At 28.0% G+C, this 72,089-nt stretch overlaps 3 protein-coding genes across 8 annotated transcripts in view; all 3 read left to right on the top strand.

Moving 5' to 3' along the window:
• LOC136090044 (uncharacterized) overlaps positions 1 to 2,470 on the top strand; it is a 7,776-nt gene extending 5,306 nt beyond the window's left edge. For 3 of the 5 annotated variants that reach the window (XM_065816149.1, XM_065816150.1, XM_065816151.1), the window contains exons 2-4: positions 972 to 1,168; positions 1,382 to 1,494; positions 1,681 to 1,870. In XM_065816149.1, the coding sequence (XP_065672221.1) occupies positions 976 to 1,168; positions 1,382 to 1,494; positions 1,681 to 1,737 (363 nt within the window). In that variant the 5' untranslated portion in view covers positions 972 to 975 and the 3' untranslated portion in view covers positions 1,738 to 1,870. Of the gene's footprint in view, positions 1 to 971; positions 1,169 to 1,381; positions 1,495 to 1,680; positions 1,871 to 2,071; positions 2,203 to 2,338 lie in introns of those variants that run through there. The other 2 variants (XR_010643141.1, XM_065816152.1) reach the window with 2 other exon arrangements.
• On the top strand, positions 2,144 to 4,504 carry LOC136090043 (uncharacterized). Of its 2 annotated transcripts, none has more exons than XM_065816148.1 (5): positions 2,144 to 2,277; positions 2,677 to 2,793; positions 3,227 to 3,438; positions 3,642 to 3,681; positions 4,193 to 4,504. In XM_065816148.1, the coding sequence occupies exons 1-5, from the start codon at positions 2,256 to 2,258 to the stop codon at positions 4,417 to 4,419; spliced, it is 618 nt and encodes a 205-aa protein (XP_065672220.1). In that variant the 5' UTR covers positions 2,144 to 2,255; the 3' UTR covers positions 4,420 to 4,504. The 2 variants fall into 2 exon arrangements, with proteins under 2 accessions (XP_065672220.1, XP_065672219.1); XM_065816147.1 differs by having other exon boundaries at positions 3,642 to 3,807.
• A 23,554-nt stretch (positions 4,505 to 28,058) lies between these two features.
• Positions 28,059 to 66,927, top strand: LOC105849118 (SHC-transforming protein 1). Its single transcript, XM_065816918.1, has 11 exons — positions 28,059 to 28,218; positions 34,280 to 34,350; positions 35,510 to 35,567; positions 36,645 to 36,672; positions 39,249 to 39,385; positions 40,371 to 40,422; positions 54,539 to 54,665; positions 58,337 to 58,460; positions 58,632 to 59,169; positions 65,080 to 65,357; positions 66,476 to 66,927. Exons 1-11 carry the CDS (start codon positions 28,069 to 28,071, stop codon positions 66,599 to 66,601), a joined length of 1,689 nt encoding a protein of 562 aa, XP_065672990.1. The 5' UTR covers positions 28,059 to 28,068; the 3' UTR covers positions 66,602 to 66,927.
• The last annotated feature ends 5,162 nt before the right edge of the window (positions 66,928 to 72,089 follow it).

Genomic DNA, 72,089 nt, shown 5'->3' with positions numbered 1-72,089 from the left:
GAATATGAAAATGCTAATAAATTATCTGAAATTAAAAATGCAACAAAACCAAACCTTAAATTATCAATAGCATATAGAGATTTGTTTGTACAACTAAAAAATGGCCAATTTGCAGAAGTTTTTGAAGTTCAACAAGATTTATGTCTGTGTTATATATTCAATTTTGCTAATTTACATCCATTTTTCATTGAGCCCTGCTTATCTGACCTAATAGACATTTATTTTGTGAGCGGTCATCATAAGCATACTAAAATTAAAAAAGTGAAGTTTACAGAAATTAAGAAAAAGGCTATGAAGCTTCCATGTAATGATGGGTTTGTGTTGATGCCTCTTCTTCATTCAAAAGATTGTTAAGTTAGTCAAATTTAAAAATCATTTAAGAAACAGGAGAGATCGTATTTTAGTTTTGAGATAAATTATGGAAAATAAATACATATACATAAACAAGACTAATATTTTAAAGTTATTACACTAATTTATTACTTATTATAGTGTTGAAAGTTTTTTTAATTTAATGAAGATATTTCTTAGTATATGAGGCTTAGCTATAAGACTGAATTTTCTTTAATTTGCACTAGCTATGTATAACATTCTAAGGCTTCTTATTTAGAGAAAGAATTATTGCTTTTTATTTTTTTAAGATTTGTATTTGGTATTTCATCTTGTAAATTTATACTATAGATTTATATATTTAGAGTTATACTATATTATGAGTGAATTATCCTTTTTTTTTAATGTTAATATCATTTTTGTTTCATTTTCCTAATAGCTTTTACTTTGATAGCAAAACCGATATGAAATTGATAAAAGTAGTAAATATATATGTTTATTTTTTGAAAAGTTTCCTAGCCTTTAATAATAACCTCTCTTAGTATATTTTTTAGTTAAGGCATGGGTTGTAAAAAAAAATTTATATATATACACACACAAATCAATATATAAAAGAAGTTTTTAAAGGAATTTACTTTTAGCAAAATGTCATATCACCAAGCTGTTTGGTTAGAAAAAAATTGCGAAGAAAAAGGTGTTTTGCCTTCCACGTGGGTGCGTGGGAAACTAGTTATGTGGCCACTATCTAAAATGAATGCATTAAAGTTAATAAGAGATAGAGTTGAACCTGGTGAGAATTGGCAGTGTTTCAAACTTATAAAAATAAAAAATACGTCAGGTATGATTATTTTTTATTTAGCTTCTGTTGAGCTTTTAAAAAGTTTTATTGAGTTGTTTCTATTATATTATATATTATATATATATTCACAATGTTTTAAGTTAAGCTAGTTAAGTTTTATATAACTTGTAATAAATAATTTATTTGGACATGACGCATTACAATTTTAAATGCATAAATGTATAATCAGATGTTTTCTTATTCCTTTTACAGATTCCTACGAAGATTGCAATAGTTACGATGTAACAACAGCAACTGAAGAAGAAGACATTGATATTCAGTGGATAATAAAAAAAAATCTAAAGACTATTCTACTTTTTTTGAAGGTTTTTTTAAATTGTTTCCATTATGATATGTTAATATCTTTGGCAGTTACTTATTATCAGTTATGATAAGTCTTTAATTTTGTATTCCATTTTTTTGCATTCCATTTTTTTTTAATTTAAAATAACATTACCGGTTTACCTGTTTAGTTTTATTACAATTATAGTATAACTAATTTTGTTTTTCAGGTGATGAAGAAATTGATATTAATGTTAATGCAAAAAGTAAGAAGAGTGACAATTTAGATTTTGGTGACAATTAGCAATTTGTAATAAGAAAAAACAAAGTAATGATTATAATTAGGGTTTGGAACCAGAGTTGTAATCATTGTTTTGTTATAAAAGTTATAATCAGAATTTTAATCAGGGTTTGGAACCAGAGCTACCCATAGCTGATATTACGAGGAACCAATATAAGACAGTAAAATTTAGACCTCAGCTCTAAAGCCGTGGTAGTAATAATGGCAATAACAAAAAATAACTATAATAGTAATGTATATTTATGTGTTTTTAAGTAAAACAATAATTATTTATAATAGTTTTTCATATCTAATGTAGTTGCAATTTATTTACAATATAGTAAAACTGTTTGCATTTCCACCTCCACCTGCAAAATGGAGCAAAACATTGCAACCAAGTAATTTATTGTGCAGAAAAAGTGTTGATGTGGTATCACAAGATTCTATCAGTTGTGTCAGTCTTTATATCTTTGAATACTGTTAATAATTATAACAAATATATAACATATATACAATTTTTCGCAGATGCAGCTTGGTTTCTTAAAAGGTTTTGTAAAGTATTTTATTTTTAATTAACTAATGTAACTGTATTTTTATTTACTTTGCAGCCAAACCATCAACTCTCCTACAGTCACCTTTTGCGTCAAGAATTGTGTTTGAATTCTAAGATTCCTATATTCAAATCGAAAGTGGCTGCTACACCAAAACATAATAAAATGGAACAATCCAATAGGATCTCTAAATTTCCTAATACTTTTAATTTACATAACTTTCACCTTTACTTGAAATTTTGTGACCAATGAACATATTTAGTGTTAAAATTCCTATGCAAAAAATCCCAATGATATAAGTTTTTTTAAATCAAATTTTTTACAAATTTTTAGTAAAATTTTCGTTAGAAATGACTTTGCAACATGATGTAATTATATAACTATTTACATTGTAGGTAAAGCATCAGTACTTTCACAATCTATTTGTCTGTTAACTGGAAAATTTAATTCCAGGATTCCATTATTGAGGCAGAGAGCGCCTATATCAAAAGACAATGTTGTGGATCAACCAAGTAATACTTATTTTTTTAGCTTGAGTTGTTGTTTGTATATATGTATATGTTTTATATATATTATTAATTTTATTTAAAATTGAATTTTTATTCAAAATACTTTTTGCATACTTAATGTAATGTAATAAAGCAAGTAAGTTATCAAACTTTAAAAGTTTTTCAATTTTATTGTCTTATGCTTGATATGGCCAATGCAGTTGCTTAAGCTATAATCTTTCTTTAACCATTATCTTTGGATCTTATAACTGTGAAATATGGACTTTGATTAAATATTACATAAAATTTTTTAAGCATACATTTTACACATACATTTTAAAATAGATTTAAAAAAAAAACTTAAGATTTAAAAAAAAAAAATTAAGTTAGTGTACCAAAATTTTATTACTTTTTTAAAAATATGTTTCTTATATGAATAATGTAATGTATTTTACAGAGTTCCAGAGAAAAGTTCTCTATCAGCTAGCAAATTTGGCAAATGAAATTAAAGATTTGAGAATAGCAGTCGAAATGATGGGTATACCAAGTTCAGAGCACATAGAAAGTGTTGAAGTACATCTGGAAATTATTGCTGGACCTATTCAGACCTTGAATGGGTATAGAAATTTAGAGGAGCAGTGTGGGATACTTGCAAATAAAACAACTTTAGTAAATAGCTCATATTTTCTATTTCAAGTTCAATATTCTGTCATTTAAAATTTGACTATGATTTTAAAATTTTTATTCAAGACTGTTTGTTTTGATGTCTAAAATAGGTTTTGCTTTTGCTGAACAAGCAGAATTTATATTATGATTATAAACTGGAATTCCATATCTATTAAAAAGTGCATTTTTTAATAATTTATTTATAGTTTCAACTCCTTTCACGAATTGGAGGAACATCTTCTAAAGGTACTTCAAAAAATCTCTTGAAACGACTTTTTTCTAATTTTGTTATGTCGCATTTAAGTATGGATGGAATAGGCACACTTGAAAAGCTTCCATTCAGAGACACTGCTTTATGTCAACTTGTTGTTGGTAAAGTATTAAATTTTTTGTTAAGCTAAAATCAAGTTCAGGTTATAATTCTATTCTTTAATGTACTTCAAATCTTAAACACCATTAAAATTATGAAAACAGTTTTTGAAGGGTATGATATAAACCTATGATACGATAAATAGGCTTTTCAAAAAGCATATCGCCATCTGATTAAATTATTTAAATATTTCTAAAAAGATAAGTAGAATATAAAAGTAGTGAAGCAATTTAAATGATTTTATTAATCTATTGGTGTTCTATTCACGGCTCCTCTTGTACCACTGTTGATTTTTTGTATTTAATTTTTTGCATCCACTTGCTAAAATCTTCGGACCCTTAATCCAACATTTAGTGTAAACGTTAATACTAATTTAATTGTTTTTAGAATATATAATGAAACGTGATTGTTCGTCCACAGTATCGGAAATACATTCATTCCTTGGTTCCCATCTTAGAATGGCTCCCTTCCGTATAGGTGGAACTGGAAAAAGCCATTTAAATGCTCATTTTTCAAGTTCTCAAGATGGAGAAGCTGGATTGATCAATTTAATCAAAAACGACGAGGATCACCATGAAGACGATCTTGATCTTGATGGCAATAATGATTATTAAATTGCCATGAGTTTATATGAATTTTTGCCATGAGTTTATATGTATTTTCGTTAAACTTAAAAATAAACAAAAAATTTTTGACGTTTAATTCCTTTGTACGTATTTAGACAACGCTTAACTTTTTTTGACGTCGAAGTTAAGAAAAGTTAAACGTTCCCTAAATTTAGACAACGATCGTTTTAGATTACTTTTAAGTATTTAGTACGATTGTTTTATTGCGTTGTTTTTATTACAATTTATATCTACAGTGTTTTATATAAGTTAAGATAGTTAAGTTTTATATAACTTGTTAAAATAGTTTATTTGGACATGTCCTATTACAATTTTAAATGCATAAATGTATAATCAGATGTTTTCTTATTACTTGTCAGTATTTGAGTGTTAAACTCATACTAAATAATGAAAAGTAATATAAAACGATAGTTTCATTTATTACATTCGTACGGCGTTTAAAACAAACATTTAGATGGAGTTTAATTTGCGTTGAAAACTAACGTTTAGGTAGGGTTAAAACGGAACATTCGAATAACTTACGTTCTAAATCAAAACGAAATTAAATTTAAACATTTCGGGCGAACTTTATTTAAACGTTGATTAAATGTTAGAATGCCCGCATGGGTATATTTCAAACTTTTTTTATATATACGTTTACTAAACGTCGATCTAACGTTTAGAATATTAGTCAATATTATAAACCTTTAATCGACCTTAACTAAACGTAACCATTTATAGATTTAAAATCTACGCTTTAAATCTTTTAATATATACGTTTATTAAACGTCGATCAAACGTTTACAATATTGTAATATAAGTTGTTATTCTAAACATTTGATCGACGTTTTATAAACGTTTATTATATTATAATATAGTAATATAACCATTGGTCAGAAGACTCACATAACAGTCACGCGGTTTAAATAGGCATAATTAAAACGAAATAAAAAATTTATTAAAAAATTATTTTTTATTGGCTAAATAATTAAATTAGACTTAAATGCGTTTTCAAGATTCATTTTCTTGCAACAACTGAAAGCAAAACGACTGATGAATAAATAATAAACGAGTGTTGGGTGCGCCATTTTTATTCATAGAAGTTAAAAAGCTCTTTCCGCAACAAACCTTTCTAAATGCCAATAAATCAACGGACTCCGATGTTTTAGAAAGTATTGATGGCGACATTGACACAGTTAAAAAATAAAAGTTGCTGGTCTCTCGTTATGAAAGCCCTGCTGCAAGAACTTTTTTCGTAAGTTTTATAAACAGTAAATTCATTTTGTAAACGCTAGTATGATTGTGTAACAGTAGGTATTCATCTTTTTCAATAATCAAGAAGTTTAATAGCTAAATATTTATTTTTTATTTTAGATGCATTTTAGCTTAATTTAGTTGCATTTACTAAAGAAAATTGGTGAAACAGAGCCGATAAAAACCACTGCATATGTCGCGACGTTATTCATTTTTTAATGTCAAAATAAACATGGATGGTACAGAAAATTTCGGAAACTTCCAATCAGAAAATCCTTTATATATAGAGTTGTTCTGTGTAATTCCAATTTTTATTTGTGAATTTATATTTAAAATGCTAACTATTTGGCGCTACTGCAGTTTCTCCCTCCCCCCCTTTTTTTTTATTGCTAAATATGATAATTTTATGAGAATTTTATCCTGATTAAGAATTGTATAAAAACATAGGTCTGAAAACCAACAAAAAGTGCTCTAAATCGCTGTTGAAGTTTAAAAAATTACAATAAAAAAAGCTTATATTCGCCATTTTTTCATACTCGGTAATAAATAAAATTCTATTCAACGATAAATTTAAAAAAGCCTGGTTTCTATCAAAAATGTAAAGCAAAACTGTTGAAAAATGCTGAGCGCATCATTTTCTGATTTATCTCTGGCCCAAACCCTAACCCTGTCTCAAATCATGTACTTTTAATTGCGCCAATCCCTATTTGTCAGTCGATGTATCTTCATTCAATTGCGTCAACCTCTATTTTCAGTCGATGCATGTACATTTAAAAAGCAAAATCTTAAATTAATTTTTAAAAAATCATTTTAAAATATATAAAATATATTAATACAAACATTTAATTTAATTTAAATATAATTTAATTTTGACGACAATAAAAACCGGGTTGCGTAATTAAAAAAAGATTTTCTAAACGATTGATTTCAAAATGTAAACTTTTTAAAAAACGTTTTTAAAAAAAGGCGAATATTAGCGTTTTTTAGTGTAATTTAGAGCACTTTTTGTTAATTTTCAGACCTATGTTTTTATACGATTCTTAATCAGCATTAAATTCTCTATCATAATCAGCAATATAAAAAAGGGGGGAGACACTGCAGTAGCGCCCAATTTTTACTAAAAGGAGCTGTGTTTAGCATGCAACATCATAGTAATAATTGCAACATCGTGTTATTGTTAATAATCTTAAGTAATTTTGTATGTACATGTAACTTTAGTAAGTTCTTATTTAACTCAAAGAGAGTTAATTTATAGATGTTATGTAATGTATAAAATAATAATGTATTGAATAATTATATGAGTTGTGTATGTGTTTGTATGTTTATATAATTAAAATTTTAAGGTTTTAATATTTCTTTAGATACATATTTAAATATTACAAATAATGGTGAGAAATTATGTGCGAAAAACACAGAGAGGTGCAACAAATGATAAAATAAAGTCAGCATTAGATATAATAAAGATGGGCTGCAGTCTAAAGAATGTTGCATCAGAATTTAGTATTAATAAAAAAACATTACAACGTCATCGAGATGGAAAAGTAAAAGTAGCTGGTGGTTTGTCTCTGGGTGGAAAATTTCCTGTTTTTAGTAAAGAATTTGGATTAAAGATTGTTACACAAGTTCAGATTATGGAAACAGCATTATTTGACTTGACAACAATAGATGTGCGTCGCCTAGCATATGATTTTGCTAAACAAATGGGAATCGATAATCCTTTTAATAAAGAGTCAAAATGGCAGGAGTGGATTAGCTGCGAGGATTCATGTCTTGCAATCCACAACTTTCTATTCGAGCTCTACAAGCCACCAGTATCAGCAGAGCCATTGGCTTCAATAAATCAAAAGTAAATCAGTTTTTTTCAGTATACAAGTCATTATTTGAGGAACATAAGTTTTTTAGCCAAACAGCTCTGGAATATGGATGAAACTGGAATCACAAATGTCCATAAGCCAGGAAAAATAATTGCAACGAACGGCAAACGACAAATTTCGAAAATAACTAGTGGAGAAAGAGGCGCTACCGTGACAGTTGTGTGTGCAATGAATGCAAGTGGCACTTATGCCCCACCCTTATTTATATTTCCCCGTAAGCGAATGACTGATAGGCTGGCTGTTGGTGCACCTTCAGACTCAATTGTTAAAGTTAGCTCCAGTGGATGGACTGATTCATCTTTATTCATTGAATGGTTAACACATTTTGTTGCTGTGACTCATGCATCTAAAACTAATGAGCAATTAATTGTACTTGATGGTCATCACAGTCACAAAACACTTGAGGTCATTAACTTTTGTCGTGACAATGGGATCCATCTCATAAGTCTTCCACTTCATTGTACACACAAGATGCAACCTTTAGATCGTACATTTTTTAAACCATTGAAAATTGGCTACAATACAGCAGCAAGCAACTGGATGTTATCACATCAGGGGCGTTGAATTTCATTTTTTGACGTGACAGGTATTTTTGCAACTGCCTACAACTTTACTGCAAACTTTGACAAAGCAATCAATGGTTTTAGATGCTCTGGTTTATACCCAATAAATGACCTTATTTTTAATGATGAAGCCTTTGAAGCAGCTTTGCTCACGAATGAAGCTGAGCCATTGAAAATCTGTCAGCAGTCTAGTGAATTGCCTAATTTGCCTCTTGTTGCACCTATACAGTTGGCAAATGTCATGAGCACAACAACTACTGCTGCAAAATTGAAGGCTGTTGATGATGCAGTTTTGCCAATTGTTGATGAGTATCTTGGCCTTACTTCTCCCTTAAATATTTTGGAAAAGATTTCTCCGCATCCCAAAATTCCTGTTTTAAGACAACGAAAGAGAAAGACAGAGTCAGCTGAAAACCTTACTTCTTCACCTTTCAAGAAGCGACTAGAACAGCATGAAAACAATGTAAAAAAAAAGCAACAAGCAGTCATATTGTGTAAAGAAAAAGCTGCACTTAATAAGGTGATCAAGCAAAAAATGAAATCAATAAATTTGAAAACAAAAAAAGTGAAAAAGCATGAAAAGCAGAAAGCAGAAAGACCTAATGGCATAAAGAAACAAATGAAAAGGAAGAATGATATGGTTTCTGCCTCTGAAAGTTTTATCACTGATACAACTCTATGCACCATATGTCCATACAATGTGCCACCATTTGATGATTGGACACAATGTAGTAAATGTACATCTTGGTACCACTTTTCATGTGGTCCAGATGATTCAGACTTATGCTACTACTGTGAATCATAATCATGTATATGTTATTTGAACATTTATGTTAGTGATATAAATTTAAAAAAGTTATTTATCTTCAAGACAATTGCATAGAATAATTGCAGTGTTTATATTTCAGTTATTTTAATAAAATGTAAAGAGTTTTTTAAAGAACTATTAATAACTATCTAAACTATTAAACTATCTGTTGACCAGCCTCGCACCCCTTCTTCATCTATTAGGCTGGCGCAGATGTATTTTTAATACATTGTTTCCAGTTTAGGATGTTGAATGCTGGATCTTCTTGACTCAATGCATGGGTTTGCTTGTGTCACTGTTTTTATGACTAGGCAACTCATTCTATTATCTCCTTATGAGGGTACAGCTCTAAAACTCAGTTTTATGGTTCTGAGGCCGGCTGGTAGTCAGGTTTCCCGAACTCTGTGGTAGCTCTCAGAGAGGCTGATTCCATCAACAGCTGAAAAATATCAAAGTATTAACAGTGCCATGTTGCGCATGGATGGTGTCCCTGTTTGTACTTTTGGTGTGCATTGCGGAGGCCACATTTGGAGCCCTTTGTTACGGCTTAGGGTTTATTAGTAGTAATGAGGCAATTGCTTGGGCTATTAAACGGTGTTCTGAGTACTATCTATGCTTTGAGTCAAGTTCTTCAATCTAATTTAAAAATGAATAAAGTACCAAAAACTATAAAACACAAAAAACCATCATCATCACCAAGTTCTCTAAACCTATCATTCACTAATATTCGTGGTCTTCGAAGTAACTTCTCTTCTGTTGAGTCTTATCTCTTGCAAAGTTCACCAGACCTACTTGCTCTTTGTGAGACTAATTTGAGTTCGGCTGTCTCATCTTGTGATCTTAGTGTTGATGGTTATCTTCCTCTGATTCGTAAAGACTCCAATAGCCACATGCTTGGCCTGGGCATTTACATTCGTAAGAATTCACCTGTTTGTCGTGAAACTAGGTTTGAATCCACAGACTATTCTTTCATGTGCTTTCGTTTAGCACCACTTCACGCTATTGCCTTTCTCTTTGTTCTATATCGATCTCCTTCATCTCAAGACTGTACACTTTTTGATGTTATTTCTGATCATATTGACCAAGCCCTCTCTCTTTATCCATCAGCTAATATAGTTGTTTTCGGTGACTTTAATGCTCACCACTCTGAATGGCTTGGCTCTAGTGTCAGTGACTCTGCAGGCATTAAAGCCCACAACTTTTGCCTTTCTCAATCCCTAACTCAAATAGTCAACTTTCCGACTCGCTTTCCTGACAACCCTAATCATTTACCTTCTCTACTCGACTTATGTCTTGTTTCTGATCCTAGTCAGTGCTCAGTTTCTCCACATTCACCCTTAGGTGCTTCTGATCACAGTTTGATCTCTTTAAAACTAATATCTCATTCTTCTTCATCACCTGAATACCCCTACTATCGAACCTTTTACAACTACAGTAAAGCTGACTGGGATTCTTTCCGTGATTTTCTTCGTGATGGCCCTTGGGTAGAAATCTTTCAACTTCCGTCGACAAATGTGCTTCTTATATAACTTCGTGGATTCAGGCTGGCATGGAATCTTTTATTCCCTTTCGACGATTCCAGGTCAAGCCTCACTCTCCTCCATGGTTTTCCTCACACTGTGCTGCTGCGATTGCCAATCGAAACCGTTACTTCCATATTTATCAGCAAAACAATTCTCCAGAAAACAGACGTCTTTTCATTACTGCTAGAAACAACTGTAAAAAGGTTTTGTCTAACGCCAAAACCCGCTATTCTCAGGTCATGAAATCTCGTATCTCATCTCAAAAATTAGGCTCTCGTGACTTCTGGAGAATCTTTAATAATAGCAATAATAAGGGCAAATCTATAATTCCACCTCTCTTGTATGGTTCAGACTTTGTCACCTCACCTAAAGACAAAGCCGAACTGTTTGCTAAAAACTTTTCATCAATATCATCTCTTGATTCCACTAATTGCGTTCTACCTGATATTGCCAACAAACAGGTTGATTCATTGCTTGACATTCATATCACTCCAGCATCTGTATCTAAAGTGATTTCCTGTCTAGACTCTTCTACAGCTTGTGGCCCAGACAACATACCTGTTATTGTCTTGCAGAAGTGTTCTCCGGAGCTGTCGTCTATACTCTCAAAACTATTCAACAAGTGCTTATCAGAGTCTTGTTTTCCAGCCTGCTGGAAAGCCGCATCTGTTATCCCTATCTTCAAAAATTCTGGGGAGCGATCTGATTCGTCTAACTACCGTCCCATAAGTCTTCTTCCTATCATAAGCAAGGTTTTTGAATCTTTAATTAACAAACACTTAATTTCTCATCTTGAATCTAATAACTTACTTTCTGACCATCAATATGGATTTCGATCTTCTCGTTCTACAGCTGATTTGCTAACAGTAATAACTGACAGGTTTTATCGTGCATTAGATGAAGGTGGAGAGGTTAAGGCCATCGCTCTTGACATTTCAAAAGCGTTTGATAAAGTTTGGCATGCTGGTCTTCTCCATAAGCTTTCTTCTTATGGTGTATCCGGCAACATCTTTAAGATCATTGAATCCTTCCTTTCCAATCGTAGCATAAAAGTTGTCCTCGATGGACAACACTCTTCTTCTTATTCTGTAACTTCAGGGGTTCCTCAAGGTTCTATCCTTGGCCCTATACTCTTTTTAATTTACATTAACGATCTTCCAGATATTCTCACATCTAAGGTGGCATTGTTTGCTGATGATACTACCATTTATTCTTGTCGTGATAAGAAACCAACACCCTCTGATTGCCTGGAGGGGCATTTGAGCTTGAAAAGGATCTCACTTCTGCTACAGCATGGGGCTCACAGTGGCTGGTGAACTTTAATTCAGATAAAACTCAATTTTTTTCAGCCAATCGTTATCGCAATAATTTAGATCTTCCTATATTTATGAACGGTGATGTACTCGATGAGTCACCTACTCTTCATCTTCTAGGATTAACTCTTACTTCCAATCTTTCTTGGAAACCATATATCAAATCGGTTGCAAAATTAGCATCTGCTAAGGTTGCATCTCTTTATCGAGCTCGCCACTTTCTTACTCTGGATTCTATTCTCTACCTCTATAAATCTCAAATCCGGCCTTGTATGGAATACTGTTGCCATATCTGGGGCGGATCTTCTAATGATGCCCTTTCTCTTTTAGACAAGGTGCAAAAACGCATTGTAAACATAGTTGGACCTGCTCTTGCAGCCAACCTTCAACCATTATCACATCGTCGTAATGTTGCTTCTCTTTCTCTTTTCTACAAATACTATAATGGGCACTGCTCGAAAGAGCTAGCGTCTCTTGTGCCATCTACTAAAATTCATTCTCGTGTTACTCGTCATTCAATTAAGTGTCATCCTTTTTCTGTGACTGTTCCTAAGTGCTCCAAAAACGCTTATTCGTCTAGTTTTTTTCCTCGAACATCAGCTCTTTGGAATTCGCTTCCTTCATCTTGCTTTCCTGATTCATATAATTTGCAATCTTTTAAATCGTCCGTCAATCGTTAACTTGCTCTACAATCTTCATCTTTTCTCTTACAGTAACTTCCAACTTTAATTAGTGGCTGCTTGCAGCCTTGTTGGAAGCGAAGATGTTTAAAAAAAAAAAAAAAAAAAAAAAAAAATAGCTTTTATTTTAACTGATAGTTATTTTTAACAACTGTTTTAAAGGTTTGGGGCAAGATGCACTCTTTGGAGCATCTTGCCCCACGGCTGGGGCAAGATGTCTCCTTGCACAATTATTAGTTTTTTTAATTTTAAAGTTTATCACCAGTATTAAAGTAGTTATTTTATCTTACCAATGTCTTCTCTTATAAGTAAACTTTGATATTAAAAAGAAAAATTACTAGAAAATGTAAAAGTATTTGTTATATACGCTAAAGTTTGTTAAGGGGGGCATCTTGCCCCACCCTACCCTATATTTCTGAATAAAGATTTTACATTCATGGTTGTTTACAATTAGTTAAAAAACTAATGTGAAGTAAACACCTAATAATGCTAAATTATATAGTAATATAATGATTAACCCCTTAACTGTGGCGTAGATTTAAAAATTACATTCTCTATTACAGAAATATATATTTGTTTAGGATCATTTCAAGTTGTTTATTTTTTTTTCGTATAGTGTGCCGTAAATTGTTAATGTTTTATAATGAAAAAAGTTTCATTAAATGGAATAGGCCGTCAGGCACACAAAGAGCTATAGCTTGCAGTGACGGATATTAAGGGGTTAGTTAAAAAACATTAATGATTTATTAAATATAAATTAGACATATTCCAAAAAACAAAACAAAAATTAAAATACAGCAGTTTAATGCAGATTAATCAAATTAAATATATATAATTATAATAATCAGCATTTAGTTAGCAAAAAACACAAGGTAATAGTATTATTAAAATGAATATAACACAATAAATCGGAAAAAAATAAATAGAAATACAATACAAACAAGAAACATTTTGCCGACAAACAAAAAAACAACAGCATAAAAAAGTAAATGATACTGACACATTAAAAAATAATTTAAAAAATTTGATCACTATATCGAATTAATTCTTCGTTAGTTCGAAGATTATTTGTTTGCGTAAGAACTTTGTTATTGTAATTCGATTTCTTTTTTTTTATTATTATTATTTCCTTTATTTTCCATTTCTTCTTACTCTTTTCTTTTTGGTTTCTATACTTCACTTTATCTATTGTTTTTTTCTATTTATTCCTTTTTTATTTTTCTATGATCTATTTCTATCATATTTTTTTTTAAACTTTCATTCAAACATCTTTTTTTTAAAGTATAAAATATGCCTTTATAAAAAAGCTTCCCCCATCGTGGAAGTCATTGCATTTGATAGTAATATTTCATTTAAACTGTAGTCATTTACATTACGGTGAGTAAACTATAAATGAGTTAAATTGATGAGATATCAAAATAAAATCTTTTAACAGTTAAAAGAAATTTTGTGAATATTAAAATGTGTTATTTTGCTTTTCCAGGAGGAGGGGCAACTACCCCTTTCCCTTACCCTTGCCTGCCGTCGCCTATGGACATGTATTAAGAACTTCAATTACACTTCCACTGCATCTAAGAGTCCAAAATTTATTGTAAGACATTAATTTCATTGGGGTCAAGTTCTTTCTCTAAAGTAACAGGTATCACATATATTTGTTCGTGTTGTGTTTATGTTTCTTGCATAGATTGTAATTTTTATCGGCTTTGAATAAAGTATTTTTTTTTTAATGAGTAAAACACAGCATTTCACTAACTGAAAATAATTCATTGTATCGCTTTGACATTGATAAGACATGTATTGGTGATGCCCATAAAGTGGAAGATATTGGTGATGCCCATAAAGTGGAAGATATCATAATGTTATGTAATCATAAAAATTATATTTACATGCGCACATTTAAAAAAAATAATTACACAAAGATTGATGCAGTATTTCTTGACTCCAATACCTGCCAAAATGATGAAAATAAAATATATTAATATAACTTTATGTTTTTAAAATGATTCACAATTTTCTTTGGAAAAGCAACAACAGTTTTCATAAAAATTGTTTTGTTTCATACTCAACCAAAAAACAAGTTAACAAAACTGAATGTTATGTACTTTTAAACTATGATAATTAGCCAACAACGCAACATTTTTATATTTTTTAGAGAGAGCTTTTGATACAAACTTAAAAAATTACCTGCAACTTCTTGCCTTGCCAAAAAATGGATTCAAAAATGGAAAAACCTTCATTTCTAATTTTTTTTTTTTTTTTTTGTATTTCAGTTATTTTGCTGTTTAACAAAAATAATCAACATACATATATACAAAAAAAAACAAATATGTACTTAAAACGAAGAAGGCAGTAAAATCTTGTCAACAAGTACCATTTTTGTATATACAATATAATATATACTTTTTTCCTATTAAAATGATCTTTATAAAGTACTCATCGCAATTTTTTCATAGAACCCCTATATATACTTTCAATAGAATATAAATATTATATTAATAGCCCTAATGGGCATAAAACTGCTGCGCTGATCAGTAAATCAAATAAAGATAAAAAACTGAAAAAATAGAATCAACACAGGTAATTAAAAAGAGTTAATCAAAAAAAGAGTTACTCAAGCTTTAAAAATTCCTTTTTTGACTTGAAACTTAAATGAACTTAATGACTTTGCCATACATTTAAATCCTACTTGATAGATATTCCATATATTTGAAATTCGATATGCAATGCTATATTCAGTATATTAATTAACGTTTTGAGGCAGTGTTTATGTGTTACTTATATTTGCTCTTAATAGTTGTTTTTTCTATTTATTTTAAACTTGTTGTTAAGGTTTTCAGGAGGGAGATTATTGTTGAATTGATACATAAAAATTAAATGCTGATAGATATTTATTTCGAAAATATCCATTTTTTCATATCATTCATTATAGCTTTACCGTGTTCACGCTTATTTTTAGAGTAAATGATTCTGCACGCATATTTTTGAAAGCTATAAATTTTTTTAAGTTTTGATGGTTGAGTAGTTACCCATGATATATTTGCATAACTGATGAAGCAATGAATTAGTCCAAAATATATTAGTTTGAGAATTTGTTTATTGATATACGAACGAACTCGATACATCATACCAATTATATTGGTGATCTTAGATTGAATATATCTAATTTGAGGAAGCCAGGATAAGTTCATGTCTGCATATAATTTCTTAAAACCATTGTTAGTAAGAAATAGATTTTTATCATGAGCAAACAGAACTGAATTTAGTTTTAAAGACAAATAGCAAAAATCATTTATATAAAGTAAAAACAAGAGTGGACCAAGGATAGATCTTTGGGAAACTCACATAAAATATTTAATACTCCAGATTGTATATTACATACATATTGTTTTCTATTGGTAAAATAACTTTTAATCCAATAGTAAGTTTTATTAATTACACCATAGTGCTTTAGTTTATCAAATAGGATGCAGTGACCAACTGTATCAAATGCTTTTGATAAGTCAATAAAAACACCTTAGGTAAATTTATTTTGTTTAAAACCATTAGTTATTTAATCAACTAATTCAATGATTGTATGTTCAGTTGAGAGATTTTTTTGAAATTTAAACTGGTTTGGGTAAAATAATTTGTTTTTAGTGAAGTCAATATAGATTCTATAATAGATTACATGTTCAAAAAGTTTTGAAAATACAGAAAGTATTGATATAGGTCAATAGTTGGTTATGTCCGAATGTTCATTACGTTTAAAAATAGGAACAATTTTTGCTAATTTAAGTCTATCAGTGAAAATCCCAGAAGTTATTGAGAGCTTTAGTATATGGATCAGAGGTTTGTTTAGGATGATATTGTTGAAGATCACTAGATATTTTATCAAACCCTGGTGTATTCTTTTAAAGAGGAAAACGCTTCTTCAAATTCTTTATTGTTAAGTTCATTATCGTAAATGATAGCGTTATTTGAGGGTTTTAGATGTTGAAATTATTTTATTAGAAAGGTTTGGACCAATATTTATAAAATATTTGTTAAACTCTTGCGAGATTTGTTTTTTGCAGAATATGTCAGTGTTATTAATATTAATTCTTTTTGAAAAAGAAGTTGAATTTATTATTTTTCTTTTCAATACGTTATTGATGACGGATCACGTTTTCTTACTATCAAATTTGCATTTAATGATTTGATTACTGTAGTAATTTTTTTTAGCATTTTTAATAAGATTTTGGTAAAAATATTTATATTTTTTGTAATTTTTTTCATTATCTTTCTTTTTATTTTTTAGAAATTTATTATAGAGTTTTAGCTTCTTTTTTGAGCATTTTATCAGCGATTTGTCCACTCACGGATTAGCAACTGCTTTTGTCTTAATTTGTATGCCCTCTTGTGAACAGGTTTCATTAAAGCACTTTAGAAATTTATCTAAAAAATCATTGAAAGCTTTGTTAGTGTCCTGACTTTTATACACATTGGACTACGTTTCTTGTTTTAGTCTAATTGATAATTCATTAGTATTACTTGTTTTGAGATTGCGTTTTTTCAAATTTATATCTTTTGGTCCACAACCAAACGTAATTTTTAAATTTCTTACTTTTATAAAATTTGGAAAGTGATCGCTAATATCAGTCATAAAAATCTCGGTTTCAATATCCAGTTCCAGGTAATTCTTAATAAGAATATTGTCTATTGCTGTTGCCGAATTTTTTGCCACTCGCGTTGGCTTATTAATTGCTGACAACACATTAAATTTAAGAAGCATATCAAAAAAAGATTTTATTTTCGGAAATTTTGAATAACTTAGAACATCGATATTTATGTCACCAACGACATATAAAGTTTTATTTTATTTATATATTTTTCAATTGTATTTTTGATAAAAGTTTCAAAAAGCCATTTTTAAAAAATGTTTTTTAAAAAACCTCAAAATTTTAAAACCGGATTCCGAGTGAACGAAACATTTTTAGAGCTTTTTTTGTTCCTAAACACGTTTTCTTTATATTTTGAGCAATATATAGAAAATTCAAGCAGTTTTGAGGGGGTCACTTCCACTGAGTGATTCTTAAAATGGCTCTTAAAAGCCAAGATAACCTCGCTATCAATTGCTATAAATAACAATAGCAAAACATTAGGTAACATTTGCATCATGTGGAATACTTTTATTTATAATGTCAACTGTCTCATCTAGCAATTTATATAAGATTGGATAAATAAAACACAATACTTTACATTATAGAATTTTGTTATGTATTGTATTGTGAGTAATTCTATATATTGAATATATATAATGTTTTTTAACAATTATAGTAAAATACAGTTATATATCTATATATTTTACTATAATTGTTAAAAAACATTTTATATATTTAAGATATCGTCGCGTTGGTTTGACAAGGTTCTAACTGATTTTTTTTATATTATATTTTATTATAGAAAAGCAAATAAGTCGATTTTTTCTTTTTTTTTTTAATGTCTAAATAAAAAATTTATATAATATTTTTTTGTTTATTTATGTATTTTTATACATCAACCAAAAAAAGAGTACATAGACAAATAAAAAAAGCAATAATATAAATAATTTTAATAATTAAATAATATAAATAGTTTTAATAATAACATTAAGAAAAAGTTAAAAGATTTTTTTCTAAATTCTCCTAATATAAAAAATTTCAGTTAGAACCTTGTCAAACCAACAATATAGAATTGTGTAACTCCTTTATAACAATTTAACAAAAAGTTTTTAAATTATATGATTATTCTAGAACTCTACTTGTAAAAAAAATTTAAATACCAAAAAATATCAAAACAAAGTTGTGAGACAAAAAAAGTTTTAATTTCCGTCAAAAATGAGAAATTTGAATCCCTAAAGTGATTAGTTAAATCGAGGAGGCTGAATAAATGCGAATTTCATAACTGCGAATCTGCATAAGTGCGAAGCAGTTGCAAAGACTGGCATAAGTGCGAACTGGCACAAGCGCGAACTGGAATTAGTGCGCCGAAAGAATTTGCAAACATTGGCATAAGTGCAAACTGGCATAAGTGCGAACTGGCATATGTGCGAATCAATTGCAAAAACTGGCATAAGTGCGAACTGGCACATGCGCGAACTGGTATAAGTGCACCGAAAGAATTTGCAAACATTGGAAAAAGTGCGAATCGGCATAAGTGCGAACTGGCATAAGTGCGAAATGGCACAAGCGCGAACTGGCATAGGTGCGCCGAAAGGTTTTATAAACATTGGCATAAGTACGAATCGGCATAAGTGCAAATCAATTGCAAAAACTGGCATAAGTGCAAAAAAGTCAGAATTATTATTGTAAAAATAAAATTCACTGATGACTGATAGAGAGCCAAGATGAATTCCGGGGCAAATTTCTTTATGGGCCCTATCTTGGCTGAAAATAAGCACCATGTAATGCCAAAGTAGCCCGGCTTTCTTTAAGAGTCCTGCTCCGGACTCTTAAAGAAAGCCGGGCCCCAGGACAACACACCCGCCTAATCCTTCCTCTCTACGGCCATGCCGATAACCACTGAAATAACCTCTGAGTGGATACTTAATTAAATTTTTACAACTTTTATGTCAACTACATCAACGTTACTCTTCACATTTTGATTTTGCTATTGTTAAAGCAAACGGTATCCAATGAAAACTAACCAAATGCTAAAAATTCAAAAATTAGTTTGAAGATGATATTCAACTCGTGCAAAAAACCAAATAACGATTAATAATTTTTACACTGACCACAAATATTATTTTTAATTACATTATTGATAACCCGACAATTACCATTATTTGTAATGATCATTCTCTTATATATTTTTTATTTTATTTCGGTACGCTTAGTTAAAAACAGCAGGAAAATATGTCGAGCAGAACAGTAAGTATCATACCCTTATTGAAGATTTTTTAATTTTTAAGTTTCATTTTATAAAAGGTTTTATAAAAGCTTTTAAAGCTCATAAAAATATTAGAATAATTTATTTATGCTATAATAAACATATTCAAAAAAAGCACTATTTTAATATTTGAAAAAACTTTTAAAAAACTTTTCCTTTTGGGTTGCCATAAAGTACGTACGAAGTTATGGGTTTCCATAAAGTACGTTTGAAGTTATTTTTTATAAACTTTTCTGGTTTTTGAAAGTTCATTCAAAATTTTAATAAAGCAAAAGAGAGCACAACCACAACTGATGTAAATAACACTATAGTCATTAAATATTGATATTCATTAGAGTCATTAGAATAAACTCAAGTTTATAACAAAAATAGGCAAGAAGTTGTTCGTCAATATTTATAGTTTTTTAGGTTAATAATAACCTATAGGTTATTTTAACCTATAATAATCAAACAACTATTTTATATTTGTCCTTAATAACACGTTATTGGTGGTAGCCAGTCGGTTTTCAAAATCTGTAGTATCAGTATTTTTTTATTTAAGAATGAAGGCAACGACATTAAAAGAATTGATTAGTTAAGGCAAAAAACTGAGGAATATGTTATTAAAAATAAAAATGACTTTATGTCGGCCGATGATGCTGTCGGCAGATGATGCTGTCGAAATGTTTACATCGAAAACAACGATGTAAAACTTATTCCGTTTGCACCCATTCTATCTATTGCTGGTAGAATATTTGTTTTAAAATGAAGTCTGAAAATGAAGACGATTATAAATGCAATCATTATAGATGGAAAAATAATAAGAATAATAAGTTCTAAGAATAGCAAAAAAGGTTTTAAAAAAAACTTATTATCTTACCCAAACTACTACAGACCAAAAACATTGTACATCCGCGAATTTTAGTAAACAAGTGTTTATAAAAAAACTACCAAAGGTCTTATTGCTATTATCTATTATTTAGGCAATGAAAAATGTGGTGTAACAGATTTGAAACACGGAAACAGTAAAATTGACCATTTATACATTCACACTGCATCGTCTGTAGTGTCATGTATAAAAAAGGTTTTAAAACCAAATGATAAGCCACAAAATATTTATGAAAAACTAATGTTTGAATCAAATGTGATTCAAACATTAACAAACGTTAAAAAAAATAGGTCGCGCAGGGTCGTCAAATTTTTCATGAGTTTTTTCATTAAAAAAAATAGGCTAGGCTCCTTATGCAGGTAAGAAAACGGTTAAAAAATAACTTTTTTCGTTGTAATGAGGGTTTTAGGCCACTTTTGAAGATTTAAAAAAACGTGTAAACTTAAAATTACCTTAAAATTATCAGCTTACTAGGGAGTTTTTAAAGCACATTTTTTATTCATTTAAACTATACATTTAAACTAGGAGATTTTAATTAAAAATCTTAAACTTCAATAAGAATAAACTAAAAACGGGTTCTAAAATATGGAAAATGGTTCATCACAAAGAAAATAAACTATATAATTAGGTTCAGTTTCTTTTAAGAACAAAATATGCTTATTTTTTTTAAATTGATAACATAGTTGGGTGGGGTAATCTGGGCCTATATGTCAGTATTTATTGCATTGTTAAAAATTTAATACTTTTACAGCAATAAACACTTTTAAAATGAAAACTAATGTAAATAAGATCTCTGGCAATGCTTTTGTATTCATTTTCTGATTTTATTTTTCAACGGATTCATATAGACGATCATTAAAGATGTAACTTTCCATTGAAACAAGTAGATACCGGAGAGTAGCAGTTTTGAATCTTAGCACATCAAATTTATTTTTAAATAAACATTGCATTTTTAAAGAATAGTGAATCTATAATATATAATACGAGAACATTTGGTTATTTTTTACTTGAGCATCCATCTAATTTATTCCTTAAATTTTTTTTATCATGACTAGGCTTAATATAAGTACTTGGAATTTTGAATTGCAATATCATATTGAGAGTTATATTTGGATTTTTTAAATATATTTTGTTATGGTTTTAAGTTATGGTTTACTGCGTTAATTGAATTTCCAAAATTTTTTGGAAAACCGCTAAGAGACACTTGGAAATGTTTAATTTATTTATTTTTCTAATTTGCTGTTTTGAACACATAAAGTTATTTTGCATTTTACGCATTTATTGTAACACTATTATCTTTAAACTTTTGAACAAAATGTTTAAATTGGATACATACTCAATGACTCAAGTTTTACTATGAGTTGGTATAAAATGTTGCATGACCACAAGGAAAAAAATTGTTTTCTCGTCAAATTAAATGCACACAACATATTATTTCAGAAAGAACAAACTTTATGTCTACAGAGAACATGCAGAACTACTCCAGAAAAACTTGAAGAATTAACTGAGCTATTCCAGAAGAGGTGTCATGAAACCATACATAAAAACTTGTGAAAACCATATCAATTTTACTTGTCCTTAAATCTTTAAAAACTCCGATTTGTATAGATTTTTATCTTAGTAAGATAATTTTACCACTTTAAATATAAGTTACCGAAGAGTTTACCATCATCATGAAACAAGAATTTTGGTTATGGATACTCAATAACCTTCAAAACGAGGAAACAGACTAAAATGTTTTTTGATGAAACTTCAAAACAAGGGTTTAAAGATCACATCAATAAATTTCTGGAAAAATTATAACACTGCAGGTTTCAATAAATGAAAAATAATTGAAGTAAGAAGTCTTTTAAAATATGAAATTTACATTGCCTATCGGTAAGTTAATAATGCTCCAGGTATGAAGGATATGTATATATTTGAATATAAATTTAAAATTTAATTTCAAAAGACAAAAAATGTAAACTGAAAAACTGAAACGGAAAAACTGTTATGAAAAACTAAGTGTTGTAAAACGCGTGAAAATTTAGTACATACTGATAAAGACCGCAAAAAATAAAAACGTGGCTGTAGTGTACATTGAGATCGATTGTATATGTGCCACAGCGTAAAAATGACTAAAAAAAAGGTTCTCTTCACATTTCGGAGTTAGATTATTTGTATAAATTACGACAATTAAAGTAGAAGATGTTAACGTTGTTTTGGTTGCGCTTTTTATTAGTTGCTTGAAACCATAGAATTTTAACATTGATTTTATTTCAGTGTGATCACTTGACCTCATGTAATTAACATTAGGATCTCTAATTAAAATTGTTTCTAATAAATTAGGTTAATTAGGTTTAGATATCATTACTGAAAATAGGTTAGAGAAATTGTGGCTAAGGTATTTCGAGCCATCCGGTGGGCAATATAGGACACAAAACAATATACTTTTCGTCTTTGGAAGTATTTTTTCGAAAAAAACGCTCTCTATATCGTTGGATTTGAGATCGTTACGTTTTACCCAGTTTAACTTATTAGATATGTAAACGGCAACACATCCACCGCGTCTGTTTTTACGTATGCTACTTAGAAATGCATAACCCTCGATATGATATAGTTCACTAGGGTCGTCCTTGCTTATATGGGTTTATATGGGCGAATATGTCAATGTTTTTGTTGCAGTTAAACAAATAAATGATGCTAAATGTTCCATAGGCCACGGATATTTAAATGAAAACATTGTAAGCCTTTCATATACAGAATATTTTCAAGTTTCTCCATCACTGAAATAATATGGTTCAAATATATTGGTCCAGGTCATAGTTCTATGTCACCTGATAATAATAACATAACTCTTAGGAAAGCATGTTCTTTTAGTATAATTTTATTTTCTGGTTGGTATTGCCATAAAAATATTCGTATAAATTTCAACTCAAGTTCTATAGTTTCAAGAGATGTTTCAGAATAACATATCAAATTTGAATTTTGCAATGACGTCACTTTAACAGTTATTTTAGCGTAGATTAGAAGTGTAATAGAGATATAGTTAAACATTTTAAGAAAGTATACTTAGACACATGCAATATTTATAAAGAAAACAGCTTTAAATTGAAATATTTCATACGAACCTGGCTGATGGCGTAGAATAAAGTAATAATATGATGTAACTTCCAAATCTATATTATTGTTTTTTCTTCTTTTAAAACTTTATATTAAAATATAAAGTACCCCCCCCCCCCACCCACACAAAATATAAAGTACCCCCCCCCCACCCCCCACCCCCACACACACACACCTCAAGAAAGACGTCTTTAGTTTGTCCGGATACGACGTTCTCAAGACTTTTATATGAGACCAATTTAGGATGTCTAACGGAGAAGAAATCTAATATAAATGAGTGCAGCATAGAGCCACTGAACTAGTTACATCAATTAGCCGTTTGTGCGATGAAGATCGATCCTCCTAGCACAAACAACTAATTGATGAAGCTAGGTCGGTTGCTCAACGTTACACTCATTTAACTATAATGTCTCTTCAAACCAAGAGGGGGGGGATCAAACTTTACATGGTCATAATTTTTTTGGCATATATGTATGCATAAAAACAGTGATCGATTAACAAAATGATAAATTTTTAGAAATAATTTTCTAATATTCGTGTTCTAAAATTATGACCATAAAAGTTTTTTTAAAATAAAAAGATTAATTGTAGGAACTACAACTTGATTAAATTGGTTGTCACAGCATGCTTTACTCTATGTTCACTATGCATGCTCAATGGACAAGTTACAGCAATAAATAAGAGAATGTCAAATTATTGAGTAGTATTTTGATAAACTAAAGCTTGTTTATCAAAACGGCAAACAACTTGTAAATATTTTATATAAAGAATATTATAAACATTGTGTGGAGTAACCTAGTAACTTATTTGAAAGTTCATCAATGTCTTTTAATACTTTTAATAACAAAGACTGTAGCACAAGCCCACTACCGGGCCTAACCAACTTTAGAAAAAACGTTTATTAAGGCCCAATTTATTAGGAGCCTTTGATAAAAAAAGATCTAAACGGCTTCGTGGCATTGAGGCCACTAAGCCTCATAGAAGCCTCACTAAGGTGTCCCGTTCCCGCACAGTTTTTGAACGACAACACCAACTTTTAAATTGAGTTTTAGACAAAGAAAATAATGATATTTACTGAGTATTTTTTAAAAATAAAAAAATTCAAGAGTCTCCTACTAAGAAAATGTTGAAAAATCTATTCGGTGCACTTATGCTACCGCCCTCTTATTCCAAAATTTTCAAATTTTTTCGGCGCACTTAGTCAAGTATGCACTTATGTAGATATTTGCAAATTCTATTGACGGACTTATGCCAATGTTTACAAATTCTTTCGGCGCACTTATGCCAGTTCGCACTTATGCCAGTTTTTTCAATTGGTTCGCACTTATGCCAGTTCGCACTTATGCCAGTTCGCACTTATGCCAATTCGCACTTATGCCAGTTCGCACTTATGCCAATGTTTGCAAATTCTTTTGGCGCACTTATGCCAGTTCGCGCTTGTGCTAGTTCGCACTTATGCCAGTTTTTGCAAGTGATTCGCACTTATGCCAGTTCACACTTGTGCCAGTTCGCACTTATGCCAGTTCGCACTTATGCCAGTCGCACTTATGCAGATTCGCAGTTATGAAATTTGCACTTATTCAGTCGCCCCGTTAAATCTAATTGTAGATTAATTGTCAAATCATAGATGATTTATAGATTGATCTAATTGTAGATCAATCTATAAATCATCTATGATATGACAACACGTAGTAAACTCTTTTTACTTTACAATATTCATATTAGTTTATCTATATTATATATATGTATTGTATTTTTACAAAAACATTTTTGACGATTTTTAATTTTAGAAAGCCCCCTTAGATAAACACTTTTTTTATTATAATTTTTAAGTAGCAACTATGATAATTTGTTTTCAAAGTTTTCTAAAACTGTTTTATCCTGTTGTTTACTAAACATATTGATGATTATTGTAATAGCTAGCTTTTTTTAAGTTTTGGCAAAGTTTGCACCCCCACCCATAAAAGGGATGGGGCATTTGTCAATATCTAATAAATTGGCCTACAAGTTACTGAAAATTGTAAAGTTGTATATATAAAAAGATTTGATTGAATATTTACAGTATTTTACAAATTTTTCTTGATATTAAGACATTATTGATTAATGAAAGGCAAAAACTAAAGAAAGTTAAATTTGAACTATTTAAAAAATAGTTAGCAATAACAATAAAGAACTGATGATTTCGAGAGCATAAATTCCACCGCTATGTTAAAATAAGTGCTTTTAAGACTTGAGTCTCACTAGCCACAACCTTGCTAGGGCACTTTTGACTTTGAAAATCAATAAATTAAATAATAAAGAATGGGGAGGGAGTGGAATCCGTAAAAAGTACCAACTGGTTTCTTAAAAATTAAAAAAATAGGTCCTTCAAGACTAAAATTCACCTAATTGAACTGTCAAATACCTGACAAACCGACTAAATTCGTCAAAAAACCGCTTATAACTTGAAAATCACCTTCTTTGTGGGGGTCGAACACCCCATTAATCTACACACCCTCCCCCTAGAATCGTTTTTGCATGGAAATTTTACACGTTAAAGAATAATACTCAATAAAACTTCTTAATCTAAAAAAGACTTCATTCTTTGCATTTTGCGAATCTTTTACATCGTAGTTAAGAAAAGTAAAAGATAGAAATATGTTATATACAACCTACAAATACAAACTAGCTCGGAAAACATCTGCTTTTTGTTGTTTCAGTAAAAGTAGCATATAATAACTTAATATAAAACGCGTCTTTACAATAAGATGCGTTGCATTACTCATACAACGCATCTTATTGTGTAGACGTATTACTCATAACACTAAGATGCGCGATTCTATAAAAATTTGACTGAAAGATCTGAATTTTTCGCTTGTGAGTCTCTATTATTTTATATTTTTTGTTGAAATATTTAAAGAATACCCAAATATTACAATGATAAAACGCATATTTTTGAAACATAGAAATGAATTTTAGAAAATTATATAACTATAAGTTTATTGCAATAAAACTGTTTTGAAAATTTCCAGAAATTTTCAACCCTACAAATTATAACCCCCTCATAATATTTCAGTAATTGGCGGCACCTCTGATCTATAACAATGCGTTAAACGTCCATCTATTTATACGTCCTTGGTGTCACTTCTTCTGACTTCTATATACGTTACACCATCCTTATGAATCATTACATTATTAATATGAATAAAATACATCTACCTTTGGAATTTCATCGTAACAAAACCAACGTATAGCTAGACATAAGTTAGACATATAGTTAAAAAAAACCGCACAATTTTATTACGCATTAAGCGTTCCTTGAGATTCATAAAAAATTTCGTTGCTATAGTTGCATTCGCAATTCCGGAAAACTTTAATTAGGTACATTACATAACTAAAAATGTCAAATGAACAACCAAAACATTTTTAATTTCAAAAACAGAAAAGTGAAACTGAATAAAATTTAAATTTTTCTAGGAATTTAAGTATGCACTTTTTCGCACGTTTATATATATATATATATATATATATATATATATATATATATATATATATATATATATATATATATATATATATATATATATATATATATATATATATATATATATATATGTATAAATATATATATATATATATATATATATATATATATATATATATATATATATATATATATTTATATATGCATATTTTTTAAACTTAAATTATTTTGTTGTAGTGTTGTATATTTTTCTTAATAATATTTTTATTGTTACTCTTGTTATTATTTTTATTGTTTTATTATTATTATCGTTATTACTATGCTTAAAATAAAAGAATTACGCTATTCTGCAGCATTACTATGATTAATTATCATATATATTTTTAAAATAAGTTTTCATGGATATTTACAAATAGTAATCAACAACAACAAAATAACAAGAAGATATATTTTCCTTTTTAAATCATAGAATAATACTTTAATAGTAATAGTAAATATAATAATAATGATAAAAAAACATAATTTTATTGATTGTAGTAAGTATAAATAATTGATTATTAAAAAAAAAAAAAGTATATAAAAATCATTATAATATAAAATAATATAATAATGAGTAAATTAATTATAAGTATATAATAATAATAACTAAATGATTGATAAGGATGGTGTCACTCAAACAGAATTCTGATCAAAGGAGTGACACCAGTTTTTAGATATAATATGATTAATAATAAGCATACACACATGTAACATACTTAAACTAAGTAAACATTTAAAAATCATACTTTGATGATAATAAAAAAAATAAACAAACAAGAAGTTAATGATAATAGTTGTAGTTATCATAATTGAAAAAATAAGAGTATGTTTTAAATATTAAGTGAAAATCATGTCAATAAGTTAAAACATAATTGTTCTCAGAATTTTTTTAAATTGATTTTGTTTGAGATTAAGAAAAGACATTTCGGATTCATAGAGTTAAGAGAGGGTTATAACTACAATTAAGTAGACTCCTCATCTGTAGTGGCCTTCTTGGCCTTGGTGAGGTGAATTAACAAACAAAAATATATATATATATATACATATATATATATATATATATATATATATATATATATATATATATATATATATATATATATATATATATATATATATATATATATATATATATATATATATATATATATATAAATTTTTATAAGGTGTTTACTTGAAGTTAGTATTTGATTACTATTTGTAAATATCCGTGAAAATTTATTTAAAAAAATATATGACTGATTTTATATATAATTTCGTTTAAAATTTTTATCACAAACTAGAAAATGAAATGTGGAATTATTTCAAAATTTAAAAAAGATTCTTCTTCTAAAGATCACTGGCGGTCTGATACAGGAAGTTTTATTAAAAAACCTTCTAATGGATGGCTGCATTCAAATGATGCCTTCAAAACGGGTGTAAATTATGAAACTAAGGTAATTAGGAATGTTATAAATGATAAACTGATTTTTTTTAAATGAAATATTCATTAATGCTAGTTAATGAATATTTCCTTTAAAATTTTTTTCTAAAACTGCGACCATTCAGTGCATTAAGTAAACCCCTGATTCAAATATGATAGTATTAGCAAATAAATTTTATTATATTATTGAAAAAGTGATGTAAAAAGTAAAACTTATGAGGTAGATACATATCTATGTATATATACAAACAAACTGACATATGAGTGTATATAAACATATACACATGCATTACATAGATGTATTCATATAGGGAAAATATATACTTGTTACATTAAAATTACATAAATGTATTTTACAAATAAATATATATTTTTGCTTTCCTTTTTAAAAAAAACAAATATAATATATGAAAATCAGTCTTTGTAATGTTGACTTAAAAATGTTTTTTTTTTTTGCTTTGCCTTATCCAAATTTGTTGCTGAAAACAACAACCACCCAAAAGAAACAAAAATAAAAACAGTACACAAATTATTTATTTTTATTTTTTTCTATTTAAATTTATTTTAATTTCCTATTTTGTTAGTTTTGTTTTCTTTGTTTTTGAAACTTAGTTTTTTCATATATATAATATATATAGTATTATGTATGTATATATATATATATATATATATATATATATATATATATATATATATATATATATATATATATATATATATATATATATATATATATATATGCAAATATCTTTACACTCTTGTAGCATAGATCATCATTGATGGTGTTATACTAAAATAGGGAGCTGTGGAGCTTCAGAACATACATTGATTAAGGATTTATGTTTAAATAGATTTCTCTAGAAGTGAAGTTTAAATCAATTCCTCTAGAAGTTCTGCACTCAACCTGATTCCTTGCACAATGTCTTTATTTAACAAGGTTCATGTTGAAAATAAAAGTAAAAGAGTAGAAATTGTTTCAAATTGACTTTTAAATCTTTCTTTTTCTCTTCACACAAATTGATCTTTTAAGTAAATAGATTAGGTTCTGTTAGGTTTTGAATGTTATGTGTTCTTTTTCTTTTTTATATTGTATTCTTAATGTTAACATTTGTATAGACCTTTCCAAAAAAAGTGACTTTGTATCCAAGTCCTCTCAGGAGACGTGTGGGGTTGCACACCTTATATGACTGCACATAATATTTTATTTTGGCAACTTGTTAGTGCGTTTGAATAAATGCGCTAAATAAACTTGAAAAATTGAATATAAATAAACCATAAACTGAAAAGAGAAATGAAAAAAAAACAAAAAACTAATAATAGAAGAAAGTACAAAACTAAATGAAAAAAAATTTGATGATATGAATGATAAAATTAGTAAAAAACAAAACAGAAAAAAAAAATCATAAGATTAATGTTTTTATTTTAATTTAAAAGTGTTACACTACAAAGAATTAAAAAATAAAAGTTTCAAAGTTTTTTAATTAAAGCTTGATTGAAGACATGGGTGCAAAAACATTATAACTTCAATTTTTATTGTTTTTTAAGTTTTTATGAATTGTTATAGTATATAAAAGAAGTTCTATCAGTTAGTAAAAAAATGATGTTTAAGCACTTCTTGTGTCATTAGGCACATAATTTGGTAGAAAAACATGTTTTCCCTACATTCATTTGGTGCAAAAATGAGATAACTCCTTAGTTAAAATAATGTTAATAATGATTGTATTCAATGAAGTTTTGATGAAATATTAGATGTACCTGTCAAATAAATTAAAAGAAAACCTAATTTAGTCAAAGCAGGTTCTATATTGTTTTTGTTGGCACCTCCATTCATATCTGCACAAATTTTGGGCCAATGAATCCAATGAAACAACTTAAAATATTTAAAAACGAATATAACACTCAAAATTTAAATGTTTACCACAATTTTACTGGGGCGAGTCCAATCACAAAAATGCCAATGTAGCTCGTTTTTTTTATTATTTTTTTTCAGAATTCGTCCTGAATAGTTAAGTTATAGTTATTACAAAGAATTGGAGAGTGGTCTTTTCTAAAACAGAAATAAAAACATGGTCAAATCTACTTAAATTTAATGCTTAAAAACAGGTATTTTGATAAATTAAACGAGAAAAAAAAGGTGTAATTTGACAGTTTTTAACTGAAACAGTTTTGGCTATATTGAAATGTTCTTTTAGATGTTGTTGTTGTAGATAATTCTCTGCCAGGAAGTTTAGTATCTTTAAGGTACTCATTTGGTCAGAGGAGTTTTATTCCAAAATTCTCTGTTGATATGTGCTATAAAACAGGTAATGTTCGCCACAAACTTTTTTGTTGTTGCAGTAACAACAAATCGGTGTTGAATCATATACTTTTTGAGACAATATATAGCCTTTGCCATTCATTATGAGTTATGTGTAGCACCAGAAGCCCAAATTTCCACACTCAACTGAGATAATTCAGTAGATTCTCCACCTCCAAGGAAGATGAAACATAGATTTAAAAGTTTGAGATAATCACCCTTGGGTTTATGACTTTTTATAGCTTCTCTGTAGTACTCTAACATCTCTTGACAAAGTTTGATGAGGTAATCAGAATTTTTATCTCAAGTTTCTGTTCCAGAATTGTACATGCACCAATATTTAGCAGGCCTTGTTTAAAGCATTGTTTAAGCTGCCAGCAATTTACGTACAAGTTAAGATAAAAGGATTTATTTTATAAAAAACCACATTAACTTTTGAAGGATAGTTATGTAAAAAAGTTTATTACAAAAGTTTGAATGACAATTATATTAGATATAAACGCTATTTACTAATGAAAAAGTATGAAACTTTTCATTAGTAAATAGCTAATGAAAAATCTATGCAACCTTAATCTCTCTACTAACTTAATTATTTTATCGAGATATTTAATAACAGAAAACAAAATTGTTTATAGTTAAGAACAATTTTTTTTTGTATATGAAGTTAAAACCAAGCGTTAAAAAAATATATATATAATAAAATTTTTATTTATCATCTCGCAGGCACAAGAATACTTATGTAACTTTTGATTGCAATAATAATAAATTTACTTTATTTTCTATTTAATAATAAAAAATAAACTTAATAATAAAAAAAAATGTTTTAAAAAAGTTTATTTTATCTTTATTTTATATTATGATATTTTATTTTTATTATTTTTTTTATTGTAATGATTGATTTTTTCGCTTGTAAAATGCTAAACTTTAAGCGTGAAGTAAAGATTATAATTATATAATTTAATTCTGATAAAAAATATATAATTTACTTTAAAACTAGTTTGATAAAAATATATAATTTTACTATGATAAAAAAAATTTATAACTTAATTTTGATTTAAAAAATATATAATTTAATTCTGATTAAAATAAGATATTTAAGTTTATTAAAATTAAAGTTAATGCTTGGGTTTTAACTTAACTGTTAATTTTATTTAGAAACGTTACTAAATATTGTTCAATATTTAAATTTTATTTAAAATCGTTACTAAATATTGTTCAATATTTAAATTTTATTTAAAAACGTTACTAAATATTGTTCAAGATTTAAATTTTATTCTTAAAATAAGTTTAGCTCATTTTATTGGTTTTTTTTCCATGCTTTATATAAGGTTACTTTTCTATATATATATGTTTGTGTGCCACAAAATTTGAAATCAATTTTTGAAAGCTTTTTTCTCACCGAATTTTGCTCAAATTTTGCACACTTAATCATTTTCGATGAAAATACAAGGAAATGGAAAAATTTGACCAAAAAAAGTTAATTAAGTTAACAAAAATTTAATTTATATTTCCCTATAAGAACACTGAATTAATAAAAAAAAAATTTAAAAACATAACAGTAATTTTTCCTTCTACAAAAGATAACAAAAAAAGAATTTCTAGGCCCAATAGAATTCTGCTTGCATTAAGCATGGATTTGAAAAAAGAATTTTTTTTTGATTTACTAGTTTCAGTTTTCTTTCCTAAAGATTTTTTTTTACTCAAAATTAAATTTTAAATAAACGTGTTCCTAGGCTGCATCAAAAATTTGCGCAAAATGTAAGTTAAACTTTTTTTTATAACGCAAGTTAAAGCACAGCAATATAATTTTAATAAATGGTATTTGGAAAAATAATCTTTGCTTTCACAACAAAATTGCTAAAAAAAAAAATGTCATAAATAAATTAACATAATTTTTTTATTTGTTATTCGCTGATTTTTTTAAAATAAAAAATCATTTTTAGTTGCAAAGCCACAATTTGAAATTTAAGAAATAATCATTTAAAAAAATTTAACATATTTTAATTCATTTATAAAAATGTCAAGAAGAGAAATAAAATTTTGATATCAAACATTTTTAAAAATGCAATATTAAATTTAATTATTTAATATAAAAAAAAAAATTGAAAGAAAATAAAAATTCCCTTCATAGTAATAATAAAAAACAAGTTAAATAATACTTAACTTGTTTTGTGGTAATTAATAGAAAACAGGAATTTAAAAAGTTTAATTTCTTTAAAAAATAAAAAATGAAAGAGAATTTTATGATGTCAAATTCACATTAGGCTAATGCGTTAAGCGTTTTTTATTTAAAATAAGGCCTGATTTAGCCCTGTATTTGAAGAAGTTGTCTTAAAGACAAATCCATACACATGTGTTTCCAACTGCCAATCCTTAAGGTATGCATACAATACCTATAATAATCATGGATACAATTGTATTTGTCATTTTGTCTAACCAATCTGTGGAATTCCTAACAGTTTTTCCACCCCACTTCCACTAACAAGAATGATGATTCAGACTGCTTTTTGTTTATCATTTGCAATACCTGGTAAAAGTTTTCCATTCCAGTGCAGGATGAATAGACCAGAAGTAATGAATGAAGCTTTATCAGCAGCAGTTACAGCTACTTGAATCTCTTGTCTTGCCTGACTTGTTTTTGTTATGTATGACAATGATAGCTCCACAACATGGATGACAAGGCAAAGATCAAAGCATCTTTTGTTGACAAGTCAAAGAGTTCTTCAAAATCAGCTTTGAAAACTTCTTCTCTTATATGACAGCTGTCTAAGTTTTTCCTTTTGTTCTTTTTAAGAAGATACTCATCATAAAGTTTCTTGACTTTTCTTTCAGCATTGTAAACTCTGTGTTAGAATCCTGCCTCTTTTCCAGATTGTTAATATTGCTTCAACTGTAGATTAAATACTCTTTTTCACTTCTTGTTTTTGTTTTAAGTGATAGAAAAGAAACAACATAAGGGTATCACGCTTTGAAAGTAGCCGAGCAATGGACGATGTATTGGTTGGCCCACCAATGAGCCCCAATTTAGATGACCTGGTGTTAGCCATAATTTATTAATTGGAAACGTTGGTTAAATTATATAAAAGATACATAATAAAGTATAATAAAATGGACCTGCTTTATCTGCCAAGCTTGAGCCTCTCTCCCATCGTCCTTGCATCTTTTTCTCTTTTCTACAAATACTATCATAGTCGCTGTTCAAAGGCTATTATTTCTAGTTCACACTCTTTTACTGTATCTGTTCTTGCATGTTCTAAAAACTTTTATTTGTCTAATTTTTTCCCCTGCACTTGAACCCTTTGGAACTCTCTCCCATCTTCATGTTTTCCTGACTCATACAACCTATAATTTTTCAAGTCTTTAGTTGACCGTCTCCTTGCTCTTTAACTCTATTCTTTGTTTTCTTGTAACTCCCAACTTAATAGTGGTTGCTATCAAGTTGCGAGTTACAATTTTTAAATTAGAATTAAAAAAATAAATGAGTTTTATCATTATCATTTATGAAATTGTAATGTAAAAGTAAAATTAAAACTTTCTTTTTTATAATGAAAACCGCAAAAACTTTAAACTGGTAATAAATCAGACAATCTCACATATCATAGCAACCCTCAATATGCTTTACATATTCCTATTTTTGGTGTGCAGTACTATAATTGATAGAGAAGCACAGTCAACCTATACATATAGACAAAATCATATATCAAGATATATATAAATATTTATTTATTTATTATTGGTAAAAAAGCGCTAATAGCTTTTTTTCTTGTTTTTTTCTTAGTATGTTGGTGCAGTAAAAATTTTGGAGTCAATGAGAATGTTTGCTTTTAATCAAAGAGGAGACATTCTCAGGTAAAAGCTTTTTTTTGAATGCATTGAGAAAATTATTTTTCAAAATTATTTTTATTTTATTTTATAACAAAAGAAGCTAGTCAAGCACAGAGTTATAGTATAGAGTTTTTTATGATGAAATTAGCATATAATAATATATTAACTTTTTAAATTTATTTATCATCTTTGAATTTGTTATTTGAGTTTATTAAAATATACCTTTTACCAATTGCTACTTCATTTGAGCCAGTTTCCTTTTCTTAAGCATCTTTTTGAGGTCTTCGAAAAGCCATTAGTTGCTAGGAGCCAGATGTTTTGACTTTTACATGCTCTTTAAATAAGTTTGGTTCATAAGGTAGATTCAGAATGGCAGCATGTGGCAAATGCCAAATGTCCTGATACTGCATAACACTCTCCAGTTGTTTTAAGTATTCAATTATTATTTAATTCAAACACTTAGTGCCCTCTTTGATGATAAGCAATTTACAAGTTCTTCTGAAGATGTAAAGTCACTAATGTTTTTTCAATACCATTTTACAAGTTTTTCTAAAAATTTGAAACCATTAGTATTTTTTCAAAGCTCTTATCTTTTATATATATTCGCAAATCTTATATTATACAATGTATATATATATATATATATATATATATATATATATATATATATATATATATATATATATATATATATATATATATATATATATATATATATATATATATATATATATATATATATATATATTTGTAAATCTTTTTTAGCTTGTTGTCCTTTATAGGTCTGTTCCTGGCAATTCTATTAATTAACATAATGTTAGTACTAGAATGTATCAGAACTTTTAAGATTAAAATTTAACTCTTGTTTTGATTAAATGCTGAGAGTTGACAGAAGCAAAGTTCTTCTAAAGATGTGAACCCACTTGTGCTGAGATTTGACTAAAGCAAAAAACAGAGTATAAGAATCATATTGATGTTGCCTGATGGATTAAAAAATAAAATGAATGGATTTAAAAAAAAAAAAGATTTAAATTAATAAAGTTGTGTTTTTGTTATTTTATTTATATAAAGTTTTATTAGTTTTTTACTTTTTGCTTTAAATGAACTTTGTCCACTATATAAATGAACTTTGTCCACTATAAATTGTAATTTACATTCTATGAATAGAATATTTTTATTTTAGGGAGGCAATATCTAAATGTTGCATTGAATCAAAAATATATAATTTCAAAAAAAGCAAGGTAGGAAACTTTTATCTATTAATATATTTTTATTCATTAAAATTTTTTTTATTTGTTTTTATCTTAATTTTTTTTAGTAGAAAAAATATTATATAATATATATTGTTAATAATATATAATGTTGTTAATAATTATATTTGTACAAGAATAAAGAATGCCCAGAGTTTTTATGGTTTTGTTAGAATGGATTCAGAAAAATGTCTCCTCTAGCAATACAATTTGTATAATATTGTTAGACAAAATTTAAAAAAAGAACACAATAAAAGCATTTGTCACTTTATTTGACTGAAATTTTTTATATGTAATTTATAATGTAATAGTCTCACAGTCCAACCTGTTATATTTTGGTAATTAATAAGTTTAATTTCGGTGGTATAAATTGATTCTGCAAATTAAAACAAATGCCTAAAAAAGAAGGTGTATTAAAAAGATTGTTACAAAGCAAAAACTAAAATCATGGTGCTCTATTTTTCTCTAGGGCAAAATAAGACTTACTTATGTTAAATACAAATAACTTTAGTAATAATTATTTATTTTGATTAATTTTTTTTTATATTAAATATATTATATAGAAATTATGTATGAAATATAATATCAGACAAATGTCCACTATTTTTTCTGATACAGAGATTAACTCTTTTTAACATTTTTTTTTTTTTACACCTCATGTTTCTAGTTGAAAGCTCTTTTATCTTGAATATTCTGCTTCAGCTTTATTGGTCATAACACAGCATCAAACATTTAGATGGGTGAAACTAATGCTGGTGTGCTGCTCTTGTATTTTTAGAGCCTTAAAATCTACGGTTTTGTTTGTTGACATTTAAATGGAAATGCGATGCATCATAATATTATTTGTGCTGCATCGTAACAATTGATCATTGACAATAATATAAATCTCTATGACTTTGTGTATTGTTTAGTTCCATAATAAATTTACTAGAATATAACCTAAAAACAGAAAAAAATGGTTATATCAAAAAAAAAATTTGTTTTTAACATTGGTAGGTATTACTTGGCCCACATAGTAAATAAATAATATTTTATAATTACATTTTAATAGTTTTATTTATCTTATAGGTTACGATGGCATATAATGTTATTGGAGGTTAGTATTAGGAGGATGACATTATGCTTTAAATATAGCTTTATATATATATATATATATATATATATGTATATATATATATATATATATATATATATATATATATATATATATATATATAGCTTTATATATATATATATATATGTATATATATATATATATATATATATATATATATATATATATATATATATATATATATATATATATATATATATATATTAACAATTTTAAAAGTTTTTAGAAGTATTTATCTATCTTTAATAAAAGTCTTTAAATAAAGCAAGGAAAACTAAAAATTAGAATTTTAATGATCGATAATATAAATATTGATAAATTTCTCAAAACTTTTGAAATGGACTATGTCATTTTTTCCACTGTGTTCATATACGAAAAAACAAGAGGACTTTGGTGCGCGCACGCATGTGTGTGTGTGTATAGACACACACACACCAGAATTATTTTGTTTTTTGGACATCATAAAGAATAAGAAGTTTATAAATATCATCTAAAATTAAATTTTTAAATTACTTTGTGTTTAAGAAAAATACAAATTAACTAAAAGAAGCAACAATCAAAATTTGTTGTATTTAAATTTGCAGTACAGTAAGGGGAGTATCACTTGTTGACATTTTGCTAATATTCCCCTTCAGTAGTTTTTCTTGGTTGATTAGGTCTGAGTTTTGTTTCTAAGGTTCCCTTATGAGCTATTATTTTGTTTTTATGAGCTTTTATTTTGACCCATGCATTTTGTTTAGATACTTCAAATTGACTTTTTTTTTTTTTTTTATAGGAATTTATTACAAAATTACTTTTAATCCTTTTCTGAAAAATGTTACTTAACTGAATGCTATAATTTTTTAAAACAAAAGAGCTACAAATTAAAAACATATTTTTGATAAGGGTTGCATTTGCGCAAAAAATGGTTCTAAAAATATTTTTGACTTCTGTATAATCTAATATGTAATTGCCCAGGTCACTGATACTCTAATTCCTTGATTCCATAATACATAAGTGGTTATTTATTATAATAGAAATAAGTTCTTTTCACACCTTTTAAGTAATTAATCAATTAGTTTAGGCATCTGGTGAAACATTTTAACATCAATACAAATTTTTTGGATTTACTTGGCTACGTGTACTAACTTTAAAACTATATGGGTAACCATTATAGTTTAAAAGTTAATACATGTGGCCAACTGAATCCAAACTAGTTCCAAACTCACCAATAATCAGTTTAAAAATTAACTGATAATAGGTTTAAAGTTTTTCAGATAATCTGTTTAAAAATTAGTACATGTAGCCAACTGTAACCAAACTAAAGATTTGGTTTATCCAAATATATTGCTTTTTTTTTAAACCGTAAAATATAGTGAAATGCAATGTTAAAAAGTTAATAAAAATAATTATCAAAATACTTTGAAAATTAATTTTCCACCATTGATCACAAATACCCAACAAAGTACTCTTTTCACAACTTTAAAATTCTGAAGACTTCACTTAAAAAAGCTGAATTTTCGATCTTATCTCGAGGTCCGTAATTTATTAAGAAGTAATTAAAAACTATAGTGAAATGCAAAGTTTTTTGGAACTATTCATTCTTCCTAAAAAAGAGTTTGTTCTCTTTCCTTGTTCTGTTATTTTAAAAGGAATCAGTTCCAAGCCTTGTTTTTTTAAAAAACTAGTTCCAGGAATCCTTCCAATCACTGATTGTTTCAACCTACAATCAGTGAATGGAAGAACGCGTTCCAAAATCCTTTTGGAATGCGTTCTTCCTATCACTGATTGTACGTTGCCTTGAATTTACTAGTATATATAAATGTATATTTTATATCTATATATCTATCTATATATTGATATATATATATATATATATATATAATATAATATATGTATATCTTATGCTGCCGGTTTAGGTGAGCAGTGTGACATCATACTGAAATACCCTGCTGCCGGAGGCTTCAGTAAGTACATCGACTGACAAATAGCTTGACTCACAGCGAAATGCTGCTACATTGACTGAGGGTTCGGCATTGGGCAGCAAATATATATATAAATATATATATATATATATATATATATATATATATATATATATATATATATATATATATATATATATATTTATATATATATATACACACACACATACATAATATTGGGGGGGGGGGGGGGCTTCAGTAAGTAAATCGACTGACAAATAGCCTGACTCACAGAGGAGTGCTGCTACATCGACTGAGGGTTTGGCATGGGGCAGCAAATATATATATAAATATATATATATATATATATATATATATATATATATATATATATATATATATATATATATATATATATATATATATATATATATATATACACACACACATACATATTATTGGGGGGGGGGGGGGCTTCAGTAAGTAAATTGACTGACAAATAGCCTGACTCACAGGGGAGTGCTGCTACATCCACTGAGGGTTTGGCATAGGGCAGCAAATATATATGTATATATAAATATATATATATATATATATATATATATATATATATATATATATATACATATATATATATATAATATTTTCAAATAGATGTTATCTTGACAAATAGTGGAGAAAAAGTACTGACAAACATATCAACCAAGTCCATAAAATCTACTTCATTAACAGGTGAAGTAATATTTGAGCATATGGTTGAGAATATTTCCTTTTGTGCTCTTGGTGAAAAGGTAAACTTTAAAATAAAAATGGTTTAAAAGAAAACTTTGAAATTTATTTTACTTTCTATTGAGCTTCAGTTTGATTTTGAATTGTTTGAACAGTTAAAGGAGTTTGAATTTGATTGATTTATTTTATGCTGTTAATTAGATTTTTTGAGTTGAGTTATGAGTTTGATTGATTAGATTGTGTGTATAAAGTTTTAACATATATTTAACAAATAAATTTGATGACTTGTGCAGACATAATTTAAAACTTTAGACAGCTAGTTTCAGACTCTTAATTATTGTATAGATACAAGTTGTCTCAATTCAATAAATTCATCGATTTTAATGCTATCTGATAAGGTTTAATGTAAAAAAAAATTTGGCTGGTTTCTTAGTTTCTAATTAATTTCTAATGTTTGAATGTACATGACCAAATGATAAAAATATTCTTTAAACTCCTGCAGATGAAGCAACAGTAGTAAGTAACTGATTAATAACTTCCACTAATTCCTAAGTTACACAATCATTATGAGATTTCCACAAATCATAAGGTTTTATAGATTAAAAAATGTTTTCTCAGAATAAAATCTTATAGAATGATGCAACTTTTGCTTTAAAATTAACCAAAAGTGGAAGAAAATATGAATTTTTTGAAGACACATAGTTCATTCTAATCTCTATTTTTTTGTCATTTAAATTTCTATATATTCAAGATTAACATAACCCCAGAAATGAGTTGATGTTATTGCTTGCTGTATTTTTTTTTTAATTGCAGATATATGAATTACTTGTTACTGAATTACTTGTTCTTATTTGTTGTTACTGTTGCACTTATTGCCCACTCTGTTAATTCTATCGCACTTTTATATTCTAGTGTTTTTGAAAATTTTGTGTATAATTTACTGAATAAATTAGAACTGAGTCTTTAAAAGTTTTTCATAACAAATTCTCTATTTTTATATGTTATTAATCAATTTTTAAAACTTTGTTTTTTTCTTTGTCTTTTTAGCAGTACAAAAATTTCATAGGATACATTTCAAAAGATTTATCGTTTGATAGAGGTTTCTTTTTTTTATATCTATCTATCTATCTATCTATATATATATATATATATATATATATATATATATATATGTATATATATATATATATATATATATATATATACATATACATATATATATATATACCTATATATATATATATATATATATATATATATATATATATATATATTGTATATATATATATATTATGTATATATACCCATAAATGTATACACAAAGATATATAGTATTTATATATGTATATATATATACATAGTCAGCCCTCAGGATTAAGAAAAAATAAGGTTGGCAATAATTTGCCAATCTCAATCTTTTAGAGGTCAGCATCAGGTTGGCAAAAATATTTTGATACAAAGGTCTTACCATAAAACATCGATTCGAGGTCAGCAATTTTTTGCCAATCTCAAACACTTTTAGGGTGGCATTGCCGAATGCCGACCCTAATTGCGAGGGCTGCATAGTATATATTATATATATATATACATATATACATATATATGCGTATATATATATATATATATATATATATATATATATACATATATATATATATATATATATATATATATATATATACATATATATATATATATATATATATATATATATATATATATATATATATATATATATATATATATTTATAGGCTTCAGCAGGAATGGCAGGCTATGGCCCGTGCCTGTCTCCGCACCCGTCTAAGTCAGTTTAGACGGGCCAAAAAAAGCCCGTCTCAAAAATAAATTTTGGGTAAAAAATAAGGTGAATTTTATGATGTTTTTTTATGTACTCTTTTAAAATTTCTCTTATGACATAATTTTAATATGGATAGCAAAATCCATGTTATAATTTTTTATATTCAAATGTAAAATTTAAACAATTATAATTTAAACAATTTAAATAATATAACTAAATCGTACAGTTTTGCAAACGATGATAACTGATTGATATAATATCGAATTACCGTATTATATCGAGTATAATATCGAATCGATATAATATCGAGTTACCGTATTATGTTATAAATTTAATAATTATTTGATTAAAAAAGAGATTAAGGAGAAACAAAATTGAACTTGCAAGAAGCCATTCAATGCCCTATTGAAGAAGCTACACTTACAAGCACATGGCGTCATTTGTCATTGTTTCAGCAAATGAAGTAGTTTCCAAATGTTTTGATGGAAAAGATGTCCACAAGTTGAAAAAAGATCGCAGACAAGTTGAAGTCAAGTTTCAAATGACTAATGCGAGCGAAGATATCCGTCAAAAAGCTATTGCTGAAAAGAAAACTGTTCTAGAAAAACTTAATTTAGTACTTAATTTAGAGTCATTTTTCAGAAACACGCACACCGATATACAACAACATGAGGTGGTTTCATCCAAATCAATGGGGATCAGAAAACAAATCTAAACAAATTGAAGAACTTTATGCTCATTTTAAAGAAGTTTTGGATGAAAAAGGATTTTTAATTAACAATTGTTTAAAAGAATTCAAAAAATTCAAAATTTTTGTCAAGGTAAATTACCTTGCTAAACCAGCTTGCGATATATGGAGCCATACTCTAAAAAGTCGAAGGAATGAGTACCCAAACTTATGCAAACTAGCAAGTTTAATCATATGCTTATCTGGGTCGAACTCATCAGTGGAACGAGCCTTTAGTCTCTTGACAATGCTAATGGCAGATCAAAGACTCCATATTAATCACAAAACACTTAACGCTATCTTGGCCATTAAAGTAAATGATCCGAATTTCACTAATAGTGAGAGGGAAAGTGTTATAGAACGTTTTTTCTGATGTTTTTTTACAAAAACGACGAACAGCTATTTTTGATCCGATCAGCCTAAAATCTGCTACACAAAAAAAAGATGAACAAGTAGGCATAGATTTCGTTGATTCAGATTTAAGCAGTGAAAGTGAATTGAAATTATCAGAATCGAGTGGAAGTAAAGAAACTGAGTTAGATTTTGAAATTGGAGAAGTTTTGCCATAATTTTTGTAAAACAATTATATATAAATAAAATATAACTATACATGTTACCTTTTTTTTCCTATTTATAAAAAAAATAATGTACAGTTGTCTTCATATTATCGCTGTTATTCTAACACTATATTTAATGCATTTGAATTCATTATAAATATATTTTGATGCAATAAATTAATGCTGAATTTTAAAGTCAACAGCGGTTGAATTCAAGCTTTTTTTAGCTTATATAACGCTTCTTTAATACATGCTTATATTGTATAAGAAGTAATGGAAGCCCGGTATCTTAAAAAATTAATAGTACTTCTAAATAAAAACTTTTTATTAATTTTATTTAGAGAAATTTGATTTCAAATTTTTTTATTTACGTATCAGATTAAATATTTCCGATCAGGATAGGCATAGGTAAAGCGAAGTTGTAAAAATTATAAAACAAATTATAAACAGTTTAAGTGAGTTTTTAGTTTTCACACCCAATAGAATGCATAAGTATATAAACAATTGAATTGAAACATTAACATTAGTTACCGAACAATTCTTAAACTATCGAACTCATTCATTTAAGGTTTAAAAAAAAAAGATTTCAAACTATTTGTGGCTATAGCTTAAAAAAGTCACAGTTAGATTTTGAAAATTTTATCAATCTATAAGATTTTTATTCACTAGAAACGAAGGAACTAAAGAAGCACGATATACTAAAATATACTAAAATAAACTTTGGTAAAAAAATATACTAATAATATACTAAAATAGACTTTGGTAAAAAAACACGTCAGAATGCTTAAATAAGGAAATGTGATGAAACGCTATGGTTGTTTCTATGATTTTTTCCGTCGTTTTCAAGTTTATTGGTTTGCCTATATCTGGAATAAAGAAAAAAAATGAACATGAAACTAAATAAAGTTCACTCAAATAACAAATCTAAATAAAAGCAACCATAAAAAACTAACCTGCGTGAAACAAAAATCGCTCTGAGCAAATAAAAAACTTTGAAAAACAATTATTGAAACTTGAAAAGTATCAAACTCATTTACTTTTATTAATAAAAGATTTTTTTTCTAATTAGCTCTCAAACAATTGGCTCTCTAAGTTATTATTTTAGTTCAATTCACAAAATATTTCATATTCAATGACATTTTCATTCAAAAATAGAAGATAAATTTATAAACTTTAAAAAAAAAAAAAAAAAATTAAAAGTTGTAAAAGCCCGTGCGAGATCATCAAGACGGGCGGCCCTCCTAGCCCGCAAAGTCTATTTGTCACGGGCTTTTCATAGCCCGTGCGGTTTTTACTCCTGCCGAAGCCTGTATATATATACATATATATATATATATATATATATATATATATATATATATATATATATATATATATATATATATATATATATATATATATATATATACACTAATAAAATAACTCACACAATAGTGGGAAGATTCAATTGATGCTTTAAATAAGAATTTAAATTTTTATTAACTCTAGTACAAAATAACTACACAGCATGCTATATAGGTACTATGTAGCCCATTACATAGCTTCAAAATAATCCAATATACAGATGCTACATAGCCCGCAGGCTACCCATCCACTACATAGCTATGATAAAACATGCTTTAGCATAACCTTTAGCATATAGCTACTACATTGCCCGCTCATAACTACTACATAGCTATTACCTAAGCATGTAGCCTGCTACATACCCTTATATAAAATGCAATAATACAATATGTGTTGACCAAATTTTAATAAAATACATTATGCTAATTTTAGTGATGTAAAAGTAAAAGAAGTAGAACCAAAAAAAGTTTTTAGCAAAAAATTATATTTTTAAATGAATTAAATTACTTGATTTTTGCAACTTTTTATCAATTCAAAAGTTGAACACATTAATTTGACGTCAAAAGAGGTCAAACAAGTTGTAATGCTGTGTTTTTTTTAAAGTTAAAAAACGTTTTTTTCACTAAAGTGACCTTTTTATATTATTTCTATATATATATATATATATATATATATATATATATATATATATATATATATATATATATATATATATATATATATATATATATATATATATATATATATATATATATATATATATATATATATATATATTTATATATATATATATTTATATATATATATATATATTATATAACACTTATCTAATTTTTGATTACTTCAACACTGTGTTTCACCATCAGTAGGTTCATGAGGAAGAATGTCTAAACAGGAAAAAAATTTCAAATTATAGAAAAATTATTTCACAGGAAGTTGGGAATTGTAATTAATTATGTAATCAAAAATTAGATAAGTGTTTTTACTAATTTATTATTGCTTTGTTCTTTTAGAACAATGAGCACTCTGTTTGTAGAATACACTAACATAATTTATATATATATATATATATATATATATATATATATATATATATATATATATATATATATATATATTGGACAAAATAAAAACGTCTATAACTTATTTATAAATCAAAAAAATTATTAGTATATTTTTTTTAAATAAAGTATTTATCTTTTAATAAAAATAATTTTTTTTTTTAAATAAAAAAACACCACCATCTGCAATTGATCTCAATTTTGCTCTGACCCCTTTCATAAGCGACAGTAAAAAATTTAAATCAATTTTTTGTAGTTTTAATTTAATTTGATCAATCAAAACTTGCACTTTTGACGTTTGCCAATCTCTCTCGTAAACCTTCTGTGCCAAAGTCCCCAAAAGTTTTTAATTGGTCGTGCTTGAGGCACATTTGCGGGATTGGATTCTTTATCAACATAATAGACATATTGGTTTATTTCTTGTGAGCAAAACTTTTTATGGGTGGCTATTGCAGACCGATGTTTCCCCTCATTTAAACTTTTCAGATGTTGTTGAGTTTGAGTCCTAATTTGAAGTTTTGTCTACGTATCTCTTTGAGCATTTGCATTCAATTAAATAAGTTCTGGGTTGACTATTTTGTGGCAATTTAGTTTTGGTTTTTGACAATAGTAATGTTCTTAAATTTGGGTTTAATTTGAAGACTACTCTATAAATAGCTTTCTGAATTATTTTCCTTAGTTTCGGGGATAGTGATGGTATCCATGGTAACAATACAATAGGGAGGTTCAACAAAATTCAATCAGGCTCTCTTAACTTTCCAACTGTATCGTTACCGTGGATAGGAAGTTTTAGGAAGTTTATTTTTATGAAAAATAATTTATTTTTCATTATTACCCGATTTATGGCAATGAAACAAATTTTCAAACTCTTCTCCTGCATAATGTCATATTTGCTCTTATCATAAATTGATCGATAGCCACAGATATATAAGTACATGTATCAAGCCTTGTTAGGAAGCATTACTCCATTTAAATTTTACATATGATTTTACCTATGCGATAAGCCATTTACATCACACCAAAGCGTTTTTTAATTAAGTTATATAAATAGTTTATGCGGAAAACATTAAGCTGTAAATAATTATTGTAAAAAACATTTTCATGGCAATTGTAAAATAATTTTTTTAGATAAAAAAACTTTTTCTTTTTTTAACTTTTAAAATTTCCATACATGTTAAATTCTTTTTATCAAATTTAATTTTAGTTACTTTTTTATGTTCGTTTTACATTCAACTTTTTTTTTTTATTTATAATTTTTTTTTTTCATTAGTTAATTATTTTATTATTTGTAGTTTCAAGTCAATAAGTTTTTTTCATCGCGTTATGAAAGAGCTAATATGCAAAAGTGCTTAATGCACTTATAAATGTAAACAAATGCATTGCTGGATAAACCATAATGAAGCCTGTAGCAAAGTTATTTTAGAGAATTTTTCTAGTAAACTTTATGTAACGAATTTACGAAAAAATGATTTTTTTAGTTTTGAAATTGCCTTTTAACAAAAGTTTTTTCATTATCATTAAATTTTTAGAATGTCGATTAGAACTACTTAATCATTTCTAATCAACATTCATCTTAAAATCAATGTCAATTAGAAATGATTAACTAGTTTATGAGTGTTAGAAAATAGTACATGAAGATTTTGTTAAAACCAAAATGTTAAAAAAAGTTGTTGATAGATTTTTTTGTTGTTAACCGTTAAGAAGTTCACCCTTAACCAATTGCCCACTCATTTAAGAAAAAACAACTAAATTGTGAGAAAGCATAACGCAATAATGTTGTTTTATAAATGTTTTAAGAAATAAATAGCATAAAATAAGTATAAGACTTTAAAATAAGAAAATTTTTTTTTAAGCAATAGATTTAAATTTTATTAACAAGTTTAAATTTTATTTTAATTAAAAAATTTTTTTTCTAATGATATTATTTTAATTAAAAATTTTTTATAAAGATAAAGGCTTTAAATGCTTTGAGCATGATTTTAAAATAAATTTTATTAAAATGCGGTACTTTAAAATACCAACTGACATAATTTAACTTTTAACGATGTAAATATGTATATTGAGTAAAGTTACATTTACTTGCTTTGCGCTATTCTGTTACGCAACAAAATCTTATAACAAAGCCTGATATTTCAAATTACATGGTGCATTTCTCCTTTGTTCTTCTAATAGTAGGCAAAACAGTAATTTATACAATTCTAAAATTAATACAAAGGCAATTTTTTTAATGTTTCCTTTTAAAAGTTTGGAACTTTTTGTGGTATTTAACAGTACTTGTGATATTCAACAACTCAATTATCCATTGGTATTTGCAATATTCAACAAGTCAACAAAAATATCTACAGTTTGTACTGTCAGATCTTTCACCACCTTTACACCTTTGCCACACAAATGTCTCAACTTAATTGTTATATGGTATAATTTTGTTACTCAGTAAAAAGTTTACGCAGCCTGTAATACTTTTTGGAATGTTAAATGTTAACGAATATTAGTTATATACTGTTGGTTAGAATGGAAAAAAAGAAAGAAAAAGAGGGAAAGAGAGAATAAAAGATGGAGAAAAAAAAAGAGATTTCGAAAGAGTGAGAGGTGGAGAAAAAACTAGGTCAAAAATCAAAAATTTAACAATAAACAAATTGTATTATATATCTGTGTTTTATCATATTTGTATTTTATCGTACGCTTATCTCTTAAGCCAAAAATCTTCCATTGGACATAATACTAGTACATTAACATGGTTATTCTTTTTTGGTAGAACTTCAATATTTTTGGATTTTATATATGAGCTTGAATAATCTGACAAAGATCAGACCAATAAAACAATTTTGTCAATATATACGTATTTGATGTCTCGCTTTGCAGGATGAAAGAATGTATGTATCTCTAAGCAGCCGTGATACAGTGGTTAGAGTTCTGGCTCAGAAACAAGAGGTTCAGGGTTCGACACCAGCACTAACCCAATAAACAACATAGGTAAAGAAGGAGACATAAACTTCTTTTTAGTATACTTTAAAAGATTTTGTTGTCCTTCATTTGAAAATGAAGATTAAAAAGCTTTTTATCTCATCTAGATGCAAATCCAAATTTGTATTTACACTTTTTTTCTAAGCAAATCTTTTTTTTCGAAGCCTTTTTAATTCAATTTTAATTATAATTAAATAAAAATGTTTTTAATAATATAAATAGAAGTGATTGCAAGTATATTAAATTATTCTTTCATACTTTATAGTTACTCAAATTTTGTCAAGATTTAGTCATATTTCACCAACCACTGGAGATTTTGCATGTTTTGAGAGATCATAAAGTGATGACTATCTAGTAAAATTTTTTATCTAGATATAATTGTTGGGAAGATCATTAATATAGATTAGAAAAAACATCACACTGCAGATGAAAGATTGTGGTACTTTAGAAGTTACTAGAAATAAAGGAAAGTGTTGTCTATCAAGGACAACTTTAATACTGCAATAAGAAATGAACTTTTAAATAGTTTTGATAACATTCTTAGATACGAGAAGAAGAATGTCAAGCATTGTTGAAATCTTTTAATATGTCTAGAGCAATGATACTATTAACCATGTTTTCAAACTATTAACCATGTTTGCTCATGAAATCCAATGAAAATATTATATTAAGATAGATGATAAAGGAAAACCCATTGCAACACCATCTGTTTGATTGTAATATTTTTCATCAAATAGAAAATGATAATAGAACCGGAAATTGAAATCTGAAGTAATTTCTCAAACTGAGTTTTAGAAAATTGTTTTAAGCAAGTTTTATGCTACAGATATACAAAGAACAAATCAGTTGCTAAGTTGATGGTTTCCTTGAGTGGAATGTTTGTAAATAAATGTTCAATATAATATGAAACAATAAATTTAATTTATAATAATAATACAATAAATTTAATATAATAAATAAGTCTAAAGTGCAAAATTAAATGGGAAAATCCTTCACTTAATAAACAAACTTCCCATTATACTATTAACTTATTTATTTTATTTAAATGCCATTTTATTTTGGTTATATTGATTAGTTGTTTAACAAGTCATTTTTTTAATCATTTGTATTGGTTTTTATGTATATTTTTCTGAATGATAAAACTTGTTTTACTAAACAGTAAAGTTTACTTTAAAAAAGCTTTTATTTAAAATATAAAATTGTTACTCATTTTACATTAAAAGGTTTTTGCTGTAGACAAACGATAAAAATAGATAGACAAACGATAACAAACAATTTGAATAGAAATTCAACATGCTCATGAAGAACATAAATAAGAAATATAAAACTTTAAAGAACTTTTTATAAATACTTTTTAAAAATATTAAGTAAGATTTATATGTTTAAGAATAGCACTGCTGTTAAACTTTTTAAAAAAACCTTTAACTGCTGTTAAACTTTTTTTTAAAAACCTTTAACTGCTGTTAAAGGTTTTTAAAAAAAAGTTAAAGAGTTACAAATGTTATAACTGAGTTATAGCATTTGAAATGTTATAACATAAGAGTTATAACTGTTACAGAAGAGAAATCAGATTTAAGATTGGCAGCCAATCTTAAGTCTGATTTCTCTTTTGTAAAAGCTTGGGGTTTGCAGTGGCTGGTGAATTTTGACTCCAACAAAATTTGGTTCTTTACCGCAAACTACTATCAAAATATTGTTGATATTCTTATATTAATAAATTAATATAGGAATATTGCCATTATCTTTTTCCTATTTCCATTCTCTACCTCTACAAATCTCTTATTCATCCCTGTGTGAAATACTGTTGTCATAGTTGAGTTGTTTTTTCTGATGATGCTCTTTCTTTTTTAGACAAGGTCCAAAAGTGTAAACATAGTTGGACCTGTTTTATTTGCCAAGTTTGAGCCTACTCCCATTGTTGTAAAGTTGCATCTCTTTCTCTTATATATACTATCATAGTCGCTGCTTAAAGGAGCTATTCCCTTTACTTCCATCAACCAAAACTCATTCTTGCTTGACTTGTCATATAGTAAATTTGCATCCTTTTACTGGATCTGTCTCTTTATGCCCAAAAAACTTTTATTGGTCTAGTTTCTTTCCTTGCACATCTGTTGTATTGCATCAAAAAAAACTTTTTTAAGTTAAACGCAAAACACCTTATCTATCTTAATACAATTCAACATAAATTATATGCAAACTAATTCTCTTGATATTTACAATTATGTCTTTATATTATATACAAATATGTCTATATACATATGCAATTATTTATAAGTAACGCAAATTAATGGTTAGCTTTAAACAATCATTAAATATAATTACACTTTACACTCCCCCTTGGTCATAGCAACCATCTCGTCTCAAGGACTAAAATGCTCAGGAGCCCTCCTTTCCCGCGTGGTTCTTCGTAACACTGGTTTGTTTTTTCTCCAGGTCTGGTTTGTTTTTTCTCCAGGCAGCACAATGTATAGTTCTTCATCATCTTCTGGATCCTCATTTAAATCATTGTCACCTCTTACTTGTCCAAGATCGTCATTCAAATTGTTGTCAACTCTTACTTGTCTTAGGTCTTGTACATGTCCACACATTTTGTCAACTTCTACCATTTGCTTCGAGATTATCCCTATAATTATTCTAATCTTATATTGAGATTCATCCATCGGTTATCCAGGGGTTTGACTTAAACTTTATCGCCTAGTTTGAATTTGTTGGTTATCTTCTTAAAAAAATCATGTGCGTTCCTATTGTTATCAATTCATCTTACTCTAAGTTCCTATTGATATAACTTATTTGCAGGTGTAGTAGAAGACTTACTCTCTTTTGGACATTATACCAATACACTGCCTCCAGTATGCTGCACGGAACTTTCTTCGCCGTTCTTTTGACAGTTCAGTGACATTGTTCTGCAATTCCATTCCCAGAAGATACATAAGCACACCTGAATCGAATTTTAACGTTCCATTTATTCACAAACTGCGAAAACATTGTGCTTCGAAAAGCAGTATCATTGTCCGTCAGTATTTCATCCAGGCCTCCTCGTTCGAGAAATATTGCGTTTAATTCTTTAATAACACATATACTGGTTTGATCTTTAAGATATCACCATATTGCATACCATGTAGGTTCACAGTCAATTAAAGTAACATAGTGCTGCCCCTCATAATGAGTTATGTCCATGCTAAATCGTTGCGACAAGCTTAATATCTACTTTGAGTTGGTATTTGTCTATTATATTTACAATATTCTGGAGTCTTCTTATCGGCATTTTGTTTGACGCTTTTGTCTTCAATCTAGATTCTCCTGTAAGTGCGTCGGTAACCCAATGGAATACCGCTTTCGAATCGATGCAGATGTGCAAAACTTCCATTTTCCAGTTAAGGCCCATCTTTAGTCTTTTAATTACTGCATCAAGTTCGGACATGTTTTTATGTATTGTGTCATCTTTTCTTAACCAAAAAGCGACTTCGATTATATTGCCATCAACCTCGACAACCACGCCTAGTGTTATTAAACTAGCATCTACCCAAATTGTTGCCTCGTTACTATAAACACTCCAAATTCCCTTAGCAGAATCGTCATCCCGTGTTCTTTTAACCATATCATTCAGCATTTTTTCCAGAAAATTGTATTTTATTTTTTCGTCCCACGTTTTTGTCAGGGCGTTTGCTGTTCTTTTTTAACTATACGACGAGGCTACACGCAAACAACCACAAACTGAAAGATTTCCTGTCATTCTTCCGCACAAACAAAAGATGTTACTTCTCTTCTCCATCACAACTTTTTGTTTTCCATTCCGACTTGTATACCAAGAACTCTTGCTCCATCGGATACGCGGACCACTGGCTTACAATGAAGCCCATAGATTTCCAAATGATCAAGTACGCAACGAACAGGTATTATGTCTTCATTAACAAAAATATCATCAATGTATGGAGACGTTCCTTTCCAGATTGTTTCGTTTTGCGATAGCACTTTGTCCAATACCATTTTCATTATGACTGGCGTAATGTTTTGTCCGAATCCCAAATTTTGTGTTGAACAAAATCTTTGTCCACGGAACACAACAGTTTGGTAAGCCCAGAGTTTCTCATCGATTTTTAGTTGCATGTAAGCTGAAGATATATCAATTATTGAAACATTTTCTCCTAACCGTCTCCAGTCATGAAGTATATCAGCACACGCATCTGTGTTTGCAGTGAATGCGTCAATAACGTGTTCAGCTCCCTGAAGTCTAATAATAGTCATACTTTACCTTTGTTTCGCTGCACCACTGCCATGAGAGGAACCAAACCTATTATTGGACTGTGTTTCTTCAAATCGTACTTTTGCAGCCATTTTTTCTCTATCCACCCTTCAATTTCTTTTTCATAATCGTGTTTTATGCCAACAGGGATAGTGTATTCAGCAATCTTATTCACTAGAGTTTCAGGTTCAGAATTATTATTTGATTTCCACGCAATTATTCATTCCCGATTTTGTTTCTCAAACAAAGCTGTGAAATCCCGAGCTGTTATATTCAAATTACTGTCATCTTTTGGAATTTCATTTCTTAGCCCAAGTAAACATGATTCTTTTCTTCCCATAAAACAAACATCACGAGTTGCAGATATTGATACTCCACCAAAAACCACTATTCCATCCATACCCATCAAAAAACAATAACCAAGTGGTTTGAAGTCAACTACAAGTGCTTCCACAAAAACTTCATTTTTATTTGGTGTGACAATTTGAGTTCAGCTAACACCTTCGCACTGTTGTTGTTGTCCGTTTACAGTTACCACGCTAACTACTTTCTTTGTAATTTTTGGCCAAAGAATGCCATTAATGTCCAAGCGTATAGTAGGTAACACCATTATTGATTGTTTAGGGAGAGAACTGGTGCAAACACCTTCTCCCTTAGCACGTTTTTTGGACACATTCTTGATATGTGTCCTTTCTCTTGACAAGCATAACACAAAACATCGCTTAGCTCCCGTCTTCGACCCAATTTGTTTCGATTACTACTTTTTTGTAGATGACAATCTCTTGCAAAATGAGATGGGAGTTTATATTCATAGCAAATTGATCGTGTTTGATCTTCAAGCGACCTTGGCTCAGCATGTTATTTTGTTGCAACAGCAGCAAAATTTTCATTTGTTTCATCGTTCCGTTCTTCAATCATAAGTGCTCTTGCTCACGCAAGTATTTGTATAGCAGTAAGACTATCCATACAAGAACTTGATCTTAGCATACATCGAACTTCCTTAGGGAGCCCAGAAACAAAGGCACATGCAATTGCTCTGTCTGGTAGCCCACCAATCAGCATAGATAATCTTTGCAGTTCCGCCAAATAAACATCGACCGCCTCTCCATGCTTTAACTTTCTCGTAATGAACTCTTCATAATCTGTAAATGTATCAGCGACAAATGCTTTTAGCAACACCTCTTTTATTCGGCCTAAATCTTCTTTATCAGTTTTTGCTAACTGTTGATATACTGCAAGTGCACCATTCATGAGATGGAGGGGAACAACACTCGCCAGATCGGTTACATCAGTTAGTTTGCATACCAGTTCAACTTTTTCCAGCCACTCTGCAACTGATTGTTGATCGTTTCCACTAAACTCCGGAAATAACTTTAAATCAACTTTAGTTGACATTTTAGCCAAAATAGCTTGTTGTATCACATCAAAAAGAACTTTTTTAAGTTGAGCATAAAATGCCTCATCTATTTTAATACAATTCAACATAATTTATATACTAACTATTTCTCTTGATATTTACAATTATGTCTTTATATTATATACAAATACGTCTATATACATATGCAATTATTTACAAGTAACGCAAATCAATCGTTAGCTTTAAAACAATCATTAAATATAATTACGCTTTACAACATCAATCATTTGGAACTCTCTCCCATCTTCATGTTTTCCTGACTCATACAACCTTCAACTTTTCATGTTTTCTATCAATTGTTTCCTTGCTCTTTAAGTTTATTTTTTGTTTACTACTAACTTCTAACTTAAGATTGGTTGCTTGCAGCCTTGTTGGGAGTGAATTAGAATAAAATATAATAAAAGACTATATGATGTTGCTTAAAAACTGTTGGCATGAATGATAAAGTAGCAATAAATCAAAAATTATAAATAGGATAATGACCCAAAGCATACATCAAAATGTGGTGCAAATTATTTGCAAAAAAAGAAAAAGCTCAATATATATTGTATATTATAGTAGACAATGACAGACTTTTTAATTGTTAAAAGCATTTTATTAATAAAAAACAATATATACCTCTATTACAATATATACTGCATCTATCCACTACCACATCGATTACCACAGACTACCGCTTTTCATCCACTAACACATCCATTACCACAGACTACCACTATTCATCCAATACCACAGACAACCGCTATCTCAAATTGAAATTAGTTTTTAAAATTTAAATACCTATAAAAAGCCTAATATTGTGATAAAAAATCCAATACAAATTGTCATTATCTGTGTACAAGCTATTATTAATATAATTACAAAAATAAACAAAATCATACTAAAGAACAAATAAGAAGTAATGAAAGAATAAGTTAAAAAAAGTAATATATATATATATATATATTTATAAATATAGTTTATACATAGAGAGAGAGTGTGTGAGGGAGAGAGAGATTGAAAGAAAGATAGAGATAAAAACGCATACATATATCTGATTGTGTTAAATAATAAACTGTTAGCTAGTAAATTGAAAGTTTAATTATTTTTTAATTTATTTTTAGCCTGTTTTGTTTTCGAGTGTGGTAATGATTTGAGTAATAACATTATTTTATCAGTCGGTCAAGCATTTGAATTGAAGTATAAAAAACATCTTCAAACACAGCCAAAAATTCAACCGATTGTTGGAAGGTACTTCTATTTTTGTATAAAGATAAAAAAATTTTATTCTATGCTCCCATTTCAGCAAGACACCTTTGGTATGTATTTACAGTTTACAGTATTACGCTGTATTTTAATTAGAGCAAAATTGGCACATCTAAATTCTAAAAGTTTTGCTTTGTATATTTTTTAGTTATTAGTTTTTACAAACTGTGAAATTCACAATCAAGCTTATCTGAAAGAAATTTATCTTTAAGTTTTTTTGTTTCCAAGTTTATTTGTCTTCTAGTTCATTTGTCTTTAAATTTATTTGTCTTTAAGTTTATTTGTCTTTAAGTTTATTTGTCTTTAAGTTTATTTGTCTTTAAGTTTATTTGTCTTCAAGTTCATTTGTCTTTTAGTTTATTTGTCTTTTAGTTCATTTGTCTTTAAGTTTATTTGTCTTTAAGTTTATTTGTCTTTAAGTTTATTTGTCTTTAAGTTTATTTGTCTTTAAGTTTATTTGTCTTTAAGTTTATTTGTCTTTAAGTTTATTTGTCTTTAAGTTTATTTGTCTTTAAGTTTATTTGTCTTTAAGTTTATTTGTCTTTAAGTTTATTTGTCTTTAAGTTTATTTGTCTTCAAGTTCATTTGTCTTTTAGTTTATTTGTCTTTTAGTTCATTTGTCTTTAAGTTTATTTGTCTTTAAGTTTATTTGTCTTTAAGTTTATTTGTCTTTAAGTTTATTTGTCTTTAAGTTTATTTGTCTTCTAGTTTATTTGTCTTTTAGTTCATTTGTCTTTAAGTTTATTTGTCTTTAAGTTTATTTGTCTTCAAGTTCATTTGTCTTTTAGTTTATTTGTCTTTTAGTTCATTTGTCTTTAAGTTTATTTGTCTTTAAGTTTATTTGTCTTTAAGTTTATTTGTCTTTAAGTTTATTTGTCTTTAAGTTTATTTGTCTTTAAGTTTATTTGTCTTTAAGTTTATTTGTCTTTAAGTTTATTTGTCTTTAAGTTTATTTGTCTTTAAGTTTATTTGTCTTTAAGTTTATTTGTCTTTAAGTTTATTTGTCTTCAAGTTCATTTGTCTTTTAGTTTATTTGTCTTTTAGTTCATTTGTCTTTAAGTTTATTTGTCTTCAAGTTCATTTGTCTTTTAGTTTATTTGTCTTTTAGTTCATTTGTCTTTAAGTTTATTTGTCTTTAAGTTTATTTGTCTTTAAGTTTATTTGTCTTTAAGTTTATTTGTCTTTAAGTTTATTTGTCTTTAAGTTTATTTGTCTTTAAGTTTATTTGTCTTTAAGTTTATTTGTCTTTAAGTTTATTTGTCTTTAAGTTTATTTGTCTTTAAGTTTATTTGTCTTTAAGTTTATTTGTCTTCAAGTTCATTTGTCTTTTAGTTTATTTGTCTTTTAGTTCATTTGTCTTCTAGTTTATAGAGGTAGAAAAAGTAACAAAATTTTGTACTCATGTAAAAGTACTGTTACTTGAGTGAAATTTTACTCAAGTACAAGTACACATTACTGGTCGAAACTTAAAAATAAAAAGTAAAAGTAAAAAGTAACTCATTAAAAATGTATTCAGAATAAATGTTACTGCATTACTTTTTAAACAGCCATTCTCAGGTAACAGACCTGTCAAATAAAAAACATAAACAACTTGGTCTATACTTTGTTCTGTATATATTTACAATTATTGTATTTAAGTTTTATTTTTGAGTGTGTGTTTCTTAATATCAATAATACAATATTAAAATTTGTCATTATTTAACCATTTTATCAGTTGAAGCATTTTTTTTTCTTTGTATTTACATTTTAAACAAAGTGCTATGTTTTTTCATCGCACTTTCTATAAAATGTAAACATAGTTATTTATCGTTTTAAATCTTAGTTTTAAATTTTCTTTTAAAATTCTTTTTAAAAATTTTCTTTTAAAATTCTAAAAGAAAGATTAATATTCGAAACGTAAGCTAGGCACATTTTTAATATCTTTGTAACTTTACTTAAAATATCACTGAAAAATATATGGAAACAGTTTTATAAAACAAGCGATAATTTTTATAAATTAAAAAAATTAATTTATACTTTCTGTGAAATTAATTACTAATACACAATAAATTTTTTTACTCAGTAATGTATATGATTTAAAATGTAGCGAAGTACTTTAAAAAATACTTAAGCAATAGTAAAAGTACATATTTTAAAAAATACTTAAAAAAATAAAAATTCACAAAAAAACTACTCAATTACAGCAACAAGAGTAAATGTAATTTGTTACTTTCCACCTCTGCTTGTTCATTTGTTTTCTAGTTTATTTGTCTTTTAGTTTATTTGTCTTTCAGTTAAAAAATAAATTTATAAGTAATAAATTTAAGTACATTTAACAATGTTTTTCTTATCTGTTTTAAAAAAAGATGGAGGTTTGCTATCAAATCTGGAACAATTAGTTAAGAAGAAGTTGTTCTGGTCCATTTGTATGCTGCATTGAATGAATTATCATTGAGACATTTAATTGTTGAGCTGGATGGTCCAACAAATTTAATAATTGGTTTTACTGGCCCTATAGGTAAGGCTCTATCTAAAGTTAATGACTTAAAAAGAATTTAAACATTTAAAACTATCAAACAGCTGGAACCTTTGCTTGAAGTTCCTGAATAAATTGTCAAAATAATGTTGACAGATGCGGCTCACTGTTATAAGTTGGTATAATGTTTATCCACAAGCACAATAGACAATTTTTTAAAGCAAAGTGAGGAAATATTTGCTTCAGCAGATAGCTTACCACAGCAAAGCTATCATTTTTCTCTATATGAGTGATCGCATATCTAATGGTGGTGTTCTTTAAAAGTTTATTTTATTTGTTAAATGGGTAGCTCAGGTATATTTCCACATGTGATATAAAATCAAAGTGAAATACAATATTTTAGATGTCACACACTACCACTGTTGTGACTGCTGAAAAAACAATGTAATGAAGTTTAAAATATTTTGACACAATACTTTAATAACAAAGCTTGTTTTGCTCACTCGGAATCCTTGATTTTAACTCTTTTATAATGCTCAGATAAAGAACGTTTGCTGTTAAGACAATTTAAGATATAAGGAAAACCTTGCAGTTTGGAGACACAGCTGTAAGATCAAAGAAAAAAGGTTTTTCTCAATACAGAAACTTTATTTATCAAAGAGCTAATAGATTGAGAGAAAGAAATAACATCGGAACAAGTGTTTACATGCCAAATCCCTAAATCACATGCAATCTTGTGAAAGAGCTGTAAAAGAGGTTACTGAAGCAGCAGTTTCCGTTTATGGTTTTGAAATAAGAGACGTTTTTATGAGAGCAAGAATGAATAATAGAAAAACATTACCTACTTAATTCAAATAAAGATTTCAGTTGCTTTTTTTAATAAAATTGTATACAAAAAAGAAATACTTAAAGATAAATACATTTACATGTAATTGTAATACATATCTATATATAATACATATTACATGTAGTTTAGATAATATTTAAAAGTGTTGAATATATATATATGTATATATATATATATATATATATATATATATATATATATATATATATATATATATATATATATATATTTAGTTCATCTTCTACATATTATATGTAGCTGTAATGCATATCTACATGTATAAATATTACATGTAATTTAAACAACATTTAAAAGAGTTGAATATATATTTTTTTAATTCTTGTATTTTTATAGATTTACAGATCCTCTTTTTGAAGCTCCAGAAAAAGATTTCTGCAAGGTTTCTCCAAATATTTATATAGGTTCATTGAAAACTAAGCAATATGAAAACCTGATTGACTCCAATGTCAAAAGCAATGTAAATATTTTATTAACTGTTCAAGCTTTTTCTCTATAAAATATCTTTATATTTCAATTTTTTTTTTCAGCATAATATTGTTATTGTTTTGTTGTTGTTTTTTTTCAGGATTATATATTATTGTTATTATTATTTTCAGCATTATATATTATTGTTATATTTTATTTTCAGCATTATACAGCTTTGAATTTTGATGATAGCCTTGATTGTGCAACAATTTTTGACAACCCGATTGCATCATTTGAAAAATCAAGCTTTAAAATTGATGAACTATCAAAAGAAAATTTTTGTAATGACAGCGTTGACTCATTATATGAAAACAAAAAAATTCTGGAAATAAATCACAAGTTCGAAAAAAATACTGAAAATAAGAAAAATACTGAGTATGAACTTTTAAATAAGAAAAATGATAAAAAATCAGATGACAATGATAATTTAATGGATTTTTTCAATGATGATAGAAACCCATCGGAAACTTTTATTAATAACAATAACCCAATGGAAGTTTTAAAAGACTATGACCCAGTGGATAATATTGTTGATCTTTTAAATACAAATACAGAGTATGATAAAAAATATAAAATTGTAGACTGTAGCACAATAAATGAAGGTACAAAAAACATTGATTACAATATAAAAAGTGAAGAATATTTATTATTTGACAAAAATGATCAGGAAATATCTAACGTTGCAAGTGTCTCTGTTGATGGTAATATAGTTTTAATGTAACATGTTTTAATGTCTTTTATTAGTGTTATTTCAAATATTCATAAATATTTATTGAACATTCATTCAAATAAAAGTTTTTATAAATTCAAGAGAACGGGAATCAAACATCCACTTTGCAAAACTTCTGTTGATTAATTGAAACTGCATTCTGAGATGTTCTGCCAGACCTTTTTTGCAACTAACATGAATAGTTTCTTTTTTATTATAGATAATACTATACTATATACTATATAAAATTCAAATATTGAGCAACTTTGTTGCTAGATATTTGAATTTTATGTAGTATAGTATTAGTATTGATTCATACTAATAGATATAAATAAATATAACATTTAATAAAAATGAAATAATGGGGGATAAAAATAGTTTAAACTATTTACTATTTGTCATATCTTTGTCATAACAAAACTTTTAAAACATTTAAAAACTTTCATAAAAACTCATAAACTTATAAAAGTTTTAATATAATTGCAAGGAAATATTTTTATAACAAGATATTTTTACATTATATATGAGTATATTATTTTGTTATATAAATTACCAAATGCGACAACAAAATTTGGTAAAAATTTATTTTTTGACCAAGTAATGTAGAAGGAAATCTTGAATCTAAAAAAAAATTTTCTATTAAATGTTCAGAAAGATGTTTACCACATTATTATTTAATATGTCCTACTTCAGCATTAATCACAACATTATACTTCAAGTCAACTCTGGAACCTTGAACAGGTGGTCTGGATATAGTCCTTGGGCATCTCATTCCACTCCTACTTGATGGCAGCTTTCAGGGAGGAGACATTGTTGTGGGGAGGTTGACGAACCTTTGACTCTAAATACGTCCAGATTGAATTGTCAAGAGGTGACAAATCTGGAGATCCAGGTGGTCATAAGTCTTTTGACTAATATTTTGGCAGGTTCTGCTACAGCCATATTTGGGTTTTATGGGACATATGCTCTATCTTGCAGGAACACCATATAAATGTCTGGAGAGTAATGGGTATCAATCCAGTGCTTGATATGGTTCTCCAGGATTTGAATGTACTCATTGATGTCAACTTTCTGATCAGATTTAATAAAAAATGGAAGCGTTTTGAGGCCATCAGAAGAAACTAGGCAGACATAATTGAAGCCAGATGTTTGATTTACTTAACATGCTCTGGGATTGCTTGGACTGGTTGATAACTAATAAAACAATTGGTTCTGCTGTTTGACACAGAATCAACAGTAAACAACTTCTTATCTGAGAAGAGGATGGTCATTGGTTTCTTTATAAGGAGGCACAGAAGTTTTTTTGATCTTTCAAATCTTTATTCTTTGATACTTTGGGTAATTTCTTAATCCTGACACTTGATTTTGCCTTAAGACTCTTTAAGAAAAAAGCAAATGAAGGAAGAGAAACAAAGACCTAAAAAGAAGAGAAAAAGGAATGTGTTCAACTGTCACAGATCTAGTTTTAACTGCATCAGACTCCTCTCAGAGTACTGATAATGAATTAGATGTCTTTATTCCATAAAGAAACTGAAAAAAAAGAGTGAAGAAATAGAAAAAAAAAGAAAGTCATCTCTGTTTTAATACTGATTCAAGCTTAGATTTAAGGGGTAAACAGATTCTATCTGTTGACCAGCCTTGCACCCCTTTTTCATCTATTAGGCTGGCATAGGTGTATTTATAATAAATTGTTTCCAGTTTAGATGTTGAATGCTGGATCTTCTTGACTCAATGTATGAGTTTTGCTTCTGTCTCTTTTTATGACTAGGCAACTTATTCTATTATCTCCTAATGAGGGTACACTAATATTTGTGGTCTTCGAAGTAACTTTTTTTCTGTTGAGTCTTATCTCTTGCATAGAGATATTGTTCATTGTGAGACTAATTCATAAAGACTCCATTTTACTTTAATTCATAAAGACTCCAATAGTCACATGGTTGGCCTGGGCATTTACATTTGTAAGAATTCATCCATTTGTCAAGAAACTAGGTTTGAATGTGCTTTCTTTTATGTGCTTTCGTTTAGCACCACTTCACTCTATAATCTTTCTCTTTGTTCTATATTGCTCTCCTTCATCTCAAGACTGCACTTTTTTTGATGTTATTTCGGATCAAATTGGCCAAGCCCTTTCACTTTATCCTTCAGCCAATATTGTTGTTGTTGGTGACTTTAATACCCATCACACTGAATGGCTCTAGTGTCAGTGACTCTGCAGGCATTAAGACACACAACTTTTGTCTTTCTCAATCGCTAACACAAATAGTCAACTTTCCAACTCGCTTTCCAGACAATCCAAATCATTTACCTTCTTTATTCGACTTATGTCTTGTTTCTGATCCTAGTCAGTGCTCAGTTTCTCCAAATTTACCCTTAGGTGCTTCTGATCATGGTTTGATCTCTCTAAAATTATTATCTCATTCTTCTTCATCATCAGAATCCCTCTATCAACGTACCTCTTACAAATACCTTAAAGCTGACTGGGACTCTTTCCTTTATTTTCTTTGTGATGGCCCTTGGGTAGAAATCTTTTGTTTTCCTGCTGACAAATGTGTTTCTTACATAGCTTCTTGGATTCATGGTGGCTCTTTTATTCTCTTTTATTTTTATTTTTTATCTCGATGATTTATTTCTTTTATTTCCTCTTGAATCTTTTATTCCCTCTCAATGATTCCAACTCAAGCCTCACTCTTCTCCATGGTTTTTTCCTCATTATGCTGCTGCAATTTCCATTCATAACCATTACTTTAATATCTATTTGCAAAACAATTCTCCAGAAAGCTGATGTCTGTTTACTACTGCTAGAAATCATTATAAAAGGGTTTGGTCTAATGCCAAAGCCTGCTATTCTCAGGTCACAGAATCTCGTATTTCATCTAAAAAATTAGGCCCTTGTGACTTTAACAGTATCTTTAACAATTCGAATCTTTAATAGTATCTATAACAAGGGTAAATCAGTTAATCCCCCTCCCTTGTATGGTTCAGATTTTGTCACCTCACCTAAGATAAAGCTGAATTGTTTGGTAAGAACTTCGCATTGATATCATCTCTTGATACCACTATTTGTGTTTTAACTGATATAGCCAACAAACAGTTTAATCCATTGCCTGACCTTCATATCACTCCAGCTTCTGTATCTAAAGTGATTTTCTGCTTAGACTCTTCTACAGCTTGTGGTATGGACAACATACTTTTTATATTATTGCATAAGTGTTCTCCAGAGCTGTCATCTTTACTTTCAAAAGTATTTAGCAAATGCTTAACGGAATCTTTTATCCCTATTTTCAAAAATGATGGAGAGTGGTTTGACTTATCTAACTACCGTCCCATTAGTCTTTTTACTATCATAAGCAAGGTATTTAGTCTTTAATTAACAAGCACTTAATCTCTCATCTTGAATCTAATAACTTTCTGATCATTAATATGGATTTCGATCTTCTTATTCTACTGATTTGTTAATCGTAATAAGCCATATGTTTTTATTATGCATTAAATGGATGTGGAGAGGCTAAGGGTATCACTCTCGACATTTCTAAAGCTTTTTATAAAGTTTGACTTGCTGGTCTTCTCCATAAGCTTTCTTCTTACAGTATATCAGGTAACATCTTTAAGATTATTGAATCCCTCCTCACCAATAGTAGTATAAAAGTTGTCTTCAATGAACAGTACTCTTCTTCATATCCTCTAACTTCAGGGGTTCCTCAAGGTTCTATCCTTGACCCTTTACTTTTTTTAATTTACATTAACAATCTCCCAGAAATTCTCACATTTATGGTGGCATTGATGTATCACTGATGATACTACCATTTATTCTTGTCTTGATAAGAAGCCAACACTCTCTGATTGCTTGGAGGGGGTATTTGAGCTTGAAAAGGATCTCACTTCTGCTACAGCATGGGGCTCTCAGTGGCTGGTTTAACTCAGAGAAAACTCAATTTTTTTAGCTAATCATTATCGCAATAATCTAGATCTTCCTATATTTATGAGTGGTAATGTACTTGATGAGTCATCTACCCTTCATCTTCTAGGATCAACTCTTACTTTCGATTTTTCTTTGAAACTATATTACAAAATCAGTATCTGCTAAGGTTACATCTTTTTATCATGCTCAACACTTTCTTACTCCAGATTCTATTCTTTATCTCAATAAATCTCAAATCTGGCCTTGTATGGAATACTGTTGCCATATCTTGGGCAGATTTTTGAATGATGCCCTTTCTCTTTTAGACAAGATGCAAAAATGCATTGTAATCATAGTTGGACTAGCTCTTTCAGCCAACCATTATCACATTATCATAATGTTGCTTCTCTTGTTCTCTTCTTAGGGAGGAGGGGGAGTTATTTGGAACAATGCATTTCCTCGACGAGGGGTGGAGCCTGGGGGTTAGTTGCAACGGTAATCCTTCAGTTAAGCGGCATAAAATAAAATTATTATTTTGCTTTCTTGCATTGTCTCAAAAATGTTTGAAACGTTTTAAAAGCAAAATAATAATTTTACTTTACGCCCCTTAACTGAAGGATTACCAAAAGTGCTTCAAAGTAGTGATAGAACACTATTATTGGAACTTTGAGAAACTTTATCTTTTTAAGTGAAAGAACACTTTATAATTCTGTAAGTGATAGGACACTTTTATAAACTTCTGTCTATTATAGTTGTTATTTGACTCCAGTGCAGAGAGTAAACTTAATTGAACAGAATTATTCAAAGGAAAAGGATCCTCTTTCATTTATGTATAAGAAGGTTAATGTATCAGGTTTCATTGACAAAGAAGGAAAGAGGCCCAGTTTGTCTGAGTTTGTTGATTCAGAATCCATTTTGACATTTAACATCTGAAAAATTTCCACCTAGTTTGTGGAATAGATTGTCTGGCTACACAAAGTTCAAGGGTTTTATCTCCAACATTCCTGTAACTAATGATGCTGCAGAGAGGAATGTTAAACTTATACAGGACTTTGTTGATGGAAGCCATGATGAAGAGCTGAGGCAAGATCTTCTCCTAGCAGTGGACCAGAAAAGAAATTGTGTAAATTGTGTCAACTGCATATCTTTGAACTCAATTCAAACCTAACGGTTTTATTCAAACTGCTCCCAATTTTTTTCTAACTAATGGGGGTTAATAGTACATGGTTCAACATAAGATTAGCCTGTATCTTTCAAACTGTGACTACACAAGCACTGTAAAAATAGGCTTTTTTCACCCAAAAATCATGATTTTTGAAACTCAAGGTGGCTTGTGTAATCACAAAAATAAAGTTGGAGCTCTAAAACTTTATATATAGATATATTTATATATATATAAATATATGTATATATATATATATATATATATATATATATATATATATATATATATATATATATATATATATAATATATATATATATATATATATATATATATATATATATATATATCTGTGTGTGTGTATATTTATATATTTAAATATTCTTTGACGTAAGAGTAGTATTAGTACTGAGTAATTTTAAATCCTCAAACCACTTGCCTATGCATCATATTGATGATAGGTAGGTAATGAGATTTGGATACATGGAAAGCATGAGCGGTCTTCCAAATTATAAAAAAATTTTTTGTGAAGACTTTCTTCCACAATACTAATATTAACAGCTTTAAAATATTTTTATTACAAATTTTTTACCAAAATAATTATAATCATGCGTTTGTTTGTAACAAATGTCAAGTTATTATTTATTTTTTTTATCTAAAAAACTTCTCTCAAACTAAAGAAACAATATGAAGTAATTTTATTTAACTTTTCATTTTATGTTTTTTTTTAGACGTTCACATTTTTTTGTTTAAAATATTATTTTAAATTTTCAAAAATTTTCTATAGTTGGAGTTTTAATATTTAAAGGTAAGTTCACAGCTTTTAATTTATTTTTAAAGGTAACTTCAGAGCTTTAAAACACAATCATATGAACTCTGGGAAGGTGGAGGGAAGCATTACAGAGACTTGTTCAATTTCCGATAATACAGTTTCCAAGAATCTTGACCAGGAAAGATGGTTTCACGGTTTAATTTCACGAGATATTGCCAAAAATTTGATTAAGAAAAATGGACAGTTTCTAGTAAGAGAAAGCGCAGCAAAACAAGGTCAATATATTTTAACAGGCATGCGTGATGGTAAACTAATGAATATTCTGTTAGTAGATCCAGAAGGAAAGGTAAGATTTTATATATATATATATATATATATATATATATATATATATATATATATATATATATATATATATATATCTGTGCAGGGGTGGCGGAAGCATTTTTTGGCCTTCGAAATATCTTACTTCCAGAGATGGAGCAAACACCAAACATTTATATGTCTATACTTATGTCAAATAAGGGTGCTTTGTAAAAATTGCGATGATTGGAGCCTGGGAACTGGGATTGGAGCCAGTTTGGGGCAGGGGGGCTAAACTTTTTGGGCTTTTTTGTTCCCAGGTTCCAATCATCGCAAATTTTTGCAAAGCATCCTTATTTGACATAAGTATAAACATATATGTTTAAGTATAAATATATATATAAGTATAAATATATATGTTTGGAGTTTGCTCCGTGTCTGGAAGTTAGATATCTCGAAGATCAATTTGTGTAAATTTTATATATATATGTATCCTTCCCATTAGTAACATCTAGAATAATGAAAATCAACAAAAATATTTTTAATTCTTGTAAAAATTCAGTGTTTTGAATGCTGTCACGAGGAAGTCTTTTGAAAAATGGCAATTAGAATCTTGAAATGAATTAACCTTAAAACATAACATTTTTTATGAAAAATGTTTTCTAAATGTATTTTGAAAATTTTTTTTCACGTTATCTTTCACAAGATCAAAATTTATCACAGAAATAAATTTTTATCAAAAGTTTGGAAAAGTTTAAATTTTATTGTTATTTAACATTTATTCTCATTTAAGAGGTTTTCAAAAAAATAATTTATCTGGACACAATTTAATTTTTAATTTTTTTTGGAAACATTTTTCATTCATCCCCATAAATAGTTATAAATAGTTATTTTGCTTTTATTCCCGCAATTAAGTAAATACAAAAAAATTGATATTGAAGAAAAAAAATCATTTAACTGGAAAAAATTATAATTTGTATATTTATAGCGTTTTTTAATGGCATAAAGTTGTTATAATTATAATAATACTTTATATTATTGTTTTAAAACTAATAAAAAACAATAATATGTAATATTAGTTTGTAAATAAACATAAAATATATATGTATTTTAAATAAAATTTAAAAATATCTAAGTTTCAATATTTTGTTTTTTATCAAGGTACGAACACGTGATCATGCTTTCAATACGGTTTCTGAGCTGATTAAATTTCATTTCGAACATAACATTCCAATATCTGCTGGTTCACAAACACTTTTTTTAATAAATGAAGTTCCTTTTTTTTGATTTTTGATTTGCTATAACTGATTGTCTAAATATTTAACTTTTTTTTTTTTTTTTTTTAAACTTTTTGTCGCAGCTTAAGTTATTATATTTCTATAAAATTTAAGGTTTAATTTTGGGCTTAAAAGTCGGTAATTAAATTTTTTATAAATAAAGAAATTATTTTTTATATTTTGTAAAAATGTTCCGCTTTTATTTTTCAATAAATATTTATATCTTTTTAGTTATTTCTTGATAATAGTTGCAACAGTTCGTTCTACGTATAACACCGCACTATAATTTGTAATTTTTACGAATTCATTATTTGAGAAACTTTATTTTTTATTTCATTTAGCTAATTTTATATTATTTTTTAGTTTAACATGATGTGGCATAATCACCGTCATTTTCATTCAAATTGCAGTTTTTTGAAGAACACTGGTTATATTGAATCCTCAATGGTTCTCTCATCTCCCTTCTAAAGTAATCTTATTTGACCTTAAAAATATTGCTTTTACTCCGCCCGAAGACGCCACGGCAATTTTTTGAATGGTCTGTTTAAGCTGATGCGCGCAGAAACCTATATGTTTTGTTTGTTTTGCCAACATTACTTTCCATGTAAACATTCAAATTTGTAGACTCCTGGTTAAGGGTTGTTGTTAAAGCTTATTTTTTATTGTAGTAGTCTTTAGTAATTTAAATACAGGGATTAACTCCGCGCTTTTAAAAATCTTTTCCAGTTGAATACTTATGTATTAAACAATAGTTTATATACTATTCGGGTTTTTCTTGGTGTAGAAAACTGTGTTCTTCATCTCTTTAAATGTCTCACAAATCTTTTTCGCAAAGCTTCTTTAGATACTATTATAAAAGTATGAAACTTACCTATAGTGTAAAGAATGTGTGATTGCAATACATAAAATTGTAAGAAATGTTTAAACGCATGTGTAATGTAGGAGAAACCAGGTACACCTCAGACAGTTTTACGAAAGCTGATTTTATGTAATAATCATTACTTTTTCAACAAGCTAGAACTTTTAGATGGTTTAATTACATCATACCTTACTTTATTATTACTGATCTACCCTAATGTCGTCCTCGATGTTTAGTGTTTAATTTCCATGGAGCACCTTTTGGAAATGGATAAATTTGTTGTGAGATTTCATGTGATAGCTATAAGCTTTTTTTTTTTTTGCAAAATCGAGAGGAACCCTGAAAACTGTCTACCGCTTTTTAAAAATAAAAAAGACCTAAAAATTTCCCGATTGAAACTTGCCGACTAGCCGTCTTCTTTAAAAAACCGACTTTAAGTTAAAAATAGCCTGTTTGTAGTCTACCCTAATAGGATTGAAAAAAAAAAAAATTAGTTCATAAATACTTAGAGAAAACTGGAGTAAAATGGGGTACTTAAGGAAAAAGCCCTTCTAGAGTAACAAAAATTATCAAAATCAATACAAACTTACTTGAAAATAAAAGAATACAACATTGAAAATATTGTAACAAAGCAAGATTGCCATAGATGCAATTTTTTTAATTCATTAAAAAAATTACATTCTATGTAAACTTAAAAAAACTGTATACAATTATCCCATTTTGCCCCATGCTTGGGGGGAAATGGGGTCATGAGATTAACTTGTGTAACTAAATTATTCACAATTTTCACAACATTTATTGTGAGCTCCTCACAATAAATGTTGTGCCTTCATTTGTTAATTTTTTTAAAAATTTTTCACTGTTTGGCTTTTTTGGGCTTGGGATGTTTTTTTTTTCTACACACGTTTTATTGGTATCTGTTTTGGGACTGGCATGACTCCACAAACCATGTGAAGAAACGTCATCTCGTATCGTGTTAAGGTACGCATGCGTTAAAAAATACAAAAAAGCTTTTTGTTTTTAAAAAGACTGCAGTTCTTATATATATATATATATATATATATATATATATATATATATATATATATATATATATATATATATATATATATATATATATATATATATATAAGAACTGCAGTCTTTTTAAAACTAAAAAGCTTTTTTGTATTTTTTAACGCATGCGTACCTTAACATAGTGCTTGTAAACGTTTGAAATTAGACATTTTTATATTAAAGTATATTTTTAAAACTAAAAAGTATGTAAAGTATATTTTATACTTAAGAAATTCAGAAGAAAGGATAATCGAAAACACTACTATAAAAAATCACATAAACTTTTATAATTCATAAAACTTAAACTTTACCAAATTCGAAGGTCGTTTTCAGATGCGGAAAGTTTTTTTTTTTTAATTTCTATTTTCGAATCGCTTTAAGTTTAAGAAACTATGGGATGATGCCAAAAAGTGCGTTCCTCAATAAAATGAAGTTACCGCAAATAATTGGACTTGAAAAAACGCGATACGAGATGACGTTTCTTCACATGGTTTGTGGAGTCATGCCAGTCCCAAAACAGATACCAATAAAACGTGTGTAGAAAAAAAAACATCCCAAGCCCAAAAAAGCCAAACAGTGAAAAATTTTTAAAAAAATTAACAAATGAAGGCACAACATTTATTGTGAGGAGCTCACAATAAATGTTGTGAAAATTGTGAATAATTTAGTTACACAAGTTAATCTCATGACCCCATTTCCCCCCAAGCATGGGGCAAAATGGGATAATTGTATATAGTTTTTTTAAGTTTACATAGAATGTAATTTTTTTAATGAATTAAAAAAATTGCATCTATGGCAATCTTGCTTTGTTACAATATTTTCAATGTTGTATTCTTTTATTTTCAAGTAAGTTTGTATTGATTTTGATAATTTTTGTTACTCTAGAAGGGCTTTTTCCTTAAGTACCCCATTTTACTCCAGTTTTCTCTAAGTATTTATGAACTAATTTTTTTTTTTTCAATCCTATTAGGGTAGACTACAAACAGGCTATTTTTAACTTAAAGTCGGTTTTTTAAAGAAGACGGCTAGTCGGCAAGTTTCAATCGGGAAATTTTTAGGTCTTTTTTATTTTCAAAAAGCGGTAGACAGTTTTCAGGGTTCCTCTCGATTTTGCAAAAAAAAAAAAAGCTTATAGCTATCACATGAAATCTCACAACAAATTTATCCATTTCCAAAAGGTGCTCCATGGAAATTAAACACTAAACATCGAGGACGACATTAGGGTAGATCAGTAATAATAAAGTAAGGTATGATGTAATTAAACCATCTAAAAGTTCTAGCTTGTTGAAAAAGTAATGATTATTACATAAAATCAGCTTTCGTAAAACTGTCTGAGGTGTACCTGGTTTCTCCTACATTACACATGCGTTTAAACATTTCTTACAATTTTATGTATTGCAATCACACATTCTTTACACTATAGGTAAGTTTCATACTTTTATAATAGTATCTAAAGAAGCTTTGCGAAAAAGATTTGTGAGACATTTAAAGAGATGAAGAACACAGTTTTCTACACCAAGAAAAACCCGAATAGTATATAAACTATTGTTTAATACATAAGTATTCAACTGGAAAAGATTTTTAAAAGCGCGGAGTTAATCCCTGTATTTAAATTACTAAAGACTACTACAATAAAAAATAAGCTTTAACAACAACCCTTAACCAGGAGTCTACAAATTTGAATGTTTACATGGAAAGTAATGTTGGCAAAACAAACAAAACATATAGGTTTCTGCGCGCATCAGCTTAAACAGACCATTCAAAAAATTGCCGTGGCGTCTTCGGGCGGAGTAAAAGCAATATTTTTAAGGTCAAATAAGATTACTTTAGAAGGGAGATGAGAGAACCATAAAAAGCTTTTTTGATAGATAGATGGATTTTGATATATATATATATATATATATATATATATATATATATATAGTATATATATATATATATATATATATATATATATATATATATATATATATATATATATTATATATATATATATATATATATATATATATATATATATATATATATACATATATATATATATATATATATATATATATATATATATATATATATATATATATATATATATATATATATATATATAGATATATATATATATATATATATATATATATATATATATATATATATATATATATATATATATATATATATATATAGATATAGATAGATATAGATATATATATAAACAATTGTTGAAAATCAAATGTAAAACAAGTGATGAAAATCCCTGGGCTGAGCTTTATTCTAGTATGTAAAAAAAAATAATATAAACCTCATACATCTGAATATAAATGAATAATAAATAAACTGCTGCAAGGTACAACACTTTTTTTTTTTTCATCTTCTTCCACTAATAAAATTCCCAATAGTGTAAAATAACATATAATATATACAATATATAAAATAACATATACTATAGTATCAAATAAACACATGCAATAGTATAAAATAACATTTATAGCGGAAAGTGGGACACGAATTTTTTTTTCAGGCTAATTACAATATCTGTTTTTATTTGATCTTTGAGTTGAACCAACTAGTTTTAACAAATAAAGCAGTATTTGGGGCACCAAATCCATCCCCTAAGATTGACAGAATGTTTTAATAAAGTATATATTTTTTAGTTTAAAAAGAACCCTGCTATAGGGGTAAAAAGGGAGAAGTGGGACACGTGTGCGGGAGAAGCGGGACATTTGGGGAAGACGCGAGACTATATAAAAACGACTCCAAATCTAATTAAATATTAATTTGAGCAAATTTTGATATTAAAGTTAAGTTTAGTTTATATAAAACGCAGCAGTGGCATAGTGGTAGAGTGCTTGGCTTCTAAGCGAGAGGTTCCAAGTTCAACGTCCCTGGAAGTACCACGCTCAACTCAGTTTCTCCACGCAGCGGGCCTTTATCGTAAAGGTTCTTGTTTTCGAGTTAAAAAAAAAATATTTAAAAATGAAAAAATAATGCGTAGCCTCCTCGCCTAAAGTGGCCCCCTTAGAGAGGTGAATAATAGAAAGAATAAAAATCAAATTATCAATACCTTTTTCAATCAAATTAAGATTACATTTTAAGAATTAAAATTTTTTTGTTAAAAAAAGAAAAAAATTGTTTTACATTTAAGATGCTAAAGTTCACTTGGAAAATGATTTCAGCTTTTGTTCTTGATGTTGTTCCAGCAAGCGGTTGAGGCAGGACTGCTTTTATATCATTAATATTCACACTACGAATGTCATTAATTTTAGATTTTCAGGAAGCTGACCTCTACATCAAAATTTGTGTCTATTTCTTTCTGCACTATGCCTACATAATAAGAAATGGTGTTTTTACTACAAACCTCGCAAAGAACATAATCACCGACACTCGCATTTTGAATAACGCTAAAAGAAACAGTTTTCAATTCTTCTGTAAACTCTAGTGAGTAACAATTAGCAGAAGCATCATTTGCTATTTTGTTAAAATCTACATCAAAGTCCCTGTTCGATTTGCGTAATATGTTTTTCCTCGCATTTTTAGATTTTAGAAGGACAATTTGTTTACCTTTTTTGTTTGTTTAACACTTCAT

This window comes from Hydra vulgaris, chromosome 13 (genome assembly GCF_038396675.1).
Source record: "Hydra vulgaris chromosome 13, alternate assembly HydraT2T_AEP".
Classification (NCBI taxonomy): domain Eukaryota; kingdom Metazoa; phylum Cnidaria; class Hydrozoa; order Anthoathecata; family Hydridae; genus Hydra; species Hydra vulgaris.
The sequence above is the reverse complement of the archived record's forward strand: the minus strand, read 5'-3'. Positions and strand labels throughout refer to the sequence as shown.

Bases quoted from the DNA above. Each gene is read 5' to 3' on its own strand.
- LOC136090043 (XM_065816147.1), top strand. From the start codon at position 2,256: ATGCAGCTTGGTTTCTTAAAAG. The intron at 2,794-3,226 runs GTAATACTTATT...TGTATTTTACAG, and splicing joins CAATGTTGTGGATCAACCAA to AGTTCCAGAGAAAAGTTCTC. The intron at 3,808-4,192 runs GTAAAGTATTAA...AATTGTTTTTAG, and splicing joins TTTATGTCAACTTGTTGTTG to AATATATAATGAAACGTGAT.
- LOC105849118 (XM_065816918.1), top strand. From the start codon at position 28,069: ATGAAATGTGGAATTATTTCAAAATTTAAAAAAGATTCTTCTTCTAAA. The intron at 54,666-58,336 runs GTACTTCTATTT...GTATTTTTATAG, and splicing joins ATTCAACCGATTGTTGGAAG to ATTTACAGATCCTCTTTTTG. The intron at 58,461-58,631 runs GTAAATATTTTA...TTTTATTTTCAG, and splicing joins ACTCCAATGTCAAAAGCAAT to CATTATACAGCTTTGAATTT.